The sequence below is a fragment of the Homo sapiens genome, chromosome 4, assembly GCF_000001405.40.
Source record: "Homo sapiens chromosome 4, GRCh38.p14 Primary Assembly".
Lineage (NCBI taxonomy): Eukaryota > Metazoa > Chordata > Mammalia > Primates > Hominidae > Homo > Homo sapiens.
In genome coordinates, this window is record NC_000004.12 from 64,589,729 (window position 1) to 64,661,817 (window position 72,089).

The 72,089-nt window shown below is 34.8% G+C and overlaps 7 pseudogenes; 2 read left to right on the forward strand and 5 right to left on the reverse strand.

Annotated features, from left to right (window-relative positions):
- On the forward strand, positions 16,690 to 16,885 carry MTCO3P27 (MT-CO3 pseudogene 27; annotated as a pseudogene).
- MTCYBP16 (MT-CYB pseudogene 16) lies at positions 17,975 to 19,103 on the reverse strand (annotated as a pseudogene).
- MTND6P16 (MT-ND6 pseudogene 16) lies at positions 19,177 to 19,696 on the forward strand (annotated as a pseudogene).
- MTND5P13 (MT-ND5 pseudogene 13) lies at positions 19,706 to 21,353 on the reverse strand (annotated as a pseudogene).
- On the reverse strand, positions 20,888 to 21,181 carry MTND4LP31 (MT-ND4L pseudogene 31; annotated as a pseudogene).
- MTND3P24 (MT-ND3 pseudogene 24) lies at positions 21,252 to 21,580 on the reverse strand (annotated as a pseudogene).
- On the reverse strand, positions 21,646 to 22,160 carry MTCO3P28 (MT-CO3 pseudogene 28; annotated as a pseudogene).

Below are 72,089 nucleotides of genomic sequence, written 5' to 3' on the forward strand. Positions count from 1 at the left end.
GAAGATAATGAACTTATTGGAAACTGGAGCAAAGGTCACTTTTTTATGCTTTCTCACAGAATTTGGAGGTATCGTGCCACTGCACTAGGGACCTGTGGAACTTTGAGCTTGAAAGTGATGATTTCGGTTATCTGGAGAAAGAAATTTCTAAGCAGCAATGCATTCAAGATATATCCTGGCTGCTTCTAACAACCTAGCTAATATGTGTGAGTAAAGAAATGACATGAAACTGGAATTTATATTTAAAAGGGAAGCAGAGCATAAAAAGCTAAAAATTTTGCAGCCTGGCAGGGCACAGTAGCTCACACCTGTAATCTCAGCACTTTGGGATTCTGAGGTGGGTGGATCAGCTGAGCTTGGGAGTTTGAGACCAGCTTGGCTAACATGGTAAAACCCTGTCTCTACAAAAATACAAAGATTAGCCAGGCATGATGGCAGGTGCCTGTAATCCCAGCTACTGGGGAGGTTGAGGTGGGAGAATCACTTGAACCCAGGAGACAGAGGTTGCAGTGAGCCGAAATTGCACCATTGCACTCCAGCCTAGGAGATGGAACAAGACTCCATCCCATCTAAAAAAAAAAAAATAACATTTTTTTTTGCAGCCGGGCCATGTGGTAGAAAAGTAAAGCCTAGAATTCTGCTACCCTGTGCAGCTTTGGGACACTGTTCCCCACATCCCAGTTTGTCCAGCTCCAGCCATGGCTCAAAGGGGTCCAGGTACATTCTGGGCTTTACTTTTCTCTCTCAATCATCTCTTCTCAACAGTCCCCCAAATTCTTAACTCATTTCAACATTAACTTTAATTGTCTCAGATGAGAAGACAAGTCCAAAGTCTCATCTTAGACAAGGCAAGATTCTTCTGCCTATGAGCCTATAAAATAAAAAAACAAGTTAATTATTCCCAAGATACAATGGGGAGACAAGCATTGGATAAATATTCCCATTCAAAAAAAAAAAAAATGAAATCAGCCAAAAGAAAGGGGATATAGACCTCCTGTAAGTCCAAACTCAGCAGGGCAGTCATTAAATCTTTAAGCTCCAAAATAATCTCCTTTGACTCCATCTCACATTCAGGGCACACTGGTGTGAGAAGCAGGCTCACAAGGCCTTGAGCACCTCCACTCCTTGGGTTTACAGAATTCAGCCCTCACAGCTGCTCTCACAAGCCGGCAATGATTGCCTGTGGCTTTTCCAGGTGCAGGATGCAAGCTTCCAGTGGATCTACTATCCTAGGGGATGGGGGGGTGGTGACCCCTTTCTCACAGCTCCACTAGGCAGTGTTCCAGTGCAGACTCTGTGTGGGGGCTCCAACCTTACATTTCTCCTCTGAAATGCCCTAGTAGAAGTTCTTCATGAGGGCTCTGCACCTGCAGCAGGCTCCTGCCTGGACATACAGGCTTTTCCATATATCCTCTGAAATCTAGGCAGACTCCCAACCTTCAACTCTTGCCCTCTGTGAACACACAGAATTAACACACATGGAAGCCACCAATGCTTACAGTTTGCACCCAGTCTCAGGTATTTCTTTATAACAGTGCAAGAATGGACTAACACAGTAAAGTGTTTGGTATGTTCATGAATGGTGTAGCTTAGCAGAGGCATCATGGTCAGGGAAGATAAATATATGTAGTTATATATCTGTTACAGTGAGAACAATCCTTCAACTACTCCTTTATGGACTAGTCCCAATGTAATCAACTTGCCACCAGAAGGTCAGCTTGATTCTTGGTGAATGATGAATGGTGCCATATCAGAGGCTCACTATTGGTATCTGCTGTAGGTAGATGTGACACTGAGGTATACTGGTACCAGTTTAATATTGGTAGAGATAAACTTATGTCATTTTATGAATCTCTATATTGATAGCCTTTATTGCAGAAAATGCCTTTTTTTGAATATTCACATGTGAGACAAACATATTCACACTCTATGTCCTTTCTGAAATTTATGCCTATGTAGCCTATGTGCCTTAATCTACACCATTCTAGTACTAAACCTCATCAAAACAATAGAATGGCTCATGTCTTTGGCAGTTAGTTCAGATTTACAATGTTCTGTCCTCATCACACTAGATCTCTGATCAAACTTCAATAGCATTATGACAATACTTATTCTTGAAATGGCTTTTTTAGAATTTAGTTTTACAACAATTAGTAATAATAGTAGTAAAAGTAGCAATAGTAGTAGTAACTCCAGCACTTGTGAAGTGCATTCTGTTGATTAGGCAACGTGCTGAGTATTTTGCATATACTATTTCTTTCAGTTCTTTCAACACAATATTGGATATATTAGAAATGAGACCATTGAGGCACAAAGACACCAAGTAACTTCCAACATGTCACAAAATGGGAACATATTTATTGAGTTCAACAGCCTAAATAGAATAAGTTTTTGGGGTGGGTTTAAATAAAGCAGAAAGGAAAACAGAAGTAAAAATGGGTATGGTGTCAAGTGTTAATTTAAATTCAAACAAATATTTAAAATCAGGAAAGGGAGAAGAGAAAAGATCCTACGGCTCGTTTCTGAAAAATTCCACCAATAAGACATTTGGTATATTCTGGCTAAGGAAACAAAAAAGTGGTCACAGAGATCAGAGGACGGTCAGGAGATATTCTTAGGCTTAATTCCGTGCTGAGAAATTTGCCAGTGGAAAATGTGATTCCAGCAAAGGATCCAGAAATCATTTTTCATGAAAAGTATGTTCTTCTAGACAAAGAGCGTGCTGAAATCTTGGCTCAATCCACTGGTCAAACCTTACAGTTGTCTCAGCAGTGTTAACTTGTATGCTTGTACTTCACAGTATATTTTTCTAATATAGTTCTCCAAGAGGGACTTGTCTCTGAGTTGTAACTGCCAACTTTTTGGGGGAGTTGAAAATTTGGAAAATGAGAACTTCTACTCTGAATAAAATCAGGGTAGTTCACCACAGCATCCACTGGGTAGAAGCAGAAGAGGAGAGGAGCAATTGAGAACAGAGCTGAAGTTTATAGAGAAGAGGATGTGGGAGTGAAGTATCTAAGTGTTTGTGAAATGAAGAGAGTTGTGGGTTAGGGTGAAGAGAGGAGCACTACACACAGGTGAAAAGCAATGCTCCACAGCCAGCTTTGCCAGAGCCAAGACAGAAGTCCTCACCCACTAGGGGATAAGTGGACAAGAACTAAGTAAGGCAGAAAATCTCCCTTGCACCTTCATCCCAGTTGGATGCCACGTAGATTGCTAAAGGCATCATAAGCCTCACAGATTACCCTTTGGAAGCAAGTCACTGTATAAGGCCCATACTCGGTGAAGAATTAAAATGTACCATCTTGAGAAGAGGATATTTATACAAATCCTTTGGAATCCTTCTGGGCAAGAAATGTGTCCCTTCTTCTCTAAGTTTCAATTTATAAAATTATTTATTTATATTAGTATGAATTCAAAAACATGTTATTTTATACTTTCAGTTGTAATCCAATGTTACAGTACTCATTTCTCAAATTGTCCCAGCTTTGGCCTATAAGAACATTTTCAGTTTATTATCAGTTTGGCTCCTACTGTCCTATGACATGTTACTATCATTTTTTGAACCCTTTTTTACTTTATGGCACACAAGAGTTTATGTTGTGTGATCTCTGCCCCAGCTCTAGAGTCAACTATTTCTCTAAAGAGCTCTTGTTCCTTTTTGGGGGAATAGTATTAGAATGAAGACCTGAGTGTGCTTTCCATGACTAGCATGTTATTACATCTAGGCCTTCTTAGCGGACAGAGTACACTAAAACACACACATACACATACACACATATATGTACACATATATCTAGAATTATCATTGTGTGTATTCATCCATATCTATATATCTGTATTAAGCTATACATGAGCTCATATTGATGTCTCCAATTCTAATCGAACATCACATGACTCACTTTGCAACCCTCCCTTGATTATCTGCAACCTCTAAGAATGCGAAACTTGGCTCCCAATACTTGCCATTCAGTTAATCATTAGTTGATCCCAGAATTTATACAGCAGTTTCAGAATTCAACTCTTATTCTTCTGAAATAGACCTTTACTAACTACAGTGTTTATATATAGTTCCTTCTGTTTTTTCGACTTACAGTTTCTAGTCCAAACACAGTTTTACATAGTTGTTTAGGTCAGCACCTTCTTCTTCACTCCCTTAGGTGAGGCAATGTCACATATTTTAATACAGTTAAATTCTGTTTTTCAGAGTCAGCATTCCACCCTGAGACCTCCTGTCATTCTTGTTGTCTTTTTAAAATGTACATGTATTAACGTTCACTCTTAATGTTGTATGAAGTTCTACGGGTTTTGAAAATGCATAGCATCATTTATACCCCAGAAATCCATTTTGAGAGCAGGTTTACAGGTTTTATGATGGAATCAGTTACTTAGTTTAACACATAATGAAAAGAAACTATTAAAAGTACTATAAAAGAGATAAATATATAAATTTATAATTAGAATGAGAAACTGCAATATTGTCTCAGCAGTTGATTAAATAAGCAGACAGTATTACTAATAAAATAAATCTGATTAATACAATTAAAATTTTGGCTTAATTGATATATATAATATTACACTTAAGAATGACAAGGTTTCAACAATGACATAAAACATTCACCAAAGCATACTATGTTAGGTTAATAAAATCCCTGAACACATTTGAAAAGATTAAAATATTTTAGAGTATGTGCAGCAGATTAGAATTAAGCTAGAAATATACAATAAGTTTTAATTCATGACCAGACCATATCCAAATCTCTGCTAATAGTAATGTACTTCTAAATAACTTATAGGTCAGAATTAAAATAAAATTTAAAATTTAAAAATATTTTAAGTGAAAGATAAACATATGCTAAAGCAAAATGTTGAAAATAAGGATTAAGCAGAGTATAAAATATATTAGGGCATTGAATGCATCTCTTAGAAAGGATGATACTAAAAAGATTTAATATCAATAGTTAAAACAAAACAAACAAACAAAAAAAAAAACAGAGAAAAAACAGCAAGGCAACATGAGAAGAGAAGGAAAAGAAAGTTAATGGAATGAGAAGAAATCACAGAAAGAGAAACTAAATATGCAGTAGAGAAAATGACAAAGCCAAAGTTGATCCCTTGAAAAGTTTGATACAATAGATAAATAGGTAGCATGACAAAGAAGGATAGGATAGGGAGAAAAAGAAAGAGACAGAGAGATAAGAAAGTATCAGGAATGAAAAAGGGTAAAGGTATTTACAGGCATCTACATGATAAAAAAGATACTCTGCATGGCTTGTTGGTGATATGGTCAAATACTTCAAATAAAGGAACTTACTAAAATCTAATAAAAGAACAATGCAAAATTATTTCCTGGTATATTTGTTGGCATTGCATTGAATCTATGAATTGGCAGCTAACTAACTTATTTAACTATTAGTTGTGTAATTCAGGAACATGAGATATCTTCTTATAGGTTGAGATCATTGAAGCTGCTGCTACAGAAAACTATGGGAAGCATTAATGTAGATTTTATGTTATTGCAATATTAAGGTCATTTTATGATAAGTATCAAGAGAAACAATTCATTATAAGGTAGCCATCATCCAAGGCCCAAGTTGAATATAACTGCAGAAGACAAACACGCAAACACTGAAAAGCAAATTTGGGGAAAATTGTTCCTAGACACATGGAAGAAGAAAAATCATCCAGCAAGAGAACAAATAACAGCAGATAAATGAAAAGTAACTATAAAATGGCACTTTTTATTTTTAAAAGGACATTTCAGAATGTTCCTAGATAATGAATTTAATTGGTTAATGAATATCCAAATAACTTTTTATGTTGGGTAAATTGCACAGATTCATGATCTTTCCCATATGTAAAAAAGTTCTATTTAGGTACAATTATTTACCAAATGACAGCTAATAAATGTAAGACATAATTACAGTGATCATATCTTCTGGAAAACATGTCAAATAATTTAACAAAAGCCTTTTGTGCAATATCCAGAGATAATTATCAGGCTTGATGATATTTATATCAAAAGATCAATCAAAGTTGTTCAAATACTTAGGAAAGTTCTATGTCACTTGTGGGGGTAATGTCACTTATTATCTAGTTCAATGGTGTGTCAACGCTTGATGGATATCATTCTCAACCAAACCAGTGGTAATATAGATTTTAGTTAAGTGCTTCCCATAATAATTTTAAGTTCTCATTTTAACTTTAGGAAATGTGACTTTTAAAAATTTTTTAGTTTTTATTGAAATTAATAATGTTATAGGAAATATAAAGTATGGCCAGCTGTGGTGGCTCACACCTGTAATCCCAGAACTTTGGGAGGCCAAGGTGGGTGGAACACCTAAGGTCAGGAGTTCGAGACCAGCCTGGCCAATGTGGTGAAACCCTGTCTCTACTAAAAATACAAAAATATTAACTGGGTGTGGTTGCGGAAGCCTGTAGTCCCAGCTACTCAGGAGGCTGAGGCAAGAGAATCACTTGAACCCAGGAGGCGGAGGTTACAGTGAGCCAAGATTGCGCCACTGCACTCCAGCCTGGGTGACAGAGTGAGACTCCATCTCAAAAAAAAAAAAAAAGAAAAAAGAAACAAATAAAATATAAAGTATATAATATCCCAGAAATAATTACTTTTAGCAAAAAAATAAATAAATAAATAAATTGCTAGTAAAATAAAGACTGTCATCAGACTTTGAGACCTATACAGAAAAGCTATTAAGAAATAAATATGTCAGGTTATCCTAGATTGAAATGTGGTTGAGTAAAACCATTAAAAAGCAGACGTCAAGTGAGAGACTTCATAAAATACTCATCTATTTTAATACATAGGTAACCTATGCTACTGAGTTAGTAAAAAAATAAGTAATTGACAAGCCAAAATTGTAGTTTTACAATTTATAGATACATTGAGGAACTTTAGGTAAATATTAGAAATTTGTATTTTATAGTTTCTATAAAGGTAATGGTAGGAAATGGCTATCGGTAGTTTTTATTTTTCACAGTAGTTTATGCTTTGTATTTTATTTTATAATAGTATAATAGCCATTATGTGGAATTTGCCAGTGTTGAAACACCAGTATGCCCCAGTGATATTTTATTTATCAAAAATATTCTGATAGGTAAGAGGGTAAGATAATCACATTAAAAGCAATTGATACAATATATTAGACTTGAACACTATTCAATTTTTAACTAAAGAACTCAGGTATGATTTCTTCAAAAGAGACATAATGTGTCAAATAGAGTATATGATATGTTTTCGTTTTTCTTGCCTGATGCAATAATAAATTCTCTATTTTTTTATAATAAATAAATAGTTTGGAGCAACTTATAATAGAATTCTTTTAAGTTTGGACTGAAATAAAATACATTTTGATTTAAGAAGATATATATTCTCGGCTTTAAAAAAACTATTAGGCAATCTTTCTGTTTGCAAAAAAAAAGAATCTTCACTTTTTAAACTAGTAATTGGAATATAGAGAGGAATATTTAGAAGGATCACACAATGTGATTCTATGTATTAATAAAATAATTTAAGAGCCTTCATTTTCGATATTGAAATTTACATAAAAATCTCCTGTTTTTCTTCCAAATGTATCTGAAGTAATGTTTAAAACTAAATGGCATATACTTTTGAAGCAAAATATAATATCAGGCCAATTAGTATTACCATTTATTTCCAATAAATTATCTAAGAGTTTAACGACTATTTATTCTGTGTTAAACACTGATCACTCCTTGTTTCCCTTGATCTCTTGCATAGGCATAGGACCTTCTTGTGGCTGTCAGCTTTGTCACAAATCTATCCACTTTTCTATTTTGTAGTAATTGACTAACATTTAGTACAGTCTAGGAGGATAAAAAATAAAGAAACCTAGTTGTCACTACAAAATTAGTTTATAAAATTCTGTGTATTGTTAAATGAGCAGGAAGCCATTAGTCTGAGGCTGTTCTGTACTTTCAGTTCCTATGTAAAAAATCACAACCTAGATTAGCATTGAAGCAAACTGAATCCTAACTCAGGAGTATATTTGTTGTGTAAGAAATCCGTGGATTTGGCTGGGCGCAGTGGCTCAGGCCTGTAATCCCAGCACTTTGGGAGGCCGAGGCGGGCAGATCATGAGGTCAGGAGATCAAGACTCTCCTGGCTAACACGGTGAAACCCCGTCTCTACTAAAAATACAAAAAATTAGCCAGGTGTGGTGGCCGGCGCCTGTAGTCCCAGCTACTCGGGAGGCTGAGGCAGGAGAATAGCAAGAACCTGAGACGAGGAGTTTGCAGCGAGCCCAGATTGCGCCACTGCACTCCAGCCTGGGCGACAGAGCGAGACTCCATCTCAAAAAAAAAAAAAAAAAAAAAAAAAAGAAAAGAAAAAATACCTGGATTTCAGAAATACCAGCACAAACAGTGGAGCTTCAGCCAATGACAAGCAGCCAACTTATCATACCATGCCTAAAAGAGGCAGAAGCCCAGCTGTAGCCAATCAGGTGATGTCTCTACCTTGTTTTCTCATTTGGCCTATAAATGCTCACTACTCACAGTATTGGCAGAGCTCTTTGAGCTGCTTCTAGTTCTAAAGTGCTGCCTAATTAATAATTCATTGTTTGAGTTTTTCTTTTAACAGTATGAATCATTTCTCTTTCTTTGGTATGTGGCTATGGAGAAATGTAACACGTGGTTCTGATTAAACTTCAACTTTAAAATGTTTGAAAATATTACTGTTGAAACATTAGAAATATTGCCAATATCTCTGTTTTGATTTTTGATTCTAATTTAATTCTTACCCATGCAGTGTAAAGGGGTTATTAACACAGTGCAAGAGATGGGAAATTACAGGTAGTGACAGACTACATGCATTAATTTCACCAACAGAATTTTCTATGACTATCATGTTTAATAAACAATAGCAGCTTTTTAAATAATCTAAATTTTAAAGATGTTTTTATCAGGAATAATGTCAGCAAGAAAGGAAATTTACCCCAAATGATTCTTTTAAAGAGACCGTGATAAAGAAACTACTCATTAATGAATGTGGCTTCCTAATCTAGTATATAAACACCCTTTGCAAATAGCTTGGTCCAGTAAAAATTATTGATTTTTCAGTGTATAGGTCAGGGTTTTGAGTAACTACTATAAGTCTAGAACAGCTGTTTTAAGGTAATTACCAGATTCAACTGTGAAATGTTAAAATAATTGATATGCTTGGGGTCAGTCACAGACATGTTGAATTTGAATCCCTGCAAGAGCAGAATTTGGTGCAAATCCAGGTTTAGAGACCTGTATTCTCCAGAAACGTTTTTACTCAAAATGAGAAAAAACCGTTAATTATTCTGTCTAGAAATAAAAATACACATATTTTTAGAAGACAGAGTTACTTTAAGCATCACAACTAGAAAATATAATTTTCTGTTACTATTATATTTCTAAATGTACTATAGGCATCTATTTCTTAGGTATTAATATGTGTAACCTTTAATCATTCATTTCATATTCGAAATTAGCAAATGCATATTAGGTACTCTGTTTTATACTGGAGATACAAAAATTAAAGTAATTCCTCACGCTTTCAAAGGAATTCACAGTTAAGTAGAAGGACCATTTAATGCCATTTACATGACTGGTGTGGTGTAGAATAATAGAAGCTGGTAAATCACACTAAATTATTCTGAATTGTGATGGCATAACATTTGGGCACTTTTCAAAAAATTTGTAGTTATTTATTTTTACGGACAAATTTTAATTATTTATTCTGTGGGGTACAATGTGATGTTTGATATATGTATACAATGTAGAGTGAGTAAATCAAACTAATGAACAAATCTATCACCTCATATATCACTTTTTTGTTGATGAGAAGATTTGAAGTTCACTCTCTTAGCAATTATGAATGATGTAATACATTATTATTAACTAAAGTCATAGTTTCAACATGCTTTTCTTGTGACTTATAATGAGGCAGGTCTATAAAAATTATAGAATTATATCTTTATTCCAACCACATATATAATAAATGGACATGAAATCTATGCTTGTACACTTCTGGTAAAAGAAACATTTCAATCAGAATTTTGACACACTAAATGTTCCTTCTGATGAAAGTTTGTATTTTCACTGATATTTAATTTCTTCTCATATAAAAGATATCCAATTCTTATCTTTCAGTGTGTTTTTTCTTTCTTTTTTTTCCCTTGGTCAACATTCCCAGGCTTGAAATGGTTAATTGGGTTGCCCAAAATTTGACCTTTAGCTAACCGGAAAATTATATTCATTTCTGAGACTTCCCAAATAGAGGGAAAAAGGTACTATCTGGCTAAATATAAAAAATATAATTAATGATCCAAAGAGTGGTTTACCATCTGCAAAATATAAAGAACAAAATTATAAATGGTATAACACTAATTTTCAGAAAGAAAGTAAGATTCTAATAAAGTCCTGAAGACCAAACTACTTTTGTTTATGGCATCATTAAAGGTAATACACATGGATGCAAAATTACTTACTCTAAATTATTTTAGTAGCTGGTTGATGGCTATTCTCTTAACCTGTGGTTTCATAATGAAGCTCTTTTCACCTTTAAAATAATCTTGAGCCCAAAAGCACATCTGCAGATAATAACAATTGAAAGGTAAGATAAGAACATCCCTGGGATAATGATGGTTTAATTGAAGCATTCTGCCATTAAATTCCTATTACTGTGCAATGAGGCTTCACAAACCACCTAGAAGAAAATGAGTCATCTCAGGAGAATGAAATTGTACATTTGGTGGGTCTTATCAATATTAATACAATGGATTTTAAAAATAAACGTTCAATTATTAAGACATCTAGAAGAAGCAAAATAGATTTTATTAACTGAGTAATGTATGTATTTTAAGATTTTTTAATAGAAATTCCTAAAAACTTCTGATCTATATAAAGGTCTGGCTTAATGACTAATAAATCAAATTGGAGAGAATAAATAACAGTAAAGCATTTTAATCAAACCTCTAATAATATATTTTTATAGTTTCTTTCTGTCTTTTTGAATCTGTGATAGACGGTAAAATACAGGCCCTACAACAAAACAAAGTATATCCTAATTCCTGAATCCTGAGGATACTCTGTTACAAAAAGGGAATTGGAAAAGGTGATTAAGCTAAGGATCTTGAGATTGGGAGATTTATTCTCAGTTCTCTGGATGGCTCTAATATACTCACAATGGTCTTTATAAAAACAAAGCAAGATGATTAGAAAAAATATGACAAGGAAAGTAGAGATTGGAGTGATATGGAGTGACAAGATAAGGAATGAAGGCAACCTCTAGAAGACAGGAAAAACCAGGAAACAGATTCAACCCTAGAGGCTCTAGAAGGAAAGCAGCCCTACTCTCTCATTTAGAGCATTGACCTCCTATAAGATAAGAAATTCATGTTGTTTAGCATACCAAGTTTGTGGTAATTTGTTTTAATAGCAATAGGAAAGTAATACAGACTCTGATAAGCAGACGGTGTGTGTTTATGTGTCTGTATAAACAGATATACATATATATATATAACTTACTATGTGTATATATATATGAATGTCTCTAAAACCTAACATATTGCTACAGTAATATTATGTTATACCATTTATGTGTGTATGAACGATAGGTTCTACTCTATAATGTGTTGATTTTGTTTACATATTTTAATTGTGTATTGATAGGTTTCCTACAGAAAAATAAAAAAAAAGTTTATTTCCATAGTGGTATACATATGGAATCGCACACTGAGATGTGAAAAGCTCATGGTCTTATATTAAAGAGGTAAAAGGAATTGTTTTCTTCTCAGATCTCTTTTTTCTTCTTGGATCTCTCATTGTACAAGCAGCAATTCCCAGGTCCAAGTCACTGTTAGCTTTCTAGACTATGGAACATTTCAAGGAATAGGATTGAGGAACCACGCTAAATCAAGAAGACTGAGTCTTTTAGATGGGGACAAAAAGAAGGGCCTGAATAATGAGTGAAAGGTTTACAGAATGTGGAATTAAGAACCTGTGGGATTTGAGTTTTCCTACAGGTTTTCTTTCTGATCAGCTTTATGCTCTGATACTATGTTTTGATAACATGCTTATTTTCTCATTGAAGCTTCATTTCATTAATTGCATTTTTTGTTTTGCCCTTTCTATGTCAGTCTGTGCTACATTTACAACATTAGTTGTTTTGAGGTGAGTCCTTCCTTCAGTGGTGCATGATAACTGTCCTTATACTCTGCCAAGTTTCTGAAAAGAATTGACTATGCTTGTTTTTGCTTTCTTACCTAACATTTCCCAACACTGTGGATGAATCTTAAAAAGACAACTAAACTTTACAAAGGCCAAGTTCAAAGGATATTTCTCTTCCCTTTTCTTACTAAGCATTTCTGTCTGATACTGATAACCACAGCTTTTTTTTCTAAAATCTCTCTTTGCATTTGCCAAATGCTTCTCTTGTAGTTTTTCATATTTCTTTCATATCTTTTCTTCAAGGTTATTTCTTTTCTCTGCTTCAACATCCAGTTAAATAATGGTGTTTTCCTCAAGATTAATTTCCTTGACTTTGTCTCTTCTTTATACACCCAACCTGGGGAAATTTGTGTATCTACATGACTATCCATATCCTAAAATATGTTTTAGCTCACATCTTCCTTCTATATTCTAGACTAGATTTTCCCAATTTGTACCTGGCAATCCCCTCAAGGCTTGAAAAACATGATGAAATCACTTGAAAATCACTTGAAAAACATGATGAAACTTATTAAACTTCTAAAAATGTTCTTCTATTAGAAAACATTGGTAAACATGACATGAGAATAGATATTATCCAAATTTGAACACAGAGGATAAGCAAAAAGTAAATGAATAAAATATAAAAAGCCTCAGTGAGCTGTGAAACTATACAGGCTGAGTATCACTTATCCAAAATTCTTGGGACCAGAGGTGTTTCAGATTTTGGAAATTTTTTGGATTTTGGAATACATTTTGCATGTACATAATGAGCTATGTTAGGGTTGAGACCCAAGTATAACCACAGATTTCATTTACATTTCATATATGCCTTCTACACAAAGCCTGGAGTTAATTTTATATAATACTTTAAATAATTTTGTGCATGAAACAAAGTATTGGCTGTATTTTGACTGTGCCCTGTCACATGAGGTCAACTGCTAACTTGTCATGGTCAGAATTACAATAAGAATGTCTGCTGTTTTCTTACAAGAAGAAAATGGAATAATGTACTTTCAACCTACATTGTAAATCCAGTAAGCCTAGTTCAAAAATGATGGTAAAATAAAGATGCTTCAGCTAAACAATTTGAGAAAATTAATCAATGGCAGATTTACTCTTCTGGAATTTTCTTAACATTTCTAGAGTGTAAATCTGGAGGGAAATGAAGAATATAGATGGGCACTTGGATTAACATAAGGAATGTGACACACTAGAAGTAAGAAATTTGTAAGTAAATATGGAAAGTTTCCTTTTATTTTTAAAATGTCTTTAAAAGGCATAACTGTCTACAAAATGACACTGCATTGTCTGATTATAAAAAGAAAAGCAGATAAAGTGAATGACAGTAAGGAAAAAAGAATAAGAGCAGCATAAATGAAAGATTATTATCTAAAATTAATATGGATGAAGTAATTAATATTAAGTCAAGGTAGACAAATTAAGATGACATATTCTAATCAATGATGTGAGCACTAGACAGATTAATTTTTAAAAATATAAATAAACATATATAAAACTAAAACTTTAACAAATACTTATAATTTAAATAAGAAAAAAATGAAATAACAGATAATATTTGATTGATTAAAAAAACTAGAAAGAAAGAAAAACAAAAAGATGGGACAAATAGCAAAACGAGAGACTTAAATACAATAATATAAAATACTATAATAAATTCAAATAGAAAAACACTGCAATTAAAATCAGATATTGTTTAATGTTATTCATACAAAGATGGACTGTTAGTTCAATTCTGAAGAAAAAAGCAGTTTATTAATCTGATATTATTTCTCTGATAAAGGACATACAGAATTCCACATTGAGATGCCAAAACCTCAAGTCATTTTCAGGAAGAGAAATATTCTGGCCTCTTCTCCCTGACAGAATAGCGGTAGAAAATTCCCCAAATCCAAGTTCCATGTTTTTTCATCTTTCTAGTTTTGCATAGGTGGTGTTTCAACAAGTACAACCCTGCTCCTGGGATAAGACCAAAGTCTTTTCTGATAGTTTGGTGCCCTGAGCCATATTAGGGATCCAATTCCAGTCTAAAGATACAAATAATTTTGATTTTTGCCTGAATTTTGTTGTTTTCCCAAATGTTATTCAAAAACAAGTAGCTTAGCTTCCCTGTCGTTGTATGGTTTTGAGAGTTCCTCTTGGTATTGATTTGTATTTCTAGGCTACTGTGCTCCAAAAACAACCTTGGTAAAATTTCTGTTTTTTAAATTTATTGACAGTTGCTTTATGGCCAAGCATGTAGTGGATTTTAGAGCATGTACCATGTGCAGATGATGAGAAGAATGTACATGCTGTGGTTGCTGGTTGGAGTATTCTATAGATGTCTGTTAGGTTCAATTTGTCAAGTGTTGAATTTAAGTTCAGAATTTCTTTGCTAGTTTTCCGCTTTGATGCAGTTTCGGCCTTGATGCAGTTTAATTTCAACACTGTCAGTGGGGTGTTGAAGTCCTACACTATTATTTTGTGGCTAAGTCTTTTTGTAGATCTAGAAGTACTTGTTTTACAAATCTGGGGCTCCAATGTTGGATGCATCTGTATTTAGGATAGTCTTCTTGTTGAATTGAATTCCCTTCTTTGTCCTTTTTTACTGTTGGGGGTTTAAAGTTGGTTTTATTTGATACAAGAATAGCAATCCCTGCTTTTTTTTGTTTTCCATTTTAATGAGTGTTGCTCTTTTCCCATCCCTTTACTTTGAGCCTATGGGTGCCATTACCTATGAGATAGATCTCATAGGTGAAGACAGAAAAAGATTCAGTCATCGTTTTTTTTGTTTTGTTTTGTTTTGTTTTTTTTTAGTCCAACTTGCCACTCTGTGTCTTTTAAATGGGGCATTTAACTATTTACATTTAAGATTAATATCAATATGAGAGGTTTCGTTATTGTTGCAGTGTTGTGGTTAGCTGGTTTCTTTGCAGTCTTGATTGTGTAGTTGCTTTATAAGGTCTGTGGGCTCTATATTAATGTGGTAACAGATATTTTCTTTTGTTTACATGTTTAGAACTTCCTTAAGCATCTCTTGTAAGACCAGTATAGTGGCAACAAATTCCCTTAGAAATTGTTTGCCTGGGAAAGGTTTTATATCGCCTTCACTTCTCCTTAGTTTTTCTAATGGAGCTTACTTTAGCAGAATATGATATTCTTGGTTGGAATTTTATTTATTTAAGAATTCTGAAAATAGGCCCCCAATCTTTTCTGGCTTGTAAGGTTTCTACTGAGAAGCCCATTCTTAGCCTGATGGGGCTCCCTTTATAGATGACATGAACATTTTCTCCAGCTTCCTTTAAGATTTTTTTTCACGTTGACCTTGGAAAGTGTGATAACTATGTGCCTTGGGATGATCATCTTATAAAAATATCAGTAAAATGTCCATACTACCCAAAGCAAATGACATATTTAGTGCTTTTCCTATCAAATTGCCAACATCATATTTCAAATTAGAAAAAAAATTATAAAATTCATATGGAATAAAAAATATCCCAAATAACCAAAACAATCCTAAACAAAACGAGAAAAGCCAGAGGTATCACATTATTCAACTTCAAAATATACTATAAGGCTATAATAACCAGAACAGCATAGTATTGGTACAAATATAGACACATAAATCCATTGAATAGACTACAGAACTCCAAAATAAAGCAGTATATCTAAAACCAAGTTAACTTTGACAAAGTTGACAAAAATAAACAATAAGGAACAGACACCTTATTGAATAAATAGTGCTAAGAAAACTGGTTAAGCATATGCAAAAGAATAAAACTGGACTCCCCTACCTCTCATCATATACAAAAATTAACTCAAGATGGATCAAAGACTTAAATATAAGACCTCCAACTGTAAAAATTCTAGGAGAAAACTTAGAAAATACTTTTCTGGACATCAGTCTTGGGAAAGAATGTATGACTGAGTCCTCAAAACTAATTTCAACAAAAACAAAAACTGACAAGTGGGGCCTAATTACACTAAAGAGCTTCTGCACAGCCAAAAGAAAAAAAATAACAGAGTAAACGGAATCCATAAGGAACTTAATTCAGCAAGAAAAAAACAGATAAAGTGTCTACCCAAAGGAAAATAATTCATTATATGAAAGAGACACATGCACACAAGTTTACGTTTATATTATAGCAGCAAAATTTGCAACTGTAAAAATATGAAACTAAACACTCATCAGCCAACACCTGGATAAAGAAAAAGTGAAACATACACACACACACACACACACACACACACACACACACACATATATACATATATCTTTTCCATTCCTGAATTTCTTCACTTAGAATAATGGCCTCCAGCTCCATCCAAGCTGCTCCAAAGGCCATTGTTTCATTCTATTTTATGGCTGAGTAGTATTTCACGGTATATATATATATTTCAAATATACTGTGAAATACTACTATATATATATATTACATTTTTAGTAAGGCTTTACCTACACGACAATACTTAATGACCCACCAATCATATGTCTACCACATGTTTAAAATCAGCCCTTGACCACTAACAGGGACCCTCTTAGCCCTCCTAGTAACATCCAGCTTGGCCATATGATTTCACTTTAACTCCACCACCCTACTAACCCTAGGCCTACTAACCAACACACTGACCATATATCAATGATGACGCGGCATTGTCTGAGAAAGTACACCAAAAATGCCTCTGATATGGAATAATCTTATGTAAAACATAGACTTGGATAAGGGCGACAGCAAGCTCGAGGAGAGTTAATAGGATTAAAATTATACAGCTTAAAGATAAAAATTTAGGCTCTGGCTGAATTGGATTGAGGCTTTTTGTTTTGGGGGTTTGGCAAAGGTGTCTTTCCTGGGTTAATGACGTCAGAGATGGGGGAGGGGGGTTTGCAGAATTTTACTGTAAGGTTCGGTACAGAAAGCAGTTATAAGTCTACTTGATAATTATTGTTATGTCCTACAAGCATGAATTAATTAACACTTTATGGTATTTATGCATGGCCGGAATATTGAACGTAGGTGTAGGTACGATCAAAAGGAGTGTGTGCCAGGAATCAAAGACAGGTCCTGCGGCATACGAGGTGTCTTATTTAAGGGGAACGTGTGGGCAATCTTAGTTCTATGGCCGTGAGGTAAGAACCAGATGCCGGATACAGTTCAGGGTAGTCACCCCCAAGCGTTATGGGCCCAGAGTGAGGAGAGTAGGACACTTGTGCAGGATATTGATTTCACGGAGGATGATGAACAAGAAACCAATATCTGAGGGTGGTATCCGTGGTGACAGGGACTGGTTTAACTTGGATGTGCTATGTCCAGTGAACGACTGAAGGTACTATGTAATATGAAGAAATAAAGGTACTTGTCAATGCCCCTGGGGTGGGAAGTTGGTATGGGGGATACAGACTCAATGTGTTACAGTCAGTGAAGGGTTAACAGTTCTGGCTTGTAAGCATGCCTTGTAAGTTATGATTGTATGGAATATCTTTGTATGTACTATGTACAGTTAAACACTTATAGGACTATATAATATTCATGTTGGCTAGCAGTAATGCACAATATACAGAAAATTATTAATGGGGCAGGTCAATACTTGCGTTATACCCAAATGGGTGCTTTATCAGAATACAGAGAGTAGTTTAAATTAGAATTTTAGCTTTGGGTGCTGATGGTGAAGTTAAGTCCTTTCTCTCTGAGTTGTCCTGGGGAGGTCTCCATTTCCGGTTTACAAGACCAGTGTATTGGCTTATACTACAAGGGCAGGCTCATTTAAGTAGTTTATTTTCGATTCGAGAGGCGAGTGGTATTAAGGTCAGAATTATAGTGAAGTATATTACGGATGCTGCTAGTCTAATGGTAATAAAGGGGTGGCTTACTGGCTGCCCTCCCATTCATGTAAAGACTAGTAGGTCTGTGACTAAGAGTCAGTATAGGAATTGACTTAGTGGGCAAAACATTATACTCTGCTGTTTAGATGTGTGAAGTGTAGGGATGGCTGCTAGAATAAGGATTGATAGCAGGAGGGCTAGTACACCTCCTAGTTTATTAGGCATAGATCGTAAGATTGCATATGTGAATAAAAAATATCATTAGGGTTTAATATGAGGTGGGGTGTTTAGCAGGTTAGCTAGAGTATAATTGTCTGGGTCGCTCAGGAGGTCAGGTGAAAATAGCATTAGAATTATGAGAGTGAGAAGGAGAAAGATTAAACCTAGGATATCTTTGATTGTGTAGTAAGGGTGGAAGGTGATTTTATCAGAGTGGGAGGAGACTCCTGAAGGGTCATTTGATCCTGTTTCATGGAGAAATAGTAGGTGAAGGGCTGCTAGGGCTGTAATGATAAAGGGTAAGATAAAGTGAAGGTCGTGTGAGGGTAGGCTTGTCAACTGAATATCCACCCCAGACTTATTAGAGAAGGTTAGTTCCAACGTGTGGAATGGCTGATAGTAGGTTTGTGATTACTGTGGCCCCTGGGAATGATATTTGGCCTCATGGAAGCACATAGCCTATGAAGGCTGTTGCTATGGTTGTGGGTAGGAGAATAATACCAGTATTTCAGTTTTCTAAAAATAAGAATGAGCCGTAGTACAAGCCTCGGCCAATATGTAGGAAGACTCAGATAAAAAATATTGAAGCTCCATGGGCGTGGAGGCAGCAGATGATTCAGCCGTAGTTTACATCTCGGGTAATGTGGGCGACTGAGAAGAAGGCGGTTGAGGTATCTGGTGAATACTGTCCAGACAGGAATAGGCCTGTAATGGTTTGAAGGATTAGGCAGGTGCCGAGAAGTGAGCCAAGATTTCATCATATAGAGATATTGGATGGGGTGGGAAGATCAATGAGTGAGTGGTTAATTATTTTTATTAGTAGGTTTGTTTTACGTGCTGCGGTCATTAGTGTTCTTATAGTTAAAATACAATGACGGTTTTTCATATCATTAGTCATAGTTACAATCCATGTAGGAATAATGACATATGCTTTATTCTTATTAAGTATACTTTTAGTTATAGGATTTGTAGGTTTTTCTTCTAAACCTTCTCCTTTTTACGGGGAGCTTGGTGTTAATAATTAGTGGCGTAGTAGGTTGTGTTATTGTTCTGAATTATGGGGGAGCTTATATGGGTCTAATGGTCTTTCTGATTTACTTAGGGGGAATAATAGTTGTTTTTGGTTATACTACGGTGATGGCTATTGAGGAGTATCCTGAGGTATTAGGGTCAGGAACTGAAGTTTTAGGGAGTGCCTTGGTGGGTTTAGCAATGGAAGTGGCATTAGTTTGATGGGTAGCAGAGTATGACGAGGTGGTGGTAGTAGTTAATTTTAACAACATGGAAAGTTGAGTGATTTTTGAGGGGGAGGGGCCGGGGTTAGTTCGGGAGGACTCTATTGGTGCGGGTGATTTATATGACTGTGGAAGTTGACTGGTGGTAGTTACTGGTTGAATGTTGTTTCTTGGCGTATATATATAGATTGAAATTGCTCAGGGTAATAGACTATGTGATTAAAAGTAAAGTTAGGAGGAATAGAATAAAGAAAGGAAATAAAATTTAATTATGACTTTTTGAGTGGTAGTAGTAATGGAGGCGGTGATTTGGGTTTGTGAAATTGTTTTAGGCATAGATTTTTCTAGTCAAATTAAATCTAGTAGCAGTGAAGCCAGATTTTGGCTTACAGATAGATTTAGGTGAGGGGTTGTGCGGTGAACTGTGATGGGATAGAATCCTAGCATGTTGGAGAAATTAAACGTGTGGAGTGGGGATTTTACTTTGAGTTTGTTGGTTATAAGGCTAAGCTCTAGAGCCACTAAGAATCCTAGAATAGTTACACCTAGGGCTGTAAGTTTTAGGTAAGGTGGCATTGTTGTTTGGGGAAGTGAGGTGGGGAACATACTATTGGTGATGAGAAATCCTCCGAATAGGCTGCCAATTGTGAGGCTTTTAATTGGGTTTATTAGGGCGGGAATATTTTCGTTAATATTAATTGTGGTTGGGAGCAGGTTTGTCCTGTTAAGGTGAGAAAAATAATTTGAGCGCTATAGGTGCTTGTTAGGAAAGTGGCGATGAGAGTAATAGATAGGTCTCAGGCGTTGGTATACGACGCGTTTGCTGTTTCGATGATGAGGTCTTCAGAGTAGAAACCTGCAAGGAAAGGTATGCCTGTGAGTGCTAGGCTGCCAATAATAAGGGAAGCTGAAGTAAGGGGTAAAATTTTAAATAATCCTCCCATTTTCCAGATATCTTGCTCGTTGTTAAGATTAGGGATAATAGACCCTGAGCATATAAATAGTATGGCTTTAAAGAAAGTGTGAGTACAGACCTGTGGAAATGCCAGGTGTGGTTGATTAATGTTGATTGTAATTATTATTGGGCCTAGTTGACTTGAGGTGGAGAAGGCTACGATTTTTTAAATACCATTTTGTGTTAGAGCACAGATTGCTGTGAGTAGGGTAGTGATAGCCCCTAAGCATAGCGTGAGGCTTTGAATTAGCGTATTATTTTCTATTAAGGGGTGGAAGTGGATGAGTAGGAAAATCCCTGCCACAACTATAGTGCTAGAGTGCACGAGTAGGGCTGAGACTGGGGTTGGGCTTTCTAAAGCGGAGGGATTGATTCAGATTATATGGTTCTTAGAGAGCCATGTTATTGGTAGTAGTATAATTGTGGGGATAATTATTTTTAGCATTGGAGTAAGTTTAAATTGTATACATAGTCTAAGCCACATGTGCTGGAGATCGAGACTAGTAAAGCAAGGCCTACTGCTTCCTCGCAGGTGGTGAACACTAACAGGGCAATAGGCATAATACTGATTAAGGGTGAGTGTATATTTAAAGTTGTAAGAGTATTTATAATAAATAATGAGAATATTATTCCCTCCAGGCATAGTAGGTAGGATATCAGGTGTGAGCAATAGATCAATATCCCTAGAAGTGAAATGGTAAATGCTAATACAATGTTTATGTAGATAGAAGGCATTTGGTAAGTATGACTACCATAATCTAATGAGTCAAAATCATTTATTTTTGTTTAAACTACCTACCATTTAGGCCCAGTCTAACCCCTTTTGAGTTCATTCATAAGTCAGACCTAGTACTAGTATAAGGGATGAATTAATTATTAGTGGTAGGTTGGTTGTTTGAAGGGCTCATGGTAAGGATAATACTAGGGCAATTTCTAAGTCAAATAATAGAAAGGTGATGGCAATTAGGAAAAATTTTATAAAGGAATGCGGGTGGAGGATAATAGATCAAACCCGCATTCATAAGGGTTAGACTTTTCTATGTAAGTATGGAGTTGTGATAGTCAGAATGTAATAATAATTATCAGTAATAGGGCTTGCAAGGTGTTGATTATTAAAGCTAATGCTAGGTTAATTACTCTTTTTCTAATGCTGTCGAAACTAATTGGAAGTCAACGGTACTGTTTATACTAAAAGAGTAAGATCCTCATCAGTAGATAGAAACATACAGGAATAGTCATACTACACCTACAAAGTGCCAGTATCAAGTGGTGGCTTCGAAGCCAAAGTGGTGATTGGATGTGAAGTGACATAGCAATTGGCGGATAAGGCAGGTGGTAAGGAATGTTGATCCGATGATGACATGAAATCCGTGAAAGCCTGTGACTATAAAAAATGTTGAGCCATAGACCCTGTCAGAAATAATAAAGTGGGCCTCAAAGTATTCTGAGATTTGTAGGAGGGTGAAGTAGATACCTAATATGATTGTGATAAGTAGTGCTTGAATTACTTGTTTTCTATTAGACTGTGATGGGCTCAAGTAATTGAAACTCCTGATATGAGCAATACAGATGTGTTCAGGAGTGGTACTTCTAGGGGGTTTAGAGGAGTAATGCCTGTTGGGGGTCAATGTCCTCCTAATTCTGGAGTAGGGGCTAAGCTAGAATGATAAAATGCTCAGAAGAACCCAGCGAAGAAAAAGACTTCTGAAATAAGCTTGGAGGAATGGAAAAGCAAATATCCTATGTTTTCACTTATAAGTGGAAGCTAAGCTAGAAGGATGCAAAGGCATAAGAATGTAGTAGATTTTGGGGACTCAAGGGAAATGGTGGGAGGGCTGTAAGGGATAAACAAGTACATTTTGGGTAGAGAGTACACTGCTTGGGTGACAGATGAACTAAAATATCATAAATCACTGCTAAAGAACTTACCCATGTAACTGAAAACAACCTGCACCACAAAAATGTTGAAGTAAAATAAAATAGAATAAATGAAAATAAAGTGAGCAAAAGACATGAACAGACACTTCTCAAAGGAAGACATACAAGTGGCCAAGAAATACATGAAAAAAAATGCCATCATCACTAACCATCAGAGAAATGAAAATAAAAAGCACAATTATAACATATCACACCAGTCAGAATGGCTTTTATTAATAAGACAAAAAATAATCCTGCTTGTGAGGCTATGGAGAACGGGAACACTTATACACCATTCATGGGAATGTGAGTTAGTTTAGCCGCTATGGAAAGCACTTTGGAGATTTCTCAGAAAACTAAAAATGGAATGACCATTTTACCCAGCAATCTCATTACTGATTATATACCTCAAGGGAAACAAATCATTCTACCAAAAAGACCAAGAAGTTGCATGTTCATTACAGCACTATTAACAATAATGAAGACATACAGTCAACCTATGTGTCCATCAGAGGTGGACTGGATAAAGAAAATGGAGTACATATACACCACGGAATACTACAAAGCCATAAACAGAATGAATGTCCTTTGCAGCAAAATAGGTGCAGTAGGAAGCCATTATCCTAAGAAAATTAACAAGGGAACAGAAAACCAAATACCACATGTTCTCACTTATAAGTGGAGCTAAATCTTGGGTACAAAAGGACATGAACATGGGAACAGTAGGCGCTGGGTAACTGAAAGTTGGGAGGGAGGAGAGAAAGGGCTGGAAAACTTCCTTTTGGATACTATGTTCACTACCTGCATGATGAAATCAATAAAAATCCAAATCTCAGCATGACATGATACACCCTTTTAACAAATGCTCACGTACCCCCTGAATCTAAAACAAAAATAGAATTAAAAAATGATACAGGTAGGTTAAAAGAAAATAATGAAAAGTTGGATAAGGCAAATGTTAATCATGAGAAACCCTGTGTGGCTGTTTTAATATTAAACAAAAAGAGACATCAAGACAAAGAATAAGTCTAGACAAGGTTTTCCAAATTCCTCAGTGAACACTGGAGTTTCCTTTCCTCTGTTGACAGCAAAAGAGAGCATATGATGATAGTACATGTTTCAATTTAGCAAATAATTCATTAGAACCACAATATGTAGGCTCCTAGTAACAGCTCCAATTCACAAGGAAGTGGTACATTCAAGGATTGCAGCATGAGGTAGGAATGTCCAATATCTAAACAGAAATGGAATTTGAAGCTTCTGGTAACACCTATCATGGTTATAATATTGTTTTATATTCTCCGTTGGATTATAAACACCAATGTGAATCCAGAAGAACGTGTCTTGCCATACTTGTGACAGACAGTATTAAAGATAATTTTGACTTTCTAGGGCTGAGTGGTAAGAGTTCTGGTAGCATTTGATGTCTTCAGAATTGTTTTCAGTAAATTATAACTATTATAACTTGGTTGAACATAGAGTATACCAATGTTCCATATAATGCTTTACAGTACTCTCACTGCTAGATGCTTAATCTATCTTTTGGTGAGGATCTTACTTATTCTACAATATATAAATTTAAATGATGTACGGTAAAAAAAAAAAAAAACATTACTAATATGATCCAAGTGGTCCAACAATTCCTTCTCTCTTTGTTTTCTATTCCTCTGGTAAGACTTGAAAAGTCATGCTATATTGATGCTCCAATAAAGGCTTATGTTTAATCACTTAATTTGCCTATATTGGAAACATAATTTTGCTTTTCCCCCAGCTTTTATCACTGAAGCACTAATTGTATCCAAAAAATGCAAGCCTAACATCATTATTGATCTATGTAAATAGTGCTAAAATCACATTATAGAAAATCTTTTAAAAGTCAGAGTGCATCATGCATTAACAACTATTTTTACTTATTGCCATTTTAGGCAATTAGCTTTGTGATCACTATGATATTTCCCCATAGTATACCAGGTATAAAAATCACACAGAATTTATTACCTGTTTAAGGACAAGCATTTTAAATGAAATGCATTAAAAATGATTGAAGTAGTTCCAGTGGCTACATATGATTATAAAGAAGTTTTACAGTAATAGAGGTAGTAAATTATATTACAGATCCATGCCTGCAATGTTTGAGTAGTGATGATAATAGCTATTCAGTGTTTTTCTTTTAGTTTTTATAAAGAGCATGTCCAACATATATGCCCTCAAGTAATTAAAAAAGGCAATAATATACAGCAATAATTAAAATACCATAAAGTGCTGCCTTCCAAATAAACAAATGCCAGTGTTTTATTAGGGAGTTTTGTAAAGAGTATAAAGGTCTTTGAATCATTATCACAAATGCCAGTCCAGGTTGAGTCAATATGCAAATGAGATTGTGAGTCTCTGTAGAATTCGCAGTGCACTGATGCCCATCACAGGCTTAAGTATTAAAGAAATATAAATAGAAACTGATGAGCCTCACATATTGCCGGAAGTAATTTTAAACGCTTTGCAAAAATAAGATAAAATTTCATTTAAGTAAGTTATCAGGCAGCAGAGCATAGTTAAAACTCATCGGCCTGTTCAGTCATAGACATGGTAATAGGTTGTATAATTTACTGTAAGAAGGATTTTTGCTTAATTCAGATGTTTTTTGATAGTTTCAAAGGCTCTAATGAGAGTAAAACTCCATCTTGTACAAATTACCCCTTCCGCATATTTTCCTAGTCTCTCACTGTAATTTTAGAGGTCAAATCACCAAGTTGGGGTTTTCATATTGTGAGAAACACATTGAATAGCTGGAAAAGTGGCTATTTACATAAAGTTATTTCCATAGGTAAATGGGATACCTTGAAAAATGTTTACATCAGTGGGAACAAAACAGTAGAAAATTGGAGAATAATGATTAGATTACCCTGAATCTATGGAAACAGGTACTTGTTCAAATAGCTCACTTGCATATACTCTCTTAATTATAGTGCTACAGTAAAACTAAATAAAACTCAAGAATATTTATTTTATACCTAAAAGTATGTCATAGTCAGAAATCCTTCAGTTGCTTCAGTTGAAAATGACAACACTATTTCAGCAGATTTGAGCTGAAAGTGAATTTGTTTGAAATATAATGGGAAATATTTGATACGACATACAGAATCAAAATTATACATTTAATGTCAACTATAAATGAAAACAAGCTCAAAAAGTCAAGCTTTTTCCTTGATTAACAAATAAAATGTATTTAGCAGTAGTTAAAGGTGGTGATGCTTCAAATGTTGTTTGTTTCTTGGGTGATTTAAGGTGAAATTCCAGTTTTTAATGTTATGATATTACCAGTTATATGTTAACCAATTTTGCACTTTCTGTATGAAAGTAAAGAAAAAAAAAAGAAAAAAGAAAAAAGAAAAGAAAGAAAGATTTGCAATTGTCTTCAACACTACGTTAACCTCTTTACAGGAGCCCTGCACTGTAAGACAGTTCAATAAAAGAGCCAAAAGTCTACCCTTATTATTTTTCATAGCCTAATGATAAAGAAAATTGAAATAAGTCCGGGCACGGTGGCTCACGCCTGTAATCCCAGCACTTTGGGACGTCGAGACTGGCGGATCATGAGGTCAGGAGATCGAGACTATCCTGGCTAACACGGTGAAACCCCATCTCTACTAAAAATACAAAAAATTAGCCGGGCATGGTGGTGGCTGCCTGTAGTCCCAGCTACTCGGGAGGCTGAGGCAAGAGAAGCGCGTGAACCGGAAAGGTGGAGCTTGCAGTGAGACGAGATAGGGCCACTGCACTCAAGTCTGGGTGACAGAGTAAGACTCCATCTCAAAAAAAAAAAAAGTAATAATAATTGAACAGAACAAGAAGAAACCTACGTAAACAAAAGAAATATGCATTCCAGTAATCTTACCTTTATCATTGATAACCAATTTGGTTGGATTCTCTTATAGGGGAAATTGTGTGGCATTTAATTTTCTCAATTTTTCCAAGAGTAGTAACAGTTTAAATCTTATGTTCACTCTTGTTCTAAATAACGTATTTGAAATAGTTGGCCATTGACTTGGCTTTGCTTTTCTCTCTGAAGTCATTTGGCTGAATTCTGATTTTCAGTAATCGTCCCCAGAAAGGCATTTTCACTCTGATTCTAGTCTTTTAGCTGTTATTCTGAAAATAAAAACAAGAAAAAACATTGGTTTTATGAAACAAAAATGTGTTTTAGATATACTGTTTATTTTCATAATAAATTTGAAAATTAATGAGACTATTACATGTAAATACAAGCTAACTGCAAGTGGCAAAAAGCAAATGAGGTTCTCAAAGATTTTAAAGGCTTCTTATATTTTCTGTCTTCCTTTCTTTTTCCATTCCTGCCTCCTTCCTCATTTCTTCGGCACTCCTTTTTTAAAATTTCTTTCTTCCTTATTGCAAGCTGAATAAATAGATGTACTTGATTATTGAGTAATTTCTTTGTTCTAAAGAACAACTTTTTTTTTTTTTTTTAAGACGGAGTCTCGCTGTCACCCAGGCTGGAGTGTAATGGCACGATCTTGGCTCATTGCAACCTCTGCCTCTCAGGTTCAAGCGATTCTCGTGCCTCAGCCTCCCAAGTAGCTGGGATTACAGGTGCTGTAATTAGCCAGGTACACCTGGCTAATTTTTGTATTTTAGTAGAGATGGGATTTCACCATGTTGGCCAGACTGGTCGGGAACTCCTGAGCTCAGGTGATCTGCTCACCTTGGCCTCCCAAAGTGCTGGGATTAAAGGCATGAGCCACTGCACCTGGCCAAGAACATTTTAATTTACAAAACTCAGTTCAATTTATATTCTAAAGACCTTAATTTTCTTTTTATGGGTCAAGATCACCTTTTAAATAGAGACTTGTGATAGTTGAGAAACATAAAATTTATATGTAAAAACTGATGTGCAAGAGTATCCTTGATTTTCAATACATAAAAAATAATTTATAATGTTATTTAAAAACTAGTGATTTGTTAGTGTAAGTTGCTGTCATGATCTTAATGTTAAGCAAGTATCCAATGATTCTAACCAATCATTTTGAACTTTTGATCCAATATTGAAAAAGTTAAAATACAGATCTCTGTGTTACATTCTTATCAAATAATGCAAATACATAAAATAATTTTTATACCTTTGATTAATTATTATGTCTACCAAGAAAATATTATTCTATATGAACACATTTTTTTTTAAAAAAAAACTATGTTTCTTTGTGAAACATAAAAGTTTAGAATATAGGTCTATTTAAAATGGCAATATAATAAATAAGGGCTATTAAATAATTCTGAGACCTGAAAGAATAATTATTGTTAGTCAAATGCAGTTCAAATATTTCAAGATAGTAAATAGCTGTGAGAAAGGGAAGGGTATTAGTTTATTGTTTCTTAATAGTTATAAATTGAAAATATTTTTATCCTTACCTCTAACTTCATAAATAATACATTTACCTGGTTTGCAAAGAACCACATTGTTTATACCTGAACTACAATATCCAAGAATAAATAATTTCATATCATCATTGATTCAAATTTCTTGCTTGTAGCTATCTAGCCATTTATAAGGCCACTAGAAGAAAATTAGACAATTATTATTTAACTCCTTTTTGTAAGGCCTACTCTTCAAATTTTTGACTATGCATATAAAAGTCTTATGTAACATGTATTAATTTAGGCTAATTTGTATTTATATATATATATACAAATAAGTAAAATTATGTTGCTATGATAAATAGCTAAGAGTCATTCCATGTGAAAGTCATATTGAAATTATTTAAAGCCCTTCCTCACTAAGCATGACTTTTTATTGCAAAGCACTGTTGAATATTACACTCTGTATTATGTCATCAGAGGTAATTTACCACTCCCTACAATCTATCAGTTTAAGCAATTTGGCAAAGATCCTTTCAAAGAAATAGTCCTGAATATTCACAAGATGGCAGTAGTGTAACACTAATGTTAATAATGCCTGTCATTCAAAAACAAAACAAATATCTTGAGCTCCTAATCTTGAAAATATCTTCAAATACTAAACATGAGACGTAAGTGTAACTATAGAGCATATCGTAAAAGTAGATGAATTTGATATAAATTTAATACATTATGCCTACGGGAGGCAGCTTAAGTGCAATCATTTTTTCTTGTGTCAATTTCTTTTCTACTGACTTTCTTTTCATGGGAGAGTGATGCAAAAGAGTACTTTGGATCTTTAGCCTCTAATGCAAGCGTGGTAAAAGAGAGTAAAATCCTGAATACATTTTCACAAATTTATTTTTATAATTCCAACAGCAGAGTAAATTTTATATGAAACAAAAACAAACAAAAATTGTTACACTTTGTTTTCAAATGTTAATAGAAGTTAGGAATGAGTAAAATTACTCACCAAGGTCACTAAAATCAGAAAGACCCATATAAAAATTGTGGCTTCTTCACTTTAGGTGTTACTTAAATTCTCTAAGGCTTCGTTTTCATATATATAATGCAGAGGTAATAGGATCTACTTTTCAGAACAACCTTGGGAAACAAATGGAACATAGCTATTATTATTGCCATTGTTATTAATGTTTGATGCATGTTTACAGCATATACTCAGATTGATGCATTTTCTATCAGTGTGAGATCTTTCCAGCAAAAAAAAAAAATATATATATATATATATGTATATATATATATATATATATATATATTCTTATGTGCTTTTGTGGCAAAATTTACTGCATTGTTCTGGGACACCCACACTGTTTTTGTGTTTACCACCATTTCTCCAATTCCTTTCTATAGCCCATCTGAGTTATTCAGTCAATATTGGTTCCAATACCTGTGCTATTATCACAAAGATATTTCTCAGATGGGTTTTCGGTCAATTCTTCAATGATATTTATTTGGACTTATTCTTGTTATTCCTGTTGACCATTTGTTACTCTGAGAAACATTGGGGACTTCCTTACTCCTTTTCCTTAATATTCAGTCCATCTCAAAAAGAGTTTTTGAGAAAAAAAAAGCCTCAATTTTGTCTGTTTTTTTTTTTTTTACCAATTTTCCAAATTCACATATATGTGCAGATTGATGACAAATATTAAGAATTTTGTGTACTTGAATTTTTATTAGACATACACATAAAATATCTAATGTAGCATATATTGCTGTGCTTGGAGGTACTCTTTTCCATCCAAGGAAAAGTTTTTCCTAGTTGTTGGAAAAAACATCAATTGTGTAATATCAATTACTAAAGTATAGACGATATACAAAAAAGCGATATATAAAAATAATTCAGCTCTAAGAATTACCATAAAATAAACATATCGGTATAACCACTGCCAATGTCAAGAACAAAAAAAGCATCCCACAAATGTGCTTTATGCTTTATCTAATCATTTCATCCTTCCTCATTCCCAAAAGCAAATCAGTACTGATTTTTAAAGCCATAGATTAGTTTTGCCTGTTTTTAAACTTCATATAAATGGAATCACATACTAACTACATGCTTAAATTTGGGTGTTTTAGTCAAACTTACACTCGTAATGAATCTTGATTTTTGTGTATAGTTCATTTTGTTTCATTGGTGCAAAATAGTGTGTTAAAGAGACAACTATATATAGGTGTGTGTGGATGTGTGTGTGTGTGTGTGTGTATTTATTATACAGTGGATGGAAACTTAGGTTGTTTCAAGTTTGTTACTATTATGAATAACGCTGCTATAAAATGATTTATAATTACTTTTGTGAACTTTTCTGGTGTATATACCTATGGATGAAACTGCTATGTCATAACATACTGCATATGTTCAATTTTGTTAGAAAATGAAAGAATCTTCCAATGCCATAATATCAGCTTCTCAATAAGCAGTTTGTAAGACTTGAGTTTGCCTCACAGGTTGTTTTAATTTTAGACATTCTTGTGAGTGTGTAGTTTCATCTCAGTATAAAGTTTATTTTTATTATAAAACATATAAACATTCAAAAAACTGGAAAGTAATATACAGTTAACTTCCACAGTCACTACATAAATTGTACAGTTAATATTTGGCAATATTTGCTTTAAAACATATCTATTCACCAATCATTCTCTGTGGCTATCCATTGTCCCATCGTAAATTTTTCATGCAATTCAAAGTAAGTTACAGGCATCACTATAACAACTTCTAAACACTTTTACACGCCTATGACTAACTAGAGTTTGCTGCTTATGTTCTTTTTGATAGAAACGTATAAATAAATAAAATCCAAAATTCTTAAGTTTATCAATCCATGAATTTCAACCAGTGTAGGAACTATTTAAGTGAAAAGCCTGTAAAGATATAGAATAACACAAACACTCTAGAAATTTTTCTCATACCCCTTCCCATTAATTCCTGGCCTTACATCCTCCCAGGAGAGACAACCATTGTTTTGCCTGCTTTTGAATTTCAAGTCAATAGAATCATACTTAATATTTTTTTGGTAAGCCTTCTTTGCCTCATCAAAGAATCTGTAACAGCTTTACTTAGGTATAATTGACATTAAAAACTGCACATAGTAAGTTACACAACTTGCTAAGTTGTGACATATCTTCGTACCCTCTTGCAATCCCTCCTTTTTGTTTCTCCAAAATCCCCATTTTCAGAGAACCACCAATCTGCTTTTGATCACCCTATGTTTACAAAGTCTGGAATTGTAAGGGTGGTTAACACATGAATTATTTTTTTGTTTTTGCTCATCTTAATTATTTTGAGATTCACTCCTATTACTATCTGTGCCAATTTTATTAATTATAAATAAATATATATTAATAAATATTCCATCATACACACACATACATATTATACACACCACAATATGTATATTTTTTCACACATTGATGGACATCTGTGTTGTTTCCATCTTTTGTCTATTGCAAATAAAGCTACTGGAGACATTTGCATACACCTTATTATATAAAAATATACTTTTATGTCTCTTGGATAAATATTTAGGTGTGGAATTTTGGAGTCACATGGTAGATGTAGGTTTGAAAGAGAACCTGCCAAGCTGTTTTCCAAATAAATTATAGCATTTTAATTCTAACCAGCATTGCATGATATTTCAGTTTTTGCACAACTTACCAACATTTGATGTAGTCACTCTCTAATTTTAGTCATTCTATTATATGCATAGTAATAGATAACTGTGTTTTGTTTTGTTTTGTTTTTTCATTTTTTTGAGAAGGAGTTTTGCTCTGTTGACCAGGCTGGAGTGCAATGGCGCGATCTCAGCTCACTGCTAACTCCGCCTCCCGGGTTCACGCCATTTTCCCATCTCAGCCTCCTGAGCAGCTAGGATTACAGGCACCCTCCATCACGCCCAGCTAATTTTTGTATTTTTGTAGAGATGGGGTTTCACCATGTTGGCCAGGCCGGTCTCAAACTGTTGACCTGAGGTGATCCACCGGCCTCATCCTCCCAAAGTGCTGGGATTACAGGCGTGAGCCACCATGCCCAGCCTGTGGTCTTATTTCATTTGCTTAATGACTAAGGTGTCAAGCATGATTCTATGTGCTTTTTTGCCACCTGTATATCTTCTTTTAAGAAGTGCCTGCTTAAATCGTTTGCCCATTTCTTGCATCTTTTGTTTGGTTTTCTATCACTAAGCTCACTAAGCCTTTTTTTTTTGGCTAAGTTTTGAAAGTCTCCTTATATATTCTGTATACAAATTTGTTATCACGTGTGAGTTGTGAATATTTGATCTTAGTCTGTAAATGGACTTTTGCCCACAGTTTTGCTCTGATTTTGTATAAATTTTATGGTTTTAGGTTTTAAGAGTAAGAACTATAGATCTATTTTGCACTAAGTTTTGTACACAATGTGAGATGTGGATTGAATTTTATTTTTGCATATACATATCCAATTGTTCCAGTACGATTCGTCAAAAGACATTCCTTTCTAAAGGCTAAATTGTCATTAAAATTTGTCAAAAATCAATTGACCATTAAGTGTATTATTGGATTATCTATTTTGTACCCTTAATTTATATGTTTATGTTGATGCCAATACCAATACCTTTATTAGTGTAGCTTTATATAATAATAAATATAAAGTCAAGTAGTATAAATCATCAGCATTTATTCCTCCTTTTAAAAACTATGTTGGCTGTTCTAATATTTACATAAATTTTAAAATTTAGCTTACCAGTTTCTAGTTAAAAAAAAAAAGCCAGTTTAAACTTTAATTGGGATTGCACTAAATTTTTACAACAAGTTTTGGAGATTTCACATATGAGTAATATTGAGCTTTCTGATCTATTAATATGGTATGACACATCTTTTATTAAATAGGTCCTTTTTAATTTTCCTTATGACTGTTCTGTAGCTTTCAGTACACAGATATTTTACACTTTTTTGAATATATCCCTAAATATTAGATATTTGTAAAGCTATTATAATTGGTGTCTTCAAATTTCAGCCTCCAATTGTTCATTGCTAGTATATAAGCAATATATTTCCATTTATTGATGGTATACCTTGCAACTTTTCTAAATTCATTAAAAATTTTTGGCCAATTCCAATGGAGTTTTTTATATAGGTGATTTTGCAATCTGTAAATACAGTTTTACTTGTTCTCTCTAAATCTGTAGTTTTTACATTTTTTCTTTGGTTTATTGCAATGGCTAGAATCTCTAATACAATATAAAAAATATTTACAGTAAATTTTCATGCCTTGTATCTGTTAGTTGAAAAATATTTAGCTTTTATCAAATATGTTGTTAATAGTTTTTTTCATAGCTTGAAAAAATTTACTTCTATTTAAGTCTGCTGAGGGCTTTTGTGGTTTTTTTTTGTTTGTGCTCTTTTTTTTTTAAATCAGAAATGGATATTAGATCAACTGCATTGCAAAGATGATCATACAGATTTTTTTCAATCTGTCAATGTGGTATATTGCAGAGGGTTATTTTTAAATGGTAAGCCAACCTTGCATTCTGCCAGGTCCGTCCCACAGGCCCTGGTTGAGCGACGGATGAAAGGAGTACTCAGACACAGGTATGCAGTGTAAGAGCAGCTTGGGGACTGCCTGGCACTAATGGCTGAAGAGTGAGCAGTCTTGAACAGCTGAAGTTGCTTGCTTTTATTCAGTACAGACATAACGCTGAAAGCCTGGAGCCAACACAATCTGTGAGTAATTAACATTACTGTCCCCCCATTCAGGTAGCAGTCTCATGCAGGGATGATCAAAGGTTGGTTTCCAGACAAAATAAGTAAACAAGGCTGTTTACAATAAATTCCCCAACACTTCCTTGTACCTATCCCTCACCCTCTGCCTCAGGGTAAGAGAACAGCTGCCTTCAGCTTATTCTCCACCAAAGTTATGCAGAGCCTTCCAACCTCTCAAAAGGCCTGCTCCTTTCCCTGTAGCTGCTCTCACCACTCTGACAAATCTCCTACATCTCCCCCTTTTCTGTTGTTTGCATCAGGTTTTTTGATTCAAGAGTACAGATGTGTCCAGCAACAGGTTTGACAGGCTTAGCAGTTACAGCTCATGTTCCGGCTTTGCATCCTAGAATTAGTAAATAACATAAGACAAACAATAGCATAATCAGTAATATTCTTTTCCAATCACAGAGTGGTATGTAGCGTTACTTGGCACCTCAGTCCAATGTGTGCTGTTACTAAGGAACCCCACTGAGGGTATGTCAACCCCTCCCAAATACTCAAAAGTATTTGCTCTGTTGGAGCTGCCAGTAAGACATCATCCAGATAATGGATGATCTTGCAATTAGGAAATTCTTTTCTACCGGGGGGCAAAGCCTGATTTGCATGATACTGACACATGGTAGGACTGTCTGGCATTCCTTGAGGAAGTACTTTCCGATGAAATCGGCAAGCTGGGCTTTCATTATTGATGGCTGATATTGTAAACACAAATTTTTCTCTGTCTTGCTTTGAGAGGGGAATAGTATAAAAGCAGTCTTTTAAGCCAATAATGACTACAGGCCAATCTTGAGGAATCACTGCAAGGCAAGGGAGCTCCTGTTGAAGGAGCCCCATAGGTTGCAAATTAGCATTGATAGCATGTAAGTCATGCAAAAGTCTCCATTTATCAGACTTTTTGGGAATGGTGAAAATGGGTGAATTCCAAGGGCTGTTTGATGGTTCTATATGGCCAGCTTTTAATTGTTCCTCTGTAATTTATGGGCTCACTGTAATTTATCTCCCTTTAAAGGCCACTGTTCTACCCAAATAGGATTTTGAAAGAGCCATGTTAGGGGTAGGGGAGGAACTGTGGCCAGTAATAGAAAGGGGTCATAAGGAAATTTTCTGCTATGGCCTCACCTCAATTAATCCTTTTGCAAATGGGATAGTGGCTCCATTTTTTCTAATGCTTTTTCTTATTTCATTGTAAGTGTTGAAAGTAATGGGTTCATATACTAGATTGCTTTGTTGATCTTGCATCACTGGGCAGGCCAAGAGCTCCCCTTGTAATGCTGCTTGCCTAAGACAGGGTCCCATAACTGTAGTGTATCCCTTGTCTTTTTTCCAATTTATTGGAGGAGGGGGCTCTGGTAAAACCTCCATTTCCTCTTTTGTATCTTTACCTGGTAACAGTGGGGCTGAGGGAGGAGGAAGAGGCAGTAAGGTAGGTTATGGTTCCTCCTCCCTTCCCTTTTTAGGTTCTTCTTTGTAGAGCCGGGCCAAAGCATCCCTGACTAATGCCCACAACGTTAAATATATTACTGGGCCCCGTTGCCCTTGTGCATGATGTTGTTTAAGATTTCTCCCCACTTGCTCCCAGAGCTCTAGGTCTAGCGTGCTTTCTTCTGGGAACCATGAGTTATGAAAAACAACAGTTTGCATTAGGTCCCTTAATTGAGCCTGTGAAACCAAGGCTCCACTAGCTTTAAGCAACTGTTTCAATACTTTTATATACTGTTGCTGTTGAGCTGATAACTGTTGTCCCATGATGAATCCCTATCTTGAATATTCCCTTGAACTTGAAAGTCATGAGCAGGCACCAATTATTTACTGACTGTGCAGTCTCTTCACCTTTGTTTTTGAGGGTTCTGTCACAATCCATTGCAGGATTCCTCAAACAGGGCACCATCTGCTGGGTCTGTCCCGCAGACCCCAGCCGAGTGATGGATGAAAGGAGTACTCAGACACAGGTATGTAGTGTAAAAGCAGCTAGGGGACTGCCAGGCATTAATGGCCGAAGAGTGAGCAGTCTCGAACAGCTGACGTTGCTTACTTTTATTCAGTACAGACATAATGCCAAAAACCTGGAGCCAACACAATCTGTGGGTAATTAACATTATTGTTCTTCCATTCAGGGAGCAGTCTTGCACGTGGATGATTCAGACAACGTAAGTAAACAAGCCTGTTTACAAAATATTCCCCCACATTTTCTTGTACCTATTCCTCGCTCTCTGCCTCAGGGTAAGAGAACAGCTGCCTTCAGCTTATTCTCCCCCAAAGCTATGCAGAGCCTTCCAACCTTTCAGAAGGCCTGCTCCTTTCCCTGTAGCTTCTCCCACCACTCTGACAGATCTCCTACAGCACTCATGAGATAATATCCAGTTGGTAAAAATATAGAGTTTATTTTGGTGGTTATGTTCTATAAAGTCAGTGTAAATATTGAGTTATCAAAGATTGACTCATTGCTTTTAGAGGAAATACAGATTTAGCTTCTCGTGTGCCACTGGGAGCAACATTTTCATTGACCAATCAGTACATAGCCTTGTTTTTCATGTGTTTCCGTTTAAGGCCACTTTGCTTAATCAATATTGTGGGTTCATTAAAATTATGACTGTCAACACCATAACTTTAATGAAGCTTATCTAACACACACACACACACACACACACACACACACACACACACACACATTTTCCATTAGCCTTCTTGCAATTTTGCAATTAAGAAATAAGACAGTGGGGTGTTGAAGTTCCCCACAACTATTGTGTGGCTAAGTGTTTTTGTAGGTCTAGAAGTACTTGTTTCATAGACCTGGGTGCTCCAATATTGGGTGGATATATAATTAGGACAGTGAAGTCTTCTTTTTGAATTGAACCCTTTATCATTATGTAATGACCTTAATTGAGCTTTTTTGCTGTTGTTGGTTTAGTCTTTTTTTATCTGATATAAGAAGACCACATAAATTTGTGCTCCATTTGTGTGACAGATCTTTCTCTACTCCTTTACTTTAAGGTATAAGTGTCATTAAATGTGAGATGGGTCTCTTCAAGACAGAGGATGGAGGGGTCTTGTTTTCTTATTCAACTTGCAATTCTGTGTCTTTTAAGAGATAACCTAGGAAACACCATTCTGGACATTGGACTTCAGGATGAATTTATGACTAAAAGCAATTGCACAAAACCAAAAATTGACAAGTGGGACCTACTTACACTAAAGAGTTTCTACAGAGCAAAGGAAATTATCAACATTATAAACAGGCAACCTACAGAAGGAAGGAAATACTCACAAACTGTGCATCCAACAAAGGACTATTATCCACAATCCATAAAGAGCTTAAACAATTCAACAAACAAAACCAAATAACTCCATTAAAAACTAGGCAAAAGACATGAATAGACACTTCTCAAAAGAAGACCTGCAAATGGCCAAGAAATATATGAAGAGGTGCTCAATATCACTAATCATCAGTGAAATGCAAATTAAAACCACAATGAGAAATGGTCTCACACCAATCAGAATGGCAGTTATTAAAAAATCAGAAACAACAGACAAACAAAACATTTGCTAGGAAGGCTATAGACAGAGAAAAGGGAGTACTTATGAACTGTTTTTGGGAATTTAAATTAGTTCAGCCACTATAGAAAGTAGTTTGGGGATTTCTTAAAGAACTTAGAACTACCATTTGACCCAGCAATCCCATTACAAGCTATATATCAAAAGTAAAACAAATCATTCTACTGAAAAGGCACATTCACTCATATGTTCATTGCAGTGCTATTCACAATAGCATAGACATGGAATCAACCTAAGTGCCCATCAATGTTGGATTAGACAAAAAAAACATGAAACATGTACACCATGGAAACCTGTACAGGCATAAAAATTAACAAAATTATGTCCTTTGCAGCAATATGGATGTAGCTGGAAGCCATTATCCTAAGCAAATTAATGCAGAAACAGAAAACCAAATACCGCATGTTATCACTTATAAGTTGGAATTTACTCATGGACATAAAGGTGTCAACAGTAGTCACTGGGGACTACTGACAGGGAGGTAGGGAAAGGTACAAGGGTTCAAACATAAACTGTTGGGTATTATGCTCACTACCTAGGTGATGAGATGATAATAGAAGTTGAACTTATTTAAAAAGTTTTTAAAAAATTTTAAAAACAAAGAAACAAGACAGCACTTCAGCACCATACTCAGGACCATTTTAAACAGCAGTTACCAAGACAATGCACAAAAATTGGATGAGAAAAGCAAACATTCTGCACTACTAAGTAGAAAGATAATAGGACATTTATTTACACTAGGAGAGCAGAAACAAGAAGGTAGAGCATCACTTTAATTTTATCTTAGGTGAGAATATGAGTGTCAGGTAACTCATATTTTTGACCTCTCTGTGCATGTCTATAAATTACTGTAATAGCAGAGTATTAAGTATGAGGTTGATAATAAATTTTAGCCAGTAAGCAAACTAGTAAGTATAAAATCCATGAATAATGAAGACCAACTGTGTACATACTTCTGTATATCGTTGGGGTTTGTTAGCTATACTTAAAAGAATAATTGCATCTGTGGTGATGAAACATATTGGAATGTGATTACATTTTATTTATCTTCTTGATGTATTTATTAGGTAACAGAGTAATGCAGACACCATAAAATAAAAAAGTATGCCCTCCCCCTCAATCTTTTCAAGAAATGTGTAGAATTAGAATGATTTCACTCTTAGTTATTTGGCAAATATTGTTTTCAATATTAATCAGCTGAGTCTTGAGGGAGTTTTTGTTTCTATATTTGTTGAAGGGTTTTAACTGTAAATTTATTTTCTTTAATAATTTAAAGCCCTATTCAAATTATTTATTTCTTCTTGAGTGAGAATTTTTAGTTCATATATTTTAAGTAATATGGCCATTTTATATCGGTTATTGAATTTGTTCACCTAAATTTGTTCATAATATTTTCTTCTTATCCTTTTAATATATGTAGAATCTATCATAATGGCATCTCCTCATTTCTGATACTGGTAAATTGTGTCTTTTCCCTCTTTTTAAACTTGGTTGGGTGAGAGGTTTATAAAATTTATTATCTTCCCAAATAACAGACCTTAATTTCTAAATTGATTTTCTTCATTATTTATGTTTTCAATTTTATTAATTGCCACATGCTTTCTAATATTTTCTTTTTTTGATTACTTTGGGCTTCGTCTATTCTATGTCTGTTTTCTTAAAGTGGAAGCTGAGATAGCTGACTTTTCTTTTTAGATATAAGAATTCAGTGTGATAAATTCCCTCTTATGTATTGCTAAGTTCAAAGCACTTTTTAATTTTATTTTGGACTTCTTAGGTACATAGTAGTATAGACTGCATTGTGTTCTTCTGAAATTCTCATGATGAACTATGAATCCCTGGTGTCTCAGAAAGTGACTATATTTGGAAATAGATCCTTTATAGTGATAATTAAGGTTAATGAAGTCATATGGCTCTATTCCAATCTGACTGGTGTTCTTACAAGAAAAGGAAATTGTAATGTATAAACACCAGGGATGCATTTGCACAGAGGAAAGACCTTGTGAGGACACAGCAAGAAGGTGGCCATCTGCAAGTCAAAGAAAGAGGTCTCAGAAGAAACCAACTGTGAAGACATTGATCTTAGACTTCTAGCCTCCAGAACTGTGAAAAAATAAATTTCTTTTTTTTAAGATAACTAGTGTGTCGTGTTTTGTATGGCAGTCCTAGCAATCTAATATATGTAGGTAATTTAGAAGTGTTATCTAGTTCTAAAATATTTGAAAATTTTGTAGACATCTTTCTGTTGGTGATTTCTTAATTCTACCGTGGTTAGAAAACATAGTCCTTTAACTTGATTGACAGAACTTTTATTCCCCACTACGTGGGCTCTCTTAGCAGTCACCCAGTGTGGACTAGGATAAAATATATTTTTCATGCTTTTTATGTGGAGTAAAAGCAAAAATTTCAATTAGGTCAAGTTGATTGTAGGTGTTGCCCATGATTCGGCTCTCTGTTTGTCTGTTATTGGTGTGTAGGAATGCCTGTGATTTGTGCACATTGATTTTGTATCCTGAGACTTTGCTGAAGTTGCTTATTAGCTTAAGGAGATTTTGGGCTGAGTCAATGGGGTTTTCTAAATACACAATCATGTCATCTGCAAACAGAGACATTTTGACTTCGTCTCTTCCTATGTGAATACTCTTCGTTGCTTTCTCTTGCCTGATTGCCCTGGCCAGGCAATCAATTTGCCAAATCTCTGTCTAGTTGGTCTCTCAATTTTTGAGACAGAGATGTTGAAATCTGCAACAATTATTGTGGATTTGTCTGTTTCTTCCTTCCTTCAGTTCATGCTTCACGTATTTCAAATTTCTGTTATAGGTACATAGTCCTTTAGGATAATTAATTCCTCTGGATAAATTGCCTAATTTATCATTATAAAGCAAGCTTTTTATCCACAGTAATGTTCTTTGCTAAAATCTGCCTTGTCTGGTGTTAGCATTTCTAGCATCCTTTAGTTTGATGTAATTGTGGTATGCCTTTTTGCATTTCTTCACCATTAAATGTGTGTGGCTTTATTATTTAAGTTTGGTTTCTATAGGCATCATATAGTTGGAACTTGCTTTTTTATAATTTAATTTGAAAATCTCTACTTCTTAATTTTGTGTTTATATTACCTACGTTAAATGAGATGAGATTGCTGATGACTGCAGTGCTCAGGGGTTTCATGTGGTGGTTAATCAATCTTCCCAGAGGTGACTTCTCGACTTTTGTCTGATTAATGTCAAAGATGAATCCTAGGAGTTTTAGGCAACATCTAATGCCGAGGCAGTTTATTATGACAGCACTTTTACAAGATGGCTAGCAGGAGCACGTGGGTGGCAAGGGCCACATAAAGTTGGGATTCAGCTGTTCACCTGACTGGGAGAATCTTTGTCTGGAGACCTTCCTCAGAGAATGGAGAGTTTTTCCCTCTTTCTTATACCTGAATTTAATCTGAGTCAGTAATCAGGTGTTTTTCTTTTTTTTTTTTTTTTTTGTAAAGGGAACTTTAACTATTTTTTATTCTATTTTGTCCAGTGTTTGTAAAACTTATATATTTTCTTTCAGTTATTTAAAATTTATTTCAGTATGCAGCATATATCCAGTCCCTATTACTCTATCTTGTTTGGAGATGGAGGCCTATTTTAATAATGATTTGAAGCAGCTATTATAAATGTATTCAAGGATTCAACTTGCTTAGTGAATATCATCAAAGAACAGATAGGAATCCTAAGCTGAGAAATGAAAACTATGTAAAATAACCAAATGAAAAATTTAAAAATAAAAAATTCAATATCTAAACATTCAAAAATTAATTTGATGGGAGTAACAGCAGAGTGGAGATTACTGAAAAAACATGGTCGGTAAACATGATCATAGATAATACATATTATCCAATCTGAAAGACAGAGAAAAATATTTGAAAACAAAATGCAGATTGTCAGGGACCTGAAGTACTATATCAATAGGTCTAAAATATATGTACTATTTGCCCATATATAACTTAAAAATATAAAGCTATACATTGAAAATTTGCAAAGAGGTAAAAGAATGCTAGAGTTTATGTATGTGTGTGTGTTAAGTTCTGGGTTACATGTGCAGAATGTGCAGTTTTGTTACGTAGGTATACATGTGGCATGGTGGTTTGCTGCACCCATCAACCCGTAACCTACATTAGGTATTTCTCCTAGTGATATCCTTCCCTTAGCCCCACACCCCCCCACAGACCTTGGTGTGTGATATTCCCCTCCCTGTGTCCATGTGTTCTCATTGTTCAACTCTCACTTATGAGTGAGAACATACAGTGTTTGGTTTTCTGATATTGTGATAGTTTACTGAGAATGATGGTTTCCAGCTTCATCTATGTTCCTGCAAAGGACATGAACTCATCCTTTTTTATGGCTGCATAGTATTCCATGGTGTATATGTACCACATTTTCTTAATCCAGTCTGTCATTGATGGACATTTGGGTTGGCTCCAAGTCTTTGCTATTGTGAACAGTGCCACAATAAACATATGTGTGCCTGTCTCTTTATCGTAGAATGATTTACAATCCTTTGGGTATACGCCCAGTAATGGGATTGCTCGGTCAAATGGTATTTCTAGTTTTAAATCCTTGAGGAATTGCCACACTGTCTTCCATAGCAGTTAAACTAATTTACACTCCCACCGACAGTGTAAAATCATTCCTATTTTTCCACAATCTCTCCAGCATCTGTTTAACTTTTTAATGATAGCCATTCTAACTGGCGTGAGATGGTATCTCATTGTGGTTTTGATTTGCATTTCTCTGATGACTAGTGATGATGAGCATTTTTTCATATGTCTGTTGACTGCATAAATGTCTTCTTTTGAGAAGTGTCTGTTCATATCCTTTGTCCATTTTTTGGTGGGATTGTTTGCTTTTTTCTTGTATATTTGTTTAAGTTCTTTGTAGATTCTGGATATTAGCCCTTTGTCAGATGGATAGATTGCAAAAATTTTCTCCCAATCCGTAGGGTGCCTGTTCACTCTGATGATAGTTTCTTTTGCTGTGAAGAAGCCCTTTAGTTTAATTAGATCTCATTTGTCTATTTTGGCTTTTGTTGCCATTGCTTTTGGTGTTTTAGACGTGAAATCTTTGCCCATGCCTATGTTCTGAATGGTACTGTCCAGGTTTTCTTCTAGGATTTTTATGGTCCTAGGTCTTACGTTTAAGTCTTTGATCCATCTTGAGTTGATTTTTCTATAAGGTGTAAGGAAGGGGTCCAGATTGAGTTTTCTGCATATGGCTAGCCAGTTTTCCCAACACCATTTATTAAATAAGGAATCTTTTCTCCATTGCTTCTGTGTGTCAGGTTTGTCAAAGATCAGATGGTGGTAGACGTGTGGCGTTATTTCTGAGGCCTCCATTCTATTCCATTGGTCTATATATCTGTTATGGTACCAGCACCATGCTGTTTTGGTTACTGTAGCCTTGTCATATAGTTGAAGTCAGGTAACGTGATAACTCCAGCTTTGTTCTTCTTGCCCAGGATTGTCTTAGCTATGTGGGCTGTTTTTTGATTTCATATGAAGAGTAGCTTTTTCCAATTCTGTGAAGAAAGTCAGTGGTAGCTTGATGGGAATACCATTGAATCTATAAATTACTTTGAGCAGTAAGGTCATTTTCATGGTATTGATTCTTCCTATCCATGATCATGGAATGTTTTTCCATTTGTTTGTGTCCTCTCTCATTTTCTTGAGCAGTGTTTTGAGGAGGTCCTTCACATCCCTTGCAAGTTGTATTTCTAGGTATCTTATTCTCTTTGTAGGAATTGTGAATGGGAGTTCACTCATGATTCGGCTCTCTGTTTGTCTGTTATTGGTGTATAGGAATGCGTGTGATTTTTGCACATTGATTTTGTATCCTGAGATTTTGCTGAAGTTGCTTATTAGCTTAAGGAGATTTTGGGCTGAGATGATGGGGTTTTCTAAATATACAATCATGTCATCTGCAAACAGAGACATTTCAACTTCCTCTCTTCCTATTTGAATACACTTTGTTGCTTTCTCTTGCCTAATTGCCCTGGCCAGAACTTCCAATACTGTGTTGAAATAGGAGTGGTGAGAGAGGGGATCCTTGTCTTGTGCTGGTTTTCAAAGGAAATGCTTTCAGTTTTTGCGCATTTAGTATTATATTGGCTGTGGGTTTGTCATAAATACCTCTTATTATTTAAAGATACGTTCCATCAATACCTAGTTTATTGAGTGTTTTAAGCATTAAAGGCTGTTGAATTTTGTCGAAGGCCTTTTCTGCATCTATTGAGATAATCATGTGTTTTTTGTCATTGGATCTGTTTATGTGATGGACTACATTTATTGATTTGCATATGTTGAATCAGCCTTGCATCCCAGGGATGAAGCCAACTTGATTATGATGCATAAACTTTTTTACGTGCTACTGGATTCAGTTTGCCAGTATTTTATTAATGATTTTCACTTAGATTTTCATCAGGGATATTGGCCTAAAATTGTCTTTTGTGTGTGTGTGTGTATGTGTGTGCGTGTGTGTGTGTGTGTGTGTGTGTGTCTGCCAGGCTTTGGTCAGGATGATGCTGGCCTCATAAAATGAATTAGGGAGGATTCCCTCTTTTTCTATTGATCAGAATAGTTTCAGAAGGAATGGTACCAGCTCCTCTTTGTACCTTCGGCAGAATTCGGCTGTGAATTCTGCCGGTCCTGGACTTTTTGTGGTTGGTAGGCTATTAATTATTGCCTCAATTTCAGAATCTGTTATTGGTCTATTCTGAGATTTAATTTCTTCCTGGTTTAGTCTTGGGAGGGTGTATGTGTCGAGGAATTTATCCATTTCTTCTAGATTTTATAGTTTATTTCATAGAGGTGTTTATAGTATTCTCTGTTTGTAGTTTGTATTTCTGTGAGATCAGTGGTGATATCCCCTTTATCATTTTTTATTGTGTCTATTTGATCCTTCTCTCTTTTCTTATTTCTTAATCTTGCTAGAGGTCTATCAATTTTGTTGATCTTTTCAAAAAACCAGATCCTGGATTCACTGACTTTTTTGAAGGGTTTTTTTGTCTCCAACCTCAGTTGGAAATGCAGAAATCACTCGTCATCTGCGTCGATCTCCCTGGGAGATGCAGACCAGAGCTGTTCGTATTTGGCCACCTTGGAAGCGACCATAGGATTTTCTATACTATTACTTTGTTTGGGTGACGTTGAGAAGTTACTGTCATCTGTTCTTATAAGTAAAATGTATTAACATAAAAACTTGTAACTCTTTATAATATGCATAATTTGAGCATATATATCGCTAAAATCCCCATCACCTACAAATGCAATATTTAAATTATCTATACCATAAAGACTCAGAACATGGAGCCCTACTGAAGCATTAATAAAATAAATGACTCTTTTTAAATATTTTTGAACATAACTTTAAAATTAAATTGTTTTAGATTTGTTGAAAGAAATAATTCTCATTCAGGATATATTATTAATACACACTTAAAAATTAAGAGAAAAACTCTAGTGTTCTTGGAATAAAATAATCATTTCTATTACTTGTTATTTTATTCTGAAAGCAATAGACTTTCTTTAGAAAGTGAATTTTATAAAGTATATAGACTATTGAAAACCTACTGAATTGATCACTCTGAAAGTGACCATGAAGCAATTATCTTAAATTTAAATCTAACAGGGTTAAAACAATTTCTGAGCATGGCATATTGATAAATATTGGATACAATCTGCATTATAAACTAATGTAAATGTTATAGATTTGTGTGTTTGCTATTTTACTGTTGCACATATTCTATATACCTATATTCCTTTAGCATATATTTAAACATTGTTATAAATGTTTTTTGCTTAATTTACCCAAGATTTTAAGATATTTAAAGAAGAAAAATTAAGGAAGGGACAATGAAAATGTTATATTATGGGTTTTATGAAATGAATTAAGATTACAAAAGTAGTATTGAGTTGGCGGCTTTCACAGGATTGTTTGGAAAATGAATGGAGTCAGGAGTATTGCAACATAATACAATATTTGAAACATGATCAAACGTGGGAGTTGGTAGAAAGAATTGGCAATGGAAGAATACTGCTATGGCTTGAATAATGCTGTTTCCTGAACAATTCTTGTAAAAAATTAATCCTTAAGGCAACAGAGTTGACAGATGTGGCCGTTAGTAGACAATTGTATCACAAAGCCTCTATCCTCATAAATGGGATTGGTATGCTTATAAAAGAGTTCAAGGTTAAAGCAAGTGCCCTCTTACCTTTCTAATATATAAAGATACAATGTTCTTTCCCTCTGGGGGAAGCAACAACAAAGTGCTGTTTTGAAAGGAGGGATGTCAATCATGCTGCTATAAAGACACATGCACATGTATGTTTATAGCGGCACTATTCACAATAGCAAAGAATTGGAACCAACCTAAATGTCCAACAACGATGGACTGGATTAAGAAAATGTAGCACATATACACCATGGAATACTATGCAGCCATAAAAAATGATGAGTTCATGTCCTTTGTAGGGACATGGATGAATCTGGAAACCATCATTCTCAGCAAACTATCGCAAGGACAAAAACCAAACACCGCATGTTCTCACTCATAGGTGGGAATTGAAATATGAGAACACATGGACACAGGCAGGGGAACATCACACACCAAGGACTGTTGTGGGGTGGGGGGAGGGGGAAGGGATAGCATTAGGAGATATACCTAATGCTAAATGATGAGTTAATGGGTGCAGCACACCAACATGGCACATGTATACATATGTAACAAACCTGCATGTAGTGCACATGTACCCTAAAACATAAAGTATAATAATAATAATAATAAATTACAATAAAAACACAAAACAATAAAAAAAAAGAAAAGAAAGGGAGGATGTCATCATGGAAGGTCCCTCACCAGGCACAGAATCTACCAATGCCTTGATCTTGTACTTTCCAGCATCTAGAACTAAATGAGAAATAAATTTCTGTTTGTTATAACTTACGCAAGCTAAGGTATTATGTTAATAACAGCACAAGCAGACCAACAGATACCTAAGAAACATACTTCAAATGAAGAATTTATAGGACTTGGTCATTCAAAAATAAATTTGAGATGACTTGTCAGGTTTTATATTGAGGACACCATGATAATGGAGAAGCAAATTACAGAGACAGGGACATTGATAGTGGGGTTTCAGTTAAATGGGAAGATGATGGTTTTGTTTTAGATATTAAGTGGATATTTACTTTGCACTTAAGTATTTCACATGGACATAAAGGGAAGGTGGCTGCTCTTGCTATTTTAGTATGGCGAATATGAAAATATACTTTTTAGCTTTAAAAACCAGCTGTAAGACTAAAAACCATGTAAAAATGTAGAAACCCAAATTATAATGGCTTAGATTTTTAAGTGGCTGTAGAGAATATTTAGTTGGGGTCTTTTATTGAACAGGAAGATAGATTGTCAGCAACTTTAAGTGATGCTTCTCATATCTACACAAAGAGACGTTTGCAGAACTGGGACTGTAACCAACCTCTCATGGTTCTCTGAGTTCAGAGCTATTTCTTCACTACTGTGCTGCTTTCCAATCTTGTGAGAAATAAATATCAATTTAGTGTCTCTGGCTTCGAGTTGTATTTGATTCAGTCTTATGCAAATTGGATTTCAGAAAAAATGTGGCAATGATTGTGGGTAACATTTTATATTTTTAGGTGTTTTGTAATTTATCATAAAGGAAGACAGCACTGAATTAGATAATTTGGAATAACATAAAAAACAGACATTTTAAGCTCAGGTATCAAGTTGGAATGAAATGGACAAATGAAGTTATAGCTATATAAACATATCTAAGTATTTTGAGAACAAAAATTCAATTAGATAAAATAGGTGTTTTTAATAACAAATATTAATATCAAATAGCTCAGGTTTTACTATTTACCTAGTTGTTTTTGTAACTTGAGGGCAAAGTATAGCTATTTGTTTTTAGTATAATTATAAAGTATTTAATTTTACAGCATCATATTCTCAAAAATTGGTGTGGCTTAATGTACAGTAAGATGGATCAATAAAAACATAATTCAAGTAGCTAGTTATTTTCTTCTTTACCAGGATTACTAGTGTACATCAGTTAAAGTCAATTTCTAATTAAAATATTCTCTCTGAAACTATGGGCATAGAGTAAAAATATACAAGATAAATCTTTTTATCTAAAGGTAATTAAGATTTAGCTGCCACATGTTAAATGCTCCAATATGTTATAAAAAGTGAAGGCAATATCACTGCCAATTTAAACACTCCATGTTATCATTTTAATTGCAATATAGCAACAGGATGTTGTGATTCTGTTAATATATGTTAAAACTTTAGAAAGCTAGTGAAAATTAGAGAATAAGAGTACTATATCTGGAGCCAGACCATCTGGGTTTGAGTCATGCCTCTGTCCTTTTCAAATTGTGTGACCTTGGGGAAATTACTTTAGTTCTGACTATTTCTATTTTGTCTTCTGTTAGGTAAGATTGATAATGTATTAATGCTACTACCATCCAAATAAGATTTCTGTGGTAATTAAGTAAATTAATACGTGCTATGAGCTTAAAGCTGTACTAAGAACAAAAAGTATTATCTTATTATTAGCTATTAATACAATTTCTTCTTTTCTGTATATATTGATGCCAAGTTTTCATCATGTTAATGATGCGGAGAGAAAGATTTGGAAGGGCAGTATGACGTGTTTTAATGTAAGCAATTGAAAATACATACAATACCTTCTTTAGAGCTACTCTGCATTTTTTTTCAAAGAAAGATTCAACATTGCCTTTACCAAAATAATAGTTAAAACTCAATTTCAAAACTTATATTAATGATGTAACCTGAATGAGAACACATGTGAAATAATTTGATATTGTACTTATGTTCAAAAATATTTAAACAGTGGAATTCATTTTCTTAAAGATGCATGAAGGCTCTATGTTCTGAATGTTTATTGGTATAAATAATTTAAAATATTGCATTTGTAGGCCATGGGGATTTCAGTGATAAATACATGTGCCCAAATTATACACCTAAGGAAGAGTAAAATGATTTTTTATTTCAGTACATTTTACTTGTAAGAGTAGAAGTATACAATGGTAACTTCTCAATGTAACCAAAGCAAAGTAATAGTATAGGAAACCCTAGCATTTTCTACCTATTTTCAAAATTTAAGTTTATTGTTTCATATTTTTAAATTACCTTTAAACAAATGTGTATTATGCATACTTTACTATGTGCAAGATAATATACTGGAAAAAAATTGAGTATTGACGATGTGTTATCATGGATCAGTACAGAAACATAATATCTATTTTAAAAATTAGTTAAAATTAAACATTTATGCCTATCTCATCATTTCTAAATTTTTCTGTAAACTTGAGAAAAGAATTATTTCTATTGATTTTTACAAAGATGCATATTTTCCAAAATATTTATTCTAACTAGCTACTCTTTTCTTGTAATTTTATGAAAGCATTATATGTATTTTATGTTTATATCTTACATAGTTTAGCTATTTTAATGGAAAAAATATTAAGTAACTATTTTAGAATTTAGGTTATGTTTATTTAATTATATCTGAAACCAAAAAGAGATAGTTGTGACGCATTTGCCTATTTAATTATATTAAATTTCCAAAGTTTCTAGTAGTGCTTGGCCTGTAAAAGACTTCCAAATAAAATACAAGCATCACTAGTACAGAGTTGCAACTATTGCATCAAAGTGCATCAACTTATTTTAACAGAAATGTATTTTATTTCTTTGCCTTTTCTCTACATTGTAAAGGAGGTAAAAATTTCAGGGCAGAGATATATTAGTGAATAAAAAAAATTGCATCGCATGCAGAACATTTTATGTAATAAATCTCTTTGGAATTACAGAGTATCAAATGTTGAAGAGTAAAATGGACCAGGACAAAATTATGCCTTTCTATTTAACTGTAGCTTATGTAAAATAGATTTGAGTTAGTGAGAATATTCCGTGTCTCTAGCCCTAGTAAATTTGGAGGATTGTTTTCCTTGTCTTTAATATTATAGGAGCATGTTTCAAGGTTCACAAAACACAGTGAAGAAGTTTTTCAGAACTGTAAGTATTGCCAGGCCATAGTAGCTTGAATTTACGTGCCAAAGAACTATTTTTAGAGAGAAGTAATAAATTGTCAATGTGTAGTCTTTCGTTTTTTGTTGCTTATGAATTACTCACATTTAATAGGTCCAAGATTGTGATTTAATTTTTTTCTCAGTCATTTTTGTATTACATTGATGAAGTATTTCTTGTGTTCAAAGATACAAGGTTTAGGTAAACAATTAAATTAACAACATTTATGTAGAACTAAAAACTGTTTTTTCATTTAAGTACTTCAATAGATAAAAGTATCCTTTGAGAAAACATTATGGGTGACATTTTCTGAAAAGTTTGTCATTTTGTAAATATGATATTTTCTCAAATTTAGCCAGATAGAAAATTCTAGTATCAGTTTGTTTTTCTCTGACTTCTTTAAATATATTCTTTTCTGCCTTTTAATGCTGTAGATGAGAAGTCTTAACAGCTATTACTCCACCTTCTGTAGGTAAAAACAACTTCTCTTTCTCTAAAAGTTTTGTCTAACTCACAAAAACTCTTACCAGCATATGTACAGTTTTAAATACTGTTTTCCATTAAGAAAAAGGGCTTTGACATAATTCTTTGAAAGCTATGTTTGAATCTGATTTTATTTCAAATTTTTAAATTTGGTTAATATATTACATGCTTTTTGTTAGTAATTGTGTAGCAAATAAAAAATACAACTTAACTAATGATATTGTGTCCGGAATTGGTGGGTTCTTGGTCTCACTGACTTCAAGACTGAAGCCGCGGACCCTGGTGGTGAGTGTTACAGCTCTTAAGGTGGCGCGTCTGGAGTTTGTTCCTTCTGATGTCCAGATGTGTTCTGAGTTTCTTCCTTCTGGTGGGTTCGTGGTCTCGCTGGCTCAGGAGTGAAGCTGCAGACCTTCGCGGTGAGTGTTACAGCTCTTAAGACAGCGTCTGGAGTTGTTCATTCCTCCCGGTGGGCTCGTGGTCTTGCTGGGTTCAGGAGTGAAGCTGCAGATCTTCGTGGTGAGTGTTACAGCTCATAAAAGCAGCGTGGACCCAAAGAGTGAGCAGTAGCAAGATTTATTGCAAAGAGCGAAAGAACAAAGCTTCCACAGTGTGGAAAGGGACCCAAGGGGGTTGCCACTGCTGGCTCGGGCAGCCTGCTTTTATTCTCTTATCTGGCCCCACCCACATCCTGCTGATTGGTAGAGCCGAGTGGCCTGTTTTGACAGGGCGCTGATTGGTGCCTTTACAATCCCTGAGCTATATACAAAGGTTCTCCAAGTCCCCATCAGATTAGTTAGATACAGAGTTTCCACACACAGGTTCTCCAAGGCCCCACCAGAGCAGCTAGATGCAGAGTGTCGATTGGTGCACTCACAAACCTTGAGCTAAACACAGGGTGCTGATTGGTGTGTTTACAATCCCTGAGCTAGATACAGAGTGCCGATTGGTGTATTTACAATTCCTGAGCTAGACATGAAGACTTTCCACGTCTCCACCAGACTCAGGAGCGCAGCTGGCTTCACCTAGTGGATCCCGCATGGGGGCTGCAGGTGGAGCTGCCTGCCAGTCCCGCGCCCTGCGCTCGCACTCCTCAGCCCTTGGGTTGTCAATGGGACTGGGCCCCATGGAGCAGGGGGTAGTGCTCCTCCGGGAGGCTCCGGCCGCACAGGAGCCCTTGGAGTTGGTGGGAGGCTCAGGCATGGTGGACTGCAGGTCCCGAGCCCTGCCCCGCAGGAAGGCAGCTAAGGCCCGGCAAGAAATCGAGCACAGCGCTGGTGGGTCCGCACTGCTGGGCGACCCAGTACACCCTCTGCAGCCACTGGCCCGGGTGCTAAGTCCCTCATTGCCTGGGGCCAGCAGGGCTGGCTGGCTGCTCCGAGTGCGGGGCCCGCCAAGCCCACGCCCACCGGGAACTCCAGCTGGCCCGCAAGCACCGCACGCAGCCCCGGTTCCCGCTCGCGCCTTTCCCTCCACACCTCCCTGCAAGCTGAGGGAGTGGGCTCCAGCCTTGGCCAGCCCAGAAAGGGGCTCCCACAGTGCAGTGGGGGGCTGAAGCGCTCCTCAAATGCCACCAAAGTGGGAGCCTAGGCAGGGGAGGTGCCGAGAGCAAGCGAGGGCTCTGAGGACTGCCAGCACGCTGTCACCTCTCAATATTGCTCTTATTAGTATGTCTCTATTAATGTTATACAATTATGATAAAAATTAAACTAAAATGCAATTAGGAAATGAAATATAAACTAATTACTTATCTTTGACAAGTTAGAATATAATTTTAAATGATGATGAGAATACTATTTTGTTCATAAACTAATATTTACTGAATATCAGGTATTGCATTCCAGGCACTGTTAAAGTCCTGGATAATGCAGCATAAAATAAAAGAAAGTGTTTGGGCCAGGCACCATGGCTCATACCTGTAATCCCAGGACTTTGGGAGGCCGAGGAGGCCAGAGCACCTGAGGTAAAGAGTTCGAGATCAGCCTGATCGGCATGGAGAAACTCCGTCTCTACTAAAAATACAAACTTAGCCGGGCGTGGTGGCGTGCGACTGTAATCCCAGCTACTCAGGAGGCTGAGGCAAGAGAATTGCTTGAACCCAGGAGGCGGAGGTTGCAGTGAGCTGAGATCGTGCCACTGCACTCCAGCCTGGGCGACAAAGTGAGACTCTGTCTCAAAAAAAAAAAAGAAAATGTTGGATCCCAGTGTTTAATATTCAACTGAGAGGAGATTGGCAATAAACACATTAACAACAATGATAACACAAAAATAATTTAATTAGAATTTTAAAAGACTAGGAATGGCGGAATATTCTCCTGGGTGAGCAGCTTTATCATATTTAGGCATAGGCAATATTTGGAGGTTATATGAACAACTGAAATTTAATAGTGGTTTCCTGAATGGAGAGTAAGTGAAATTCTTTTAAAATGAAAAAACAAAAAATAAAAAACACATTTTTGTGGATGAAAAACAAAATATTGATTTGTTCTTTCATTTTATTTTTCATATCTATTTCATGTATTATGAGCAATATAATTTTATTAATTATTTTGGTTAAAAAAAAGAAGCAGAATGACAATCATTCCATCTATGATGATCATACCACTTTTTGTTCGGTTTCTTACAAACAGCCTCCTTTAGGAATACACGGTGGTTAGATTTGTGTATACGATTGCAATGTGCAGCAGAGCTTTCAGAAAACAGCTCAAAGCTCAGGCAAAACTAATTCTTCCCTATTTAGTCTTTATTGTGTTTTCAGTAACATTTGGGGGGAAGGGTGATGAATGGCTAAAATTCATCTGACTCTAATAATTTCTTTGGCCTACACTTTTGATAATTTACCAAATGGGTAAATATTTAAGTAAAATTATTCTCCATGAAAAACACAAATGTAAAATTTTTAGTCCTTTTTTTATTATGGCATCTGTATAAATACATTTTTTATTATGGATTCCATAAAAAGTAAATTTAAAGGCCATAATTGAAAGGTAACAATTCTGCAGTTCTTAGTCTTAAATCACTAGACAGTCAGGCGCGGTGGCTCACGCCTGTAATCCCAGCACTTTGGGAGGCCGAGGAGGGCTGATCACGAGGTCAGGAGATGGAGACCATCCTGGCTAACACGCTGAAACCCCGTCTCTACAAAAAAAAAAAAAAAAAAAAAAAAAATTAGGCGGGCGTGGTGGCGGGCGCCTGTAGTCCCAGCTACTCGGGAAGCTGAGGCAGGAGAATGGCGTGAACCCGGGAGGCGGAGCTTGCAGTGAACCGAGATGCGCCACTGCACTCCAGCCTGGGCTACAGAGGGAGACTCCGTCTCAAAAAAAAAAAAAAAAAAAAAAAGAATCACTAGACAATAAACATTATTTTAACTAAATCTTACTTGAAACTAAAATTAACTTAATGTTAATGTCTTTTACTGTCTAACTAGATCCTGAATGTCATTTCCTTTGGACCTACTGGAAATGTACTAACTGCAAGAGTTTGGATCTGGGACTAGGTTGAAAGGACAATGTCACTTTCCACTGCAACACTGTTATCCAGATAGGAGTGACATGAGCATGGCATCAGCCTCCTGCCTAAAGAGAAAATGAGGCCAATTGGCACATGTACAAAATAGACATTTTAAAGTTCATTAGGAAAAGAGCTGGCAAGCAGCAGTCATTTTCTCTGATAAAAATCCCTTGATCTTTTTAGAAGAAATGTCTTTTAATTGTATGTAGGAGTTCAAATGGACCACAAACTATCACAGTGTATCAAATCTCTATGCACTCTTACTACTGCTTAAGTGTAACATTTCCATTACTTCTAATTTAGTTAATTACACTGTACCTACCTAAATTCCCATGGCAATTTTCGTTGGATGTAGCAGTTAATTGCCTTGTTCCAAACAGACATTATTGGGGGCTGTTAAACTACTACTGTTCTTAACTTCAGAATGGTTGCTTTCAATTTTGCTTGGAATGGGTTCCTGGGTCTCTGTCTTAGAAGCCATTTAAAAGCTTAGAATCTATATGTTTTAATTCAGTTCTAATGGTTTTAATATGTCAATTAAGGTGTATATTAGTTATTGAAATGTTTTATCTTTGATCACACTTTTTTTTTGCATTAAGGTAGTGTAAATTAAGTTCCAGTGTTTTCTTTAAATTTGGGAGATATATTTATGGTATATATGTGTATGGACAAATAGCTAAAAAATTCAGTAGGAATTATATATAAGATGAACATGTTTTTCAATTTGGTTATAGTATAGAATTTAAACAGAATGTATAGTAATGGTAACCTGACACAGGTTATTTTTTTTACATGTTAATTAAGCATAAATGTGGTACACATCATGTAAATGATGACATTTCACTTTTACATAAAAATCAGACACAATGTATTCTAGGAGTCAGGTGTAGTGAAGAAAAAATGAACTATAAAAAAGAAAAAGTCAGCTCCATAACCACAACTGAGACTCCTTAACCTATGCTGACAGAAAAAAAGTGGGTTTTTCCAGGGATTTAGCAAGAAGTGGCTAAGAACATAGAAATAAATGGTGCCTAAATTTTGCAAGTCTTGACCACAAACTGGTGGTCTCTCTGTCTCTTTCTCCAAAGTTCCTAGCCATAGCAGAAAGCAATACCAGCAACTGTTTCCCTTATTACTGCTGACTGGGCACTATTTTGTTGGTGCCTGAGGCACAGTCTTCTGTAAACTATTTTATGTTATTTTATCGATTTGTTAGACATTCATTTTAGGTTTACGGTACATGTGCCGGTTTGTTGTACAGATAAATTGCATGTTGTGCAGATTTGGTGTACAGGTTATTTTGTCAGCCAAGTGATAAGCACAGTACCTGATAGTTTTTTGATCCTCACTCTCCTTCCACCCTCTACCCTGAAGTAGGCCTCAGTATCTATTTCTCCCCTCTTTGTGTCCACGTGTACTTAATGTTTAGTTCCCACTTACAAATGAGAACGTGGTATTTGGTTTTCTGTTCCTACATACAAACATATTTTAAAGAAGGAGAATACAACTTTTAAATTAAGAAGTAGGGGGCATTTTGTTTTGAGTTTCTGGCAATTGTTCTATGTGTCTCCCAACAGGCGGGTAAGAAGTACAGTTTCAGCTTTCCCAACTCTAGATGACATTTTGCTAAATACTGAACTTTGATGTCAGCTCCCATAACAAATGAAATAACCAATTATCTTTCTTTCCACAGCATCTCTTCCCATCTCATATTCTAGCCAATTAATTCCAAATTAATATAGAAATTTTTATCCAGCATTCAGACAACTAGATATCTTTCTTTCCCTCAAACCTTATCTACTATCACTTTCACACAGCAGCCCTTGAAACTGCAGACCACCTCTGATCTTCTAGGCAAGAGGCAATAATTCTTTAATTTAAAAAATAATGTTTAGTTATTATGAATACATAATAGTTGTATATGTGCATGGAATACATAGGATATTTTGATACAGGCATATAATATGTAATGATCAAACCAGGGTAACTGGGATATCTCTCACCTCAAATATTTATCATTTCTTTATGTTAGGAAAGTTCCAATTCAGCTCTTTTAGTTGTTTTGAAATATAATATAAATTATTGTTAACTAGAAAAGCCCTAATATGCTACTAACCACCATATTCATTTCCTTCTGTTTAACTGTATTTTTTTTACCCATTAACCATCTTCCCTTTATTTCCACCCTTCCCTACCCTTCTCACCTTCTGGTAACCATCATTCTATTTTCTGTCTCCATGAACTATTCACAGTAGCCAAGATATGAAGTCAATGTAAGTGTCTTTCAGTGGATGAGTAGATAAAGAAAATGTTGTACACATACACAATGGACTATTATTCAGTCATATAAAAGAATGAAATCCTGCCATTTCCCACAACATGGATGGAACTGGAGAACATTATGTTAAGTGAAATAAGCTAGATGCAGAAGAACAAATATCATAATTTTTAATAATATGTGGAAAGTAAAAAAATATTCTTTTCCTGACCTCATTGCTATTTTTTTTATATTTAATACCCATCTTCTACCTTCTATTATTTGTGCAGAAACCTTATCTCCTAGACTGTAACTCTCACAGGCCCAATAATTCCTCATTTCATTTTTCCTAATAGTCACTGCATCAGGTTAATAAATGAATTATCAATTACTTTTTAAAATATGTTTAAGGGATTATTTAATGATATGCTTAATCCCAACCATGTACTAACTTCTAATGCTGGTATCTGACAACAGACTGATGTAGGTAAAAACTCAAAACTGAAAGATCATTTCAAACCTGACCTCTTTCTTGGCCGATCTGGTATGAGCTCTGTTTCCTTTTCTGGGACTCACTTAGGTTAGAATACCTAGGAAATTGACTTTGAGATGTATACTAGCTAGGAGAAAGTATACTGGGGAATGCTTTCAGAGAAAGAGGGGAGACTGGGAAAACAGGGAAACTGACTTGCAACTCAATCCCAGTAAAGTTCTCAGATAATCCAAAATCTTGCTTGAAGGTCAATGGTCCTTTAGAGTTGTCATGAATTGAAGCAATGGAGAAGAGATTTTTGTACTTCCAGGTTAGTTAGTCATCCCATAGATGGCTATAGCCATAAGTGAGACAGCTAGAAACTCTTTTCAGTAGGAAACTAACCCAGGAAATTTCATTCTTCAGCAGCCAAAACTACTGGCAGCTGAAGAAAAGGGTACCTAGATTTCAAAGCATTCATTTGGCAGCACATCCACTGTATGGGTTCCTCTCTGCTCACATAAATCTGCCACCTATATCCAGGCTTCACTCCTTTCAGATTTGGGACCTGGACGAATCCACACCTCTATCAATTCTACAGTAGTATGACGAACCTCTCTTCTCTCTTTGTGTTTCACTACACTTGGTCTCACCACTGCCTTCAAGTTGGGAAATACCTTTATGAAGATAACAATACTTTAATAAAAATCCTCTGTCTAACAACACCCTTTGTGGGTGGGGCAGATTATCACTAATGAATTACATTGACTTTTTTACATGTAACAAATTCTTCCCAAACAAAAGTTTAATTTGTTTGAAAACTCTACTGAGCATTATTTATTTTATATTTTTTAATATAAATATTAAACTAAAATGGAAAGATAAATAATGGGTGTTAAATCTGTACTTCTTATGCATCTTTATTAGTCCATTTTCATGCTGCTAATAAAGGCACACCCAAGACTGGGAAGAAAAAGAGGTTTAATGGACTCATGGTCCCACGTGTCTGGGGAGGCCTCACAATCATAGCAGAAGGCAAGGAGAAGCAAGTCACATCTTACATGTATGGCAGCAGGCAAAAAGAGAGAGCTTGTGCAGGGAAACTCCCCTTTTTAAAAACCATCACATCTCATAAGACTTATTCACTATCACCAGAACAGCATGGGAAAGACCTGCCACCGTCCATGATTCAATTACCTTCCACCAGGTTCCTCCCACTAATGTGGGAATTCAAGATGAGATTTGTGTGGGAACACAGCCAAACCATATCATCATTTCATTACAGGAAAGGAAAGTGGGTATTTGAAAGAGAGTCCCTGAGATAGCCATAGGACTGAAGAAGGAAGGAGTCAATGACTTATATGAGTGACAAAGTGAAAACAATTTTAAAAAGCCTGTTTATCTGAAAATCATTTTCCTGAAACCTAACCATTATTTACACTGATGTCATAAAAATATGAAGATAAATTCTGAATAAGTTTTTAATGAAAGTAAAATGTAAGGAAAAATTATTTATTGAACTAAATAATAACTCCTAGCATCAAGGTAGTTCAGGCAATATGGTTATTAGGCATTTCTACATGAAAACACTAAATTAAAGTTAAAAGTGACACAGATGATTGACTTTCACAAAATATCACATAAAACCGGTCCAGAAATATTAAGACACATATTTAGGCATTGAATTCCTATATAAGGGGTCTACTAACATTACAGCTTGAACTAAATATCATCTTTAGTGGTGCGTTGGAGCAGATTTCAATAGAGTACTTTGAGATTCAGGTGTAGTGGGGAAAAAATGAACTATTTGTCTCTTCAAAAAAGTAAACTAAACTATTGTTTTGGGAGAAATTCAATCTTTGTTACCGACACTGTTTCTGTATATTTCTTGTTTAAACAACAAGTTTGTTGCATGTCTTTTTCCAGCTAGGAGGTTAATTTAACCCTGAAGATTTTAATGTAGCACCCAGCACAAATGAGATCCCTTAAGTAGACTTATCCTACTGTTTTGTGGATGTACTGAACCTTGCTTTTTCTTTGAAAGACATGGCCCTTTGCTTTCCTATTCCTTGATATCACATTGAACACCCAAGAGTAAATGTTTGATACCAACCATCTGGCTCTTATTACCTAAAAAAATAACAACCCAAACTTCCTCTTTGATTACCTTTTAAGGATAAAAATAATTAAAAAATTTATATCATATAAAAATATTATATATCCGCTGGCATAATGTACATACAGTAATGAGATATACTCTTGAGTTTATGTGAGATTATTTATAAGCCTATATTAGCTAATCTTATAAAATGTATTAACAGCTTCAGAGACAGCTAAAGAGAACCATTTTGTCTTACATGTACGTGTATTTGTATATGTCTCTGTGTGCATATCATAGCAGTTATTTATGCTATGAAATTTAAAATATATAAATTATTTTTAGGACTATTAAAGTTCAAAACCTAAGCAGTATCAACATTAGTTTGTTATTTAAGAAACAATTCATTATTCGATTTATGCTATAGTGATTTACTTTTTTAACCACCCCAGGTTAACCTGGATAACTAAAGATCTCACTAGTATTTGGGGGGAAAAGACGTTATTAATATCAGTACCCTAATTTTGCTTTCATAATGGATCAAGTATTGTTCTCCAAAAGTGTGTATCCATGTAGATACCCTCCACCATAAATAAAAGTATTCGTTACGACTCCCAAAGTCATCTTAACTGCACCCATAAGTTCACCTGTGCCGCCATTAATTGTTTACTTTCAAACTCTGCCATTTCTGGGATATACACCTTTGGATGAGACTCTAGTTCACTGAATTGTCTTACAGCACTCCTACTCTTTACAGTTTTTTGGTGAGTGACACAACGGCTGGTATATCTTTCCCTGCAAGGGTTTACATCTCTTTTGAGGGGCAAATTTCTACTGATTTACTCCAATCACACTATCAAAACTCATGATATTTGAGGTTTCTGAGGCTTCATAAAATGGGAAAAATTTTTTCAGGGTTAAATTCATTGGTGGTTGTAAGAGTAGTTGAGGATGTATTTCAATAGCAAGGCTGCTTTGGTACTGAAATGTTAAGAATTTGTTTCCATATTTATTTCAGTATGCACACACATTCGCATACACACACACTTGCACACACCCACACAAACTCACAGCTCCTGATTTTGCTAGAATGCACACTCTGGTTCATGTTGGTAGATCAGCTGCTCTGTGGTACAAAAAAAATCACTGATCCACTTCAACTCCCATGGCTCACTGTGTATAGTCAGTATTCCTACATGATAAACTTTATTTCATGGGCTCTGTGAAGACAATTTGTTGGCTTTCAGATCCATTTCTTACTCTATTCTTATTCTGCTCTGTATTGTGGCTGAAAGAGGGGGAAGAGGGGGAAAACAAATCTGAAAGAATTTGCTTTACAAGTCCCTTTGTAAAATGGCTTCCAACTGTATTCAGTCCATGGAAGGAATCGGCAGGAGGATGTAAAGCCAAAGAAATGGAGAAGTCTGGTATTTCTTGTTCTTTCTACTTGCAGTGGCATCACTCTAAGTAGTAGCCAGTGGCTGTGTTTCCAACATGTTTTCAGCGTTTGATGGAGCGATCCAACTTTGATGGACCCAGCTCTTTCAAGAATCCCCAGTTGCAACTCTAGTATCCACCAGATGATCTGAGTTTGGACGCACAGGCAGTATCTTCTCCTCCCTGTGTCTCCTTAACCCTAAGGATGATGGGAACTTCCTGCTATTGTTAATCTCTGGTCCGCCCCACCATTGCCAGTTCTAATTTTCAACCTGTTCATTATCTGTGTATCCAATTCCCTGTATTTTATTATTTCTGTTTGAAATATCTAGAGGGATCCACATTTTTTGGCTGGATTCCAACTGAAACACACTGAGTAGTGTGCTGTTAATATTTAACAATACATTCAACTGGGATAGAAATTTACCCTCAGAGATTTGAAATTTGCCAACTTTCAAGGTGTAAATACTCTCATTATGGTTAATGTTAAGTTACTAAGATGATGTCATAGAACCTGGACTTGGGAAGAGATGAGCACGATCAGTTCTTGTGACACAGCGTGAGCCAGCTCCTATACTTCATTGTCACACTTTAGTCATCAGCTGAATTTTCATTGATCATGTTCTTCTATTTTACAGACATTTCCGAACTTTAAGAATTAAAATTGTTGCTACATTGTAAAATCTTCTAATAGGCTTCCTTCCTCAATGAAAATGAGATGACAAATAGAAATTTGGCTAGGAGTTAAAATTTATCTAATCCTAACCGTTAATTCTGCCCGAATATCAGATAGAGCAACACCAGTTCCAAATAGAAATTTGGCTAGGAGTTAAAATTAATCCAATCCTAATTAATAATTCTGTCCAAATATCGGACAGAGCAACACTAGTTCCCTTTGTATACCCAATGCATCAGTACATTATAACTATGCCATTTTATTGCTTCACCTTAAGAACAAGCAAATCAGTGATGAGAAAATATGACTGCTTTTTGCCTTCAGAATTTGATTAAGACATAAAATTAGGAGAAACATTTATTAAAATGATTGTAAAATTGTAACATTATTGTCAACAGTTACACTCAATAACTCATTTAAGGAATTTATATACAACATATGTAAATTGATATTTGTAGAAATAACATATATGGATCTTAAATCACTCCTTACATTTTTAAATTTGGGAATATAATAACTATCAACAATACTCCTCCAAAAGATAAAATTTTAAATGCTTTTCTTGCATCATGAACTGTGCTAAGATATTTGCATGCATAATCTCAACTTCCAATGGGTATTTGATTCAGGAATCCTACTACTGGGTATTTACCTCCCCCCAAAAATTATTATATCAAAAAGACACCTGTACTTGTATGTTTATTGCAGTACTATTCACAATAGCAAAGATATGCAATCAACTTAAGTGTCCATCAACAACTGGTTGCATGAAGAAAATGTGGTATATATGTATAATGGAATATTATTCAGCCTTAAAAATGAATGAAATTATGTCTTTGCTACAACAAGGATGGAACTGGAGGTCATTTCCTTAAGTGAAACAATTGACACACTGAAAGCAAAATATTGCACGTTCTCACTTAAAAATGGGAGCTAAATAATATGTACACATGGGCATAGAGAATGATATACAATGGAGACTCAGAAGGGTGGGAGGGAGTGGAAATGGAAGACGAGAAATTACTTAATGGGTACTATGTATGTTTTTTGAAGGCTGAATACCCTAAAACCTCTGACTTCACCACTACGCAATCTATGCATTAACAAAATTACCCTTGTCTCTCATAAAATTATATAAATAAATAAATAAACGATAACAGAAGGTTACAAAGCAAATGTTTCTATTTATGCTATTTTGTAAATAATAAAACAGGCACAAATAAGTTTAGAAAATCTGTCAAATCACATACATAGCAGTGAACACATATTATATTATATTAATTTCATCCTATAAATCTTTTAGTCATTGTGTTTTATAATCTCTGACCTATTACAAATCATTGCTATATTTAATATACTGCTCTGATTCTAGTGATTGATAAATAAGAACAGTGGTGAATTTATCCTCTCACACAAGAGGAAAATGTAACTCTAAGCAAAAATGAATTTCCAAAATGCTGAGTAAATTGTTCAATATTTTGTCCTTTTGTTTTTGTTTCTTCATTTCTAAAATTTCTTTAGAGATTATATCCTCTTGTGCACCTCAGATATCCTTGAAAATAAAATTGTTCTTAATTTCTTGCCTCCATCCCTTAATTATTCTAAAGGAGTTGAATTACCTGTTGCATATATCATTAAGAGTCCTAACCTCATTGCAAATAAAGGAAAAAAATGCAAAGTGAGTTTCTTTTTCAGTACCCATGACTCTCATTAAAGAACAGTCTGCTTTCAAAGAGTATAAAATTCTTAACAATTAGAGTCTGACTTTTCCACCTGGAGCTGCTGGCAAAGGTTAGCATCAAGGTGTGCTGTGACATACTTGCCTTTTTCTGTTTCAAATTGGGATAGGAAAGAGATTCCCACTCTATGAACAAAGGTACATTTTCTGTTGCATGACTTCCAGATGGAGAGGAGCCAGCAGGTATGTTCAGATGATATGTTTGACTTGCACAGCAGGCTCCAGAGCATTCTTTTAAGCAGTAACTCTGTGTCATTAAAATGTTCATAGGCTTTTGTCACCTTTAATAATAGACAAAATGCCAGGAGCTTCCTATCAATTTTGGTTTTCATCCGTTTTGTAACCATGTCTAGAGAACATGAAGATAAGATTGGGAATTATAGATCATTTATTTTCTTAGCCACATCAGAATAATTCATTTTAATGCTTAAATAAGTTAGCTTTTGCTACAAAACATTTAAAGCAACGACCATTTTTTGAGGTCACAATTTTGCAATCTGGAAACCTGGGCTAGCCTCATATAGGCACACCTTCTGGTCTGGTTCAGGTTCAGCTGATCACAACTGAGGATGGTTCATGCCTCTGTAGTCAGCTGCTGGGACATGCAGGGCCTGGCTGAGTGTAGTCTGGAACACTCAAATCTGCTCCAGTTGACCTCTCATCCTCCAGCATACTATCTCATTTTAAGCTCATACTTGTTCTTAGCTTTCCAATAGCATCAAGACCCAGCATACAGCTCTTGTCACCCTCTGCTTGTGTTATATTTGCTGATGTCCCATTGACCAAAGGAAGTCCCATGACCTGCACAGATTCAGTGTGTAGGAAACAACCAAAAGGCTTGGATAAAAAGGAATGATTTGTGGTCATTTTTGCAATTACAACATGTCCCTAAAGTTCAAACTAATTGAGTTTTATAACCTTAGCATCCACAGTAACCTATCATTTTGTTCTGTTTCTAAGAAGGAAGCTAATGTTCTTCTTTTAGACTGGCCTATAAATGAGTGACGCATATCCTTTGTCCTTCTATCTGTTTGAAAACTTTCTTTTTCAAGTCTCCACTCCTTCCTTTTTGTTGTTGTTAGTTTTTAAAATATTGTATCCACAATCAAATCCAACTCCTGTAAAAATTAATAGTAGTATTGTTTTCTAAGCAATTTCTGTATTTTATTTAATAAAATTTCTTAAATTTTCTTTACTTCCTAGTCAAGGATTTTCTTAATAAGCTAAAAAATTTGCCTTTATCAAATACTGCATTGCTTTGATTGGTTTCTGTCTACATTCTACTCACATTCTATGTCTTTTCTTAGTTTACATTCTTCCTAGGCTCCCCATACTTGTGCTGCTATTGATTCTGAGATTATAAGAGCTTTATTTTGCTCCTTTTCACATACTACTATTTTTAATACAAATATTTGTGCCTTCTCAATTTATTCATCCAGTTATTGGCCTTAACCTTAGATTGTTCTCTAAACACACTGGTCTTAAGACACAATAAACTCATTTTGATACCTTTTACCTTTACTCCATTAACTTAAAAGCGATATGTTCATACCAATTTTTTCCACTGCTCTATTTCAAATATTTTTCTGTGAAATAAGAGGCTGCTTGACTTTTAGTTATGCTATTTATTTTTCAGTGCCCAACACCATAATAATAAGGAAATATAAAACAGATTTAATAATGTTTTTGAACTAACCAGATATAAGCATAGAAAAACAAGATTCTATCCACACCTCAATCGTATGTGTAGTGACAACGAAACATTAAAAATCAGTTATATTCTAGCCAATGATGAACACATATTACAAGAAAAGATAATGAGAAGGAAGAAACAGAAATAGGAAGCCTAGCATTATTTTGTGGTAAGTAGAAAATGTAGAACCATGAGACAAATTCTGTTAAGGTAAATACATTTTTAAATTTAAAGAAAATAAAAGGGCTGGGCACCGTGGCTCACGCCTGTAATCCCAGCACTGTGGGAGGCCAAGGTGGGAGGATCACGAGGTCAGAAGATTGAGACCATCCTGGCTAACACGGTGAAACCCCGTCTCTACTAAAAATATAAAAAATTAGCCGGTTGCGGTGGCGGGCACCTGTAGTCGCAGCTACTCCAGAGGCCAAGGCAGGAGAATGGCGTGAACCTGGGAGGTGGAGCTTGCAGTTAGCCGAAATAGCAACACTGCAGTCCGGCCTGGGCGAAAGAGCGAGACTCCGTCTCAAAAAAAAAAAGAAAAGAAAAGAAGATGTCTTTATAATTTTGTAAATACAGTTGTCAACAATTTCCAATTATCTCATCATCATGATGAACTGGAAAGCTTCATCACAAGCTTCCTGATGAGGAAGCTGCAAAGTTCACTATCTTTGACAGTGTTTGTGAACTGGATTGTGATTGTAAGATTAATGGCAGCAATATGGTTAGGCTTTGTGTCCCTACCCAAATCTTGTTTTAAATGGTAATCCCTATAATTCCGAAATGTCTAGGGAGAGAACTGGTGGGAGGTGATTGGATCATAAGGGCAGTTCCCTCCATGCTCTTCTTGTGATAGTAAGTTCTCATGATATCTGATGGTTTTACTGGGGGCTCTTTCCCCTTTGCTACTCACACTTCTCTTTCTTGCCTGCCACCATGTAAGACCCGCCTCTGCCCCTTCTGCCATGATTGTAAATTTCCTGAGGCCTCCCCAGCCATGCAGGATTGTGAATCAATTTTGTTGATAAATTACCCAGTCTCACGTATGTCTTTATAGCAGTGTGAAAATGGACTAATACTGGCAGCTTGCTGTGTCTATTTTATTATACTGGAAGGAAGGTTGAGGCCATTGTTCACAAAGTATAGTGAAGAGGCTAAAAACAGATAACCTTCATATTTTTTTTTAAGACCTGGAACTGAGAAGGGCTAAAAACTTAGCTCTTATTAGTTATAACAATTCATATTTAACTATTAGCCTTTCAGAAATTCTAACTTCTATTCTTTATTGTGTGTGTGGTGGTGGGGTTGGTGGCTGTTTGTCAGTACACACACACACACACAAACATTCCACTTTTTCAAGCTTCAGTATCTAGGTACTCAACCAGTACTGTCATAATTGGGTTGTGTGTAGCAATACTAGGGAATGATAGAAAACAGGAGATAGGTTAGTTCTACTTTTTACTTTTTTCAACTTCAAGGGACAGGAATCCAATTATAGAAAATAGGCATTTAGCTTTTTAATAGTTTTTTTTTTATTTTCTATGTGTGTAGATACAGACATAGATGCTAAATTTTCTACCACTCTTATCAAAAGACAAACCATTGTCTTCCTGCTTCTGAAAGATTGTGTTATAATATGGTTGTTACATGTTACCCTGATTACTTTATCCTGATTATTATTAGTTTTCAGGAATTCAATTTTTTTTTAAATTTTTCTGTTTTACTTTAATTTCTGGGATACATGTGCTGAATATGCAGGTTTGTTACATAGGTATACATGTGCCATGGTGGTTTGCTGCACCCATCAACCCTAAAAATCACCCTGAATGCATTAGGTACTTGTCCTAGTGCTCTCCCTCCCCTATCTCCCCACCTGCTGACAGGCCCCAGTGTGTGATGTTCCCCTCCCTGTGTCCATGTGTTCTCATTGTTCAACTCCCACTTATGAGTGAGAACATGCAGTGTTTGGTTTTCTGTTCCTGTGTCAGTTTACTGAGGATGATGGTTTCCAGCTTCATCCATGTCCCTGCAGAGGACATGAACTCATTCTTTTCTATAGCTGCATTATATTCCATAGTGTATATGTGCCACATTTTCTTTATCCAGTCTATCACTGATGGCCATTTGGGTGTGTTCCAAGTCTGGGCTATTGTAAATTGTGCTACAATAAACATACGTGTGCATGTGTCTTTATAGTAGAATCATTTATAATCCTTTGTGTATATACTCAGTAACGGGATTGCTGGGTCAAATAGTATTCCTGGTTCTAGAACCTTGAGGAATCGCCACGCTGTCTTCCACAGTGGTTGAACTAATTTACACTCCCACCAACAGTGTAAAAGCATTCCTATTTCTCAACATTCTCGCCAGCATCTGTTGTTTCCAGACTTTTTAATGATTGCCATTCTAAGTGGTGTGAGATAGTATCTCATTGTGGTTTTGATTTGCATTTCTCTGATGACCAGTGATGATGAGCTTTTTTTTCTTATGTTTGGTGGTCACATAAATGTCTTGTTTCGAGAAATGTCTGTTCTTATCCTTTACCCACTTTCTGATGGGGTTGTTTTTTTTTCTTGTAAATTTGTTTAAGTTTCTTGTAGATTCTGGATATTAGCCCTTTGTCAGATAGATAGCACATCAAAAAGCTTATCCACCATGATCACGTCAGCTTCATCCCTGGGATGCAAGGCTGATTGAACATACACAAATCAATAAATGTAATCCATCACATAAACAGAACCAATGACAAAAGTCATGTGATTACCTCAATAGATGCAGAAAAGGCCTTGGATAAAACCCAACACCCCTTCATGCTAAAAACTCTCAATAAACTATGTATTGATGAAACATATCTCAAAATAATAAGAGCTATTTATGACAAACCCTTAGCCAATATCATACTGAATAGGCAAAAGCTGGAAGCATTCCCTTTGAAAACCAGCACAAGACAAGGATGCCCTCTCTCACCACTCCTATTCAACATAGTATTGGAAGTTCTGTACAGGGCAATAAGGCAAAAGGAAGAAATAAAGCATATTCAAATAGGAAGAGAGGAAGTCAAATTGTCTCTTTTGCAGATGACATGATTGTATATTTGGAAAACCCTATTGTCTCAGCCCAAAAACTCCGTAAGCTGATAACTTCAGCAAGGTCTCAGGACACAAAATCAATGTGCAAAAATCACAAGCATTTCTACACACTAACGATAGACAAGCAGAGAGCCAAATCACGAGTGACCTCCCATTCCCAATGTTTTTTAAGTTAATAACTAAGGGTCTCATTTATATAAACCACAATTCCTTTTAATTGGAATACCAAAAGCACATTTTACATATTTATGTTCTTCTTGAAGACTGAAAAGTCAAGAAATTAAGATGCTTAATTACCTAAAATACTGTTTTCTCTGTTTGGGCAGCCTATATATTCTCATGTAGCTATCTGTCTGATATATTCTCAATGTCTATGACATCATTTTACCCTCTCAAAATTATATATATTTGGCTAGGCAAAATTATAAAATTTTGAGAAATGTATTTAAAAAGATAGATTCTTATCAAATCTAATCTCCCCTAAGTTTTTAAACAAATACCATATGATTAAAATATGTATGAAATAATCCACTTACTTTCTGTTCAAATCAGGAAAAAAATAAACTGAAACAAATATCAAATTCTTATTCCTCACAGGTGACTAAGAGTAACTTCATTAAGTCAGAGAGAGTCCTGTACAGTGCATGATACACAAATAACAGACCCATGTTTCATGTAATGGAATGAGAAAACTGTATAAATTGATTAATTATGCAAGTTCTTGTGACTTCATGCTGGTGTAGACTTATACAAGTTAGTGTAATTAAAAATTAACCTTTTGTTACATACAAGTAAAATTATTTGACCAATTTTATAGAAAAATATCCACAATTACATCAAAAAAACTATCTGAATAAGTATCAAAATTTTACACTTTATTTGATATTATAGAAGAAGAATGGTTTTGAAACAAAATATAAGTTGAAAGTAGCCTTTTAAAGAAATCTATTAGGGGTATTTAAGTTAAGTTAAAGTTAAAATAACTGAAGCCTTGAAATATTTCATTTCTACATATTTTCACTGTAGATATTCATGCTATAATGAATGTAAACCAAGTTTTTACAAGCAGAATTTCAGCATACTGGGTACAGTATTTATCTTTATTTATTATTCACCACAATTTCAGTATTATAGATATTGAATATATGTATAAAAGACCATTAAAGCAAGGAAACCAGAATTTCCACTAGAAAAAAATTCATACTGGGTACTTCTTCAAGAAAATATTCATGTGGCCATTTCAGAAGAAAATAGAAATGTTTGAATTCCTTATAGTTTTACTTCAGCTTTGTGTGATTTTATTTTGAATTATGTGTTGAAGATTGATGTATCTCCAATGTCAAGAGCTACTTAAGATTTTCTGGGTACTTCACTCTTTCCTTCTAATTTCTTAATTTACTGTACCCCTAGCCAATGCCATCATGCTTTGTTTCTTATTCTTTCTGGAGAGAAGGAATCTTTATTTTCTTTCTTCATCTGAGAAATTTTTATCTAACCTTAAACACTCAATTCAAGTAGTGAAGTCACCCTTGATTGTCTGTATCATATTCTTATAACACACAATTTTACAATAAAAATTAGCAATTTAAAATATAGTTTCTGCTGTAATTATTTGTTCTTAGATCTGTATCCCACAGAAGACTGTGAACTCAGTGTGTCAATGATAAAATTTTATTTCTGTAGAGACTATTATAAGTTACTGGTGCATAGTGACAAGCAAATATGTGCTGAAAGAATGAATTCATTAATATATGAATAAGCTAACTAATTAATAACTGAATATATGAAACTTGAAAGGATGAAAACATGCATAAATAAGTGAATATAGATATTGAGTTGTATTAGTTTGGGCCATATTAGGCTGCTATTTTCTTTTATTACTTCTTATTTTTAAAAAAGTTAGATGAAGATGAAAGAATCCCAAGATTAAAGGTTTCTTCAATATTCTTTGATTCCACTGGTGTCTTGTTTGTAGTACTCATATGTTCCTCTCGAATCACAGAAAATAAAATAAAAAAAAATAATTTAAATATTCTCTAACATTTTATCAACTAAAACTTTCAACAATGTGTATATACATGCTTTGGTTTGTGTGTGTCTGTGTGTATGTATGTGTGTGTGTATATATATATATACCCACATAAAATATGCTATGATATTGAGTAACTCTGGAAAGAAAATGTATAGAAACATAAAAGAAATAAGGTCAATCTCATAATGTCATAAGGGTTATGATTTCCACTATAGACAATGTTATAATGCCTATATCATAAAACGAGAAAGGTGAATATATCTTATTAACACTGTTTTCCTGCAGACATCTTTTTGGAGAAGAAATAATATGTAAAATTAATATATGACCACTCTAAAAGGCAAATAATGAATGAATTATTAGTAGTGATAAAATGTATTTTTTAATGAAAATAAAAATATATAGGGCAGTGCTTGTCTATTAATTTCTCCTCAGTCTAAATCTACTCACGTACAAACCTGGCTTGTTGATTGAGTTGTTTCATTAACCATATGAAATGAGACACATGAAACACTTGGGAAAACAGCAAGATTTAGAAGCAAAGAGTGAATTCAAAGAGATGATTTGAAGGTTATGTGGTACAAGTTCAGTTTCTTCAACTAATTAGGGCTGTTGGGACTCTTACAATATTTAGTTTCTAGGTCAAATTAAGTTTAGTGGCTTATTCTGTAGCCAAGTGGAAAATAAAGTTAATAAATATTTTACAATACAATTATTTTCAGTTGGTAGTATGTCATCACTTATTATTTCCTTTTTACTTTCTTATTTTCTTTTTTTCATCAAAAAGAATAGCAGATAGTAAAAAAAGTAATTTGCACTACTACATTTTCATATTTTGAATTTCTATTTTAAGAAATTTAATAAATGTTAGTGTGATATATCATTTAAATTGCTGGCTGTATTTTTATTATTAGAATCTAATTAAAGTAACTGCCATAAATTAATTGCCATTCAAAAATTCTTTATCAAAGACATGTATGTTGCAAGAGAACTAAACCCAAAATTGTTTTACCCAATGATTTTATATCTAGAGTTGAAACTCCAGCAGAATAACGTCATTGGTTATGATCAATGAAAAGCATTTTGATTCTATCACATGTGTCTTATTATTGGGGGGTTGGACACTTCCAATTTTCATTCTATTTCTTTTGTTCTTTAACAGTTTTATTGTGACACAAAAAAGGCATTCAGACAAAAGTATAAAACATAAATGCACACATGAACAAATTATCTTAAATCAAATACCCAAATAAAACCTTCTGTCTGAAGATACAAAATATTGTCAGAAATCCCAATTCTGCCAAAATCTTCTGACAAATCTCAATTGACAAATGTCAATTATCTACTTGACTGGGATAATTATAGTATACTTTTGGTAATCACTTTCTTTAACCACCTAAATATGCAACTTTATACAAGGCAAGTTTGGTTTTGCCAATTTGATACTTTAAAAAGTGGAATCATACGGTACATTTTTTGTGTATTCTGCTTCTTTTCCTCAACATTGGATTTTTAAAAGACATTTATGTGGCCAAAAATCATATGAAAAAAACCGCATTATCACTGGTCATTAGAGAAATGCAAATCAAAACCACAATGAGATACCATTTCATGCCAGTTAGAATGGAGATTATTAAAAAACACTGCCCTATACATTTCTATTTTCATTAAAAAATACATTTTATCACTTCTAATAATTCATCATCATTTGTCTTTTAGAGTGAGCATATATTAATTTTACATATTTCTTCTCTAAAAAGATGTCTTCCAGAAAACAGTGTTAATAAGATATATTCACCTTTCTTGTTTTATAATATAGGCATTATAACACTGTATATAGCTGAAATCATAACCCTATGAAATTATGTGATTGAGCTTATTTCTATTGTTATGTTTCTGTATATTATCTTTCCAGAGTTACTCAATATACTATGATATATAGATATATTGATATACATAGATGATATAGATATGACCATCATAGCACAATGTGTGTCATTTTGGTTTTAGTCTTCATTTAAGATTTTCTTCATTACAAATGACATAGAATATGTTTCATATTTTTCATATTTCTCAGTATGTTTGTTACCCATTTGGATTTTCTCTTTTATAAAATTCTTACTCAAGTCTTTTGCATTTTTTTCTATTGAGTTCACTCTCTTTATATAATGATTTGTAGGTATTTGTTGATTCTGCACATAGATTCTCTAACTATTGTATGTATTGCAAATGTATTGTCTTGCAATTTGGCTTGTGTTTTGTTTTTCCAACTTTGATATGTTTTGATACACAAAAGTTTCATCTTAATTAAAAATGTATCAATCTATTTTTATATTTTGTGCATTTTATTGTCTTGTTTAATAATATATTCTATTTTAATTATGCCATCCATCATATGGATTTCAAAAAATGTTCTGAGGAATGTGTTCAAATTGTTTTTATTTCCTCCATATGCATATTCAATTCTCTCAATACTATTTACTGTGAAGACTGACAATGTTTTACTGTTCCACAGTTCTACCTTTTTCACAAACTTTATTTCACATATATGTTGGTCTGATTAGGTGCAGTTCTACTCCATTCTGCTATTCTATTTTTCTTGAATACTTGGGAGAGAAAAATATCTCACTTTGGATTTTCATAAATATTAGAAAATGTTTTCACTTTTTCAATCGTGACTAGATGTTGAACATCATCGGCAACTATGTCTCTTCATCCATTGTTATGACTGATGTTCCTCCTTAATTCTGCTCTACTCATCTGCAGTTCCTGAAACAATTAACTTGGTCAGGATATATGACCTCTGTCAACCATAGGGGATTCATTTTGCTAATCATTTGTTAACAAATTTTGCATTATGTCCATGAAAGAGTGGCCTTTTTTCTATTTTCCCTTAACTTTCTTGTTTTGATATAAAGTTTATGCTAACATCATAAAATAAGTTACTTAAGTACTTTAAAATAAGATACTAATTTTTTTTCTAGTCCCTGGAAGACGTTGCATAAATTTGATTATTAATTCCTGGAACGAATGTTTTTGCATGTCAAAAATATTTTAACTATAGATTTGATTCCTCCTTGCTGGTTTAGAGCAATTCAGTTTACTGGGGGTGGGGCGGGGGTTGCATCATGTGTATTCTCCTAAGCATTTAATTTTAAATACAATTACAATATTTTGGTATATAGTGTGTAAATTTTTTTATCTATATCTACATGAAATGTACCCATGTCAGATTGTCATTTCTGATATTTGACTTTTTGAGTCTTCTTTTTTGTTTTAATCAGTCTTTCCAGAAGTCTATCAATTCTTTTTTCTTTTTTTTTCCTGAGATAGAGTCTTGCTTTTTTTGCCCAGGCTGGAGTGCAATGGTGTGATCTCGGCTCACTACAACCTCTGCCTCCTGGGTTCTAGCAATTATTCTGTCCCAGCCTCC